The following is a 72,089-nucleotide window of genomic DNA, read 5'->3' as shown; positions in this document are numbered from 1 at the left end:
GTAGAAACATAGGCAGTTACTGCACAATGGTATCTCTGAAATGACGCCACTGCATTCAGTAAGGCTTACTCTAAAGCAGCGGTAGAAATTAGTAGCTCCTTAGGGAGGAGTAGTGAATCTTTGGTCCTTCAGATGTTGCTGAACTACAGCTTCTGTCCGACCTAGCAGGCATTGCCAATGATCAATGGTGGTGTTCTGTTCTCATGAGGTGGCCAAAATATTGGAGCCTCAGCTTCAGGATTTGACCTTCCAGTGAGCACTCAGGGCTGATTTCCTTCAGAATGGATAGGTTGGATGGTGGGGTATGCATGCAATAATAAATAAAAGTTATACCTGCTGAAATTTCCCCTTCTGCACAGCTATTTAAGGTACGGGTGTAACTATTTAAAGTGTCTACTTTTTGCATTTCCCATCACACTTGGCTCTCTGCTGCCCTTCCTTTAAACTGGCCGTGTTCCTTTTATAATAGACAGTGAACAGCACCATCCCATATTTCTTTATGTTCAAAAGTGTTGTTGTTGTTGTTGTTCAGTCGTTCAGTCGTGTCCGACTCTTCGTGACCCCATGGACCAGAGCACGCCAGGCACGCCTATCCTTCACCGCCTCCCGCAGTTTGGCCAAACTCATGTTAGTAGCTTCGAGAATACTGTCCAACCATCTCATCCTTTGTCGCCCCCTTCTCCTTGTGCCCTCCATCTTTCCCAACATCAGGGTCTTTTCCAGGGAGTCTTCTCTTCCCATGAGGTGGCCAAAGTACTGGAGCCTCAACTTCAGGATCTGTCCTTCTAGTGAGCACTCAGGGCCGATTTCCTTGAGAATGGATAGGTTTGATCTTCTTGCAGTCCATGGGACTCTCAAGAGTCTCCTCCAGCACCATAATTCAAAAGCATCAATTCTTCGGGGATCAGACTTCCTTATGGTCCAACTCTCACTTCCATACATTACTACTGGGAAAACTATAGCTTTAACTATACAGACCTTTACTGAGAGTTATTAGGAGACCCCTCTTCCCCTCGCGGAGTTACAGTTCCTGAGTTTCTTGGGGGAGGGATTGATTGTTAAATCATTCTGGGGACTGAAGCTCTAGAAGGGGTATCCTAACAACTCTCAGCACACAGAACAAACTATAGTTCCCATGATTCTTTGGGGGAAGCTAAGGCTGTTGACTGTGTCGACCACAACAAACTATGGCAAGTTCTTAAAGAAATGGGAGTGCCGGATCACCTCATTTGCCTCCTGAGAAATCTCTATGTGGGACAAGAAGCTACAGTTAGAACTGGATATGGAACAACTGAATGGTTCAAAATTGGGAAAGGAGTACGACAAGGCTGTATATTGTCCCCCTGCTTATTTAACTTATATGCAGAATTCATCATGCGAAAGGCTGGACTGGATGAATCCCCAACCGGAATTAAGATTGCCGGAAAAAATATCAACAACCTCAGATATGCTGATGATACTACCTTGATGGCAGAAAGTGAGGAAGAATTAAAGAACCTTTTAATGAGGGTGAAAGAGGAGAGCGCAAAATATGGTCTGAAGCTCAACATCAAAAAAACTAAGATCATGGCCACTGGTCCCATCACCTCCTGGCAAATAGAAGGGGAAGAAATGGAGGCAGTGAGAGATTTCACTTTCTTGGGTTCCATGATCACTGCAGATGGTGACAGCAGTCACGAAATTAGAAGACGCCTGCTTCTTGGGAGAAAAGCAATGACAAACCTAGACAGCATCTTAAAAAGCAAAGACGTCACCTTGCCGGCAAAGGTCCGTATAGTTAAAGCTATGGTTTTCCCAGTAGTAATGTACGGAAGTGAGAGCTGGACCATCAAGAAGGCTGATCGCCGAAGAATTGATGCTTTTGAATTATGGTGCTGGAGGAGACTCTTGAGAGTCCCATGGACTGCAAGAAGATCAAACCTATCCATTCTCAAAGAAATCAGCCCTGAATACTCACTAGAAGGACAGATCCTGAAGTTGAGGCTCCAGTACTTTGGCCACCTCATGAGAAGAGAAGAATCCCTAGAAAAGACCCTGATGCTGGGAAAGATGGAGGGCACAAGGAGAAGAGGACGACAGAGGATGAGATGGTTGGACAGTGTTCTCGAAGCTACTAACATGAGTTTGGCCAAACTGCGAGAGGCAGTGAAGGATAGGCGTGCCTGGCGTGCTCTGGTCCATGGGGTCACGAAGAGTCGGACACGACTGAACGACTGAACAACAACAAGGCTGTTGAATCACTATAAAGCAGATATGGCCTAAGTGAGCTAAAGAGAGCTTTCTGAGTTAAAAACTCTCTCCCTCTCCCTCCCTCTTTTCATTTTGTGTACCTCCTAAATGGTAGCTCAGGCTTACACTTGATCAGATGTAACAAAAAGTCCCATTGACTTGCAATTGCAAATTGATACTAAAACTCTGCAAATTGATACTAAGACTCTGCTCTGGACATTGTTGTCTCTCTCCTTGTTTTTTGTTTTTATTGACTCTCTTCCACTCCAGTTGCTTGGATTACTCACGGCAGACATCATTTGGTATCTGATATTGTGTGGTGCCCTCTAAAGCCCTCATGTACACCTTGACCTAAATCACTGCATCTCTGCAGTTCATCCTGAATAAATCTTTCCCTTGACCTCACAACAATACAAATTTAGCTCTTTCATATCCCCTTTTCTTGCCCTCTTTGCTCTTTCCAGCTGGCTTTTCCCATCTTTTTTTTATTTTATTATCACAACTTGGCATTAACTTTACAAAACAATTTCTCCCTTTCTTGTTAGAGAGACCGTGTGTGTGTGTGTGTGTGTGTGTGTGTGTAGGGATAACCCTATTTGCATTTGTAAATTACAACATGACTCTGTCATTAGAGATAATTTGAGGGGGGGAAACTAAATTTACATGAAATTAAACACAGAATTAATAAATTGCATTAGGGTTGGTTATGCCAGTTGTCTCAAAGGTGGCTTTAAAATAGAATTAGACACATTTAAGGAGGGTAATTCAATGTCTAGTAGACTTTGACCACTGGAAACACTAGTAGAAAGGTAGATGTGTGTTCGTGTATAAACAAAGGATTGAATGCTATGGTGACTGGTGGCCATTGGAACTGGTAAGTTGGAAGGCAGGAAGAGCAATAGGAGGTGGAGCCGAAAATCTATGGCAAGTAGAACCAGCTAAATCTATTTTGGTCCCCATCCTCCTCCTCCCTGCTGACTGAGACAAAGGAGGAGGAAGCTGACAGTCAGTGCCAGTCCCTAGACAAGCTATAAGTAAGAATGCATGCAGGTGGGACTTGCTGAGAACAGACTAAGGTTGATGGGGTGTTGCCCAATACACCCTACCGGACCAGCTACCACTGCCTGGAAGAAAGGGACATATTAAAGTACTTCATTGATACTCACCACTCTTCCCTGACACAGTGCTCCCCTGAAGTTTTGGACCACAACTCCCATCAGCTCCAGCCAGCACAGTCATGGCTGAAGCTGATGGGAGTTATAGTTCAAAGCATTTGGAGTGCATTAGGCTGGCAAAGCTGCTTTACCCCTTTTAGCAGGGTGGTAGGTCTGAGCAAACCTTCTTCAAAGTCCAGGAGCCAACCATGCATTGTAAGAAGTTCTTTCTGCTCCAGTCAAATGCTGCGGCCATCATTAAAACAAAACATGCTAATGAAAAATGCTAATGCTAACAAAACATTGTCTCTAATGCATAAGGCACAAAGATGTGATTGGTCAGAAATCCAAAAATGAATTTTGTGGTTAATGGGTGTGTGTGGGGGGGGGGGGGGGGAAGCATCTACAGTTCCAACATGAATTTAATGGCTTTCATCACAAAGTTATGGCACAATTTTTGACATTACTCTAGCACAAAATTATGTCATGTTATGTTGCTGGGACTCATTAGACATAAATCATGCGAGGTCTTTGCCAGATAGATAAAGAGGCAAACGTGTCTCCTGCAATCATTTTTTTGTTTTGTTTTGTAAGCACTACCTGTACCTTTTGGCTGGCGTGAGATGATGACTGTAGACGGGTGCCCTGTTTATTGTTTGTTGCACTTTGCCCAGGGAACATGAGCCTGCTGCACTTTTCATTGCTTTTTACTCTGCTGTGTATTAAAAGGACAAACTTCCCCTCTCTGACACATGTATTGTCTGGCAGAACAAAAGATCTGCCATGGCAGGACCAGCCACCGTCTGTGGAGGATAAACAAATAAATGTACTCACTTATGTGTCTGTCACTTTTATGAGTTGCTCCGAGAGGTGCATCACTCACTGCTTTCCTGCACCCTTTAGTTAAATCCCTGTCGGCATCTTATTATCGCCGCCGCCACCCTTCACCTTTGAAGTTGCTGCAGAGGGCTGCAGAATTAAAAGGTTCATTTCTGGGCCCTTCCTATGGATTCCGTTGTTTTGATGGCAACTAGTCAGGCCTGCAAGCCCACGGCAACTTGCAGCGAGCAACAGGCACTTCGCACGGGGGGTAGCGATTAATCTTCTCTCAGGCACACAGGTGACATTTCTATTGTCAAGACATAAACCGGTGTAGCTTGCAGGGAAATAAGCAGGCTCTTCAGCAAGGATAATATGTTACACAGACAGCATTCAGTGCCAAAGAGTCTTCTTTTCTTTTCTTTTCTTTTACTGGTAATGTTTAATAGTAATTGCCAAAAGCTACTGTTTATTGAGGGCATGAATGCATTTGCTGAATATAAACAGTTCTGCTCCAGAGACCAATCTCCATTCCTTTCCAAGAAATTTGCCTGTGACACTTCCCTGGGGAGTTAAACCTGACACTTGTGAGGCTGTGTGTGCACACAAAATAATTATGTGACCAAGGTAGAAGTTGCTTTACCATTCTGTGGGTACAAAGCAGGTCATAAAGAATTGGGGAAGAACCAAAGATCAGTAGTAGAGCACATGCTTAGCATGCAGAATGTGCCACACTGCAGTGGCTTCAAAAATGCTTCTGCCATTATGGAAATTGTAGGTGGGTGGCACCAGTTTATAGGATCTTTTTTGTGTATGTTGCATTGTTTAGACATAGAAATACCTAGGGGCAACATGATGTGGCAAGAAAGAAGCGGACGAAAGGGGAGAAAAAAGGAAGCAAAGCGGGTGCATTCAAGCTCCTGCTTTGCTTCTCTTTTCCCTTTTTTTCCTCCCCTTTTGGCCACTTCTTTCGGCGCAAGGGGCGGGCCAGCGAGTAGGGGGCGTCACGCTTGTCACTGGCATGACGCCCCTTCCTCGCTGGCCCACCCCTCATGCCAAAAAAAGCCGCTGGGAGGAGGGAAAAGGGAAGCAGAGCAGGCGCGTTCAAACGCCTTCTTTGCCTCCCATTTTCCTCCTTCCAGCGCCTTTTTTTCTGCGTGAGGGGTGGGCCAGTGAGGAGGCGGTGTCATGCCAGCGACAAGCGTGATGCCCCCTCCTCGCTGACCCGCCCCTCACACAGAAAAAAAGCCGCTGGAAGGGGGAAAAGGCGGCATGCCCCCATTTGGGGCCCGGCCGGCGGGGCGGGGTAGGGGGGCGGCCAAAGTGTCACCCCCCTCCCCTGTAACCCAGGGCGAGCCGCCCCCGCCCCCTTGCTCCACCCCTGAATACATATAAACATGCAGATTTGTGCCCTGAGTCTTTTAAAGACCTAGCAATGTCTCCGCAAGGCAAGCTCTCTCTTCTTTCTAGCTTCATGCTTTCTGAGATGCAGTTCAAAGCTGCAGCACGTGGAGTAAAGTGGAATCATCATTCCATAAACCAATAATCAGAAACACCTGAAAGCAGTTATAAACCATCACTTCAATCAAGCAGATTGCTCAGCTGGTTTGTAGCTGCGCCATCCAAGCAGTACTTATTTACCAGTAAATTATTAAGGTGCAAAGTCCATAAATCTTAGAAAGGGTGAGGAAGGGCTGTGGCTCAGCAGAAGAGAACCTGCTATGCATGCAAATGGCTCCAGGTTCCATTCCCCACATTTCAATTTAGGGCTTGGAGATAGCCCTGCCTGAAAAACCTGGACAGCAACCACCAGGCAGTGTAGAAAGTACTGACCTAGATGCTCTGAGTCAGTCAGAAGAAGGCAGCTTCTCATGAGGAGTCACAGGTGGGAGCTGAGTGGTGACCAAAGGTGGACAAACTACCCCAGAAGGAGCATGACATGTCCCCCACCAGAGGTACCACCCCTCTCTTAACATCCCATACACAACAAACAAACAAACAAACACACATATAATTAATTACAAAGCATTTTACTGGGTGGACATTGAGATGAATAATGTACAGTATTTTTGGTCAGAACTCCAGTAGAATGGAAACAGTGCTGCATGCATCAAACAAAGGGCAGAATATACACCAATGTGTCCTTACATGTCTACACAGGTCGCTACTGCTTGAGGTGGGGTTTTTCCATTCATATAATTGCACTTCATTAAATTTATATTCCACCCTTCCTCTCAAAGGAGTCTGGGTAGCCCAACATAGCAACCATCCCAAATAAATGCCGTTTTGCTCATTTACCTTGCCATTTGCTTGGAATCACATCTACTAGTTGCGTACAGGTAGTATATCTATTCACAAAAGAATAATGGCAATTCTTTTTCACGAGACACTTTAAAACCCTCCTGCTGTGCCATCGATAAAGGCGTGAAAAGCTTCTCTGTGGGGAGATATTGTAAAACAACCCTTTATGTATGATTATAACGCAGATTAATGCTGTGTATTAATCCAGGTTCAGGCGCTTGCTGTTTGCGAGAGCACTCTGCGGTTTGCCAAACAACCAGTCATAAATGCTACTGCTCAATATTACTCCCAATGACATTTGAGCAATATCCTCCTCCTGCTTTCTTTCATAGCCCTTTAGGAATTTGTCCTGTTTCATTGTATAACGGCCTTGGAGAGCAGGAAATTAGAGGTGGGAATACAAAAGGACAAAGTAATCCTGCTTGCAGTGTCAAATTAGAAGATACAGTGCAGTGAAAGAATGCCGTATCCTTCCCCCCCCTCCACCTCCTCCCAACTCAGACAGTACAGTTGTTAATCCAGTACAGAAAGAATAGAAATCACTCTTAGGGGTTGGTGTGTTTACCAAACAGCTACTTTCAAAGCCCCTTTAGTAGGGACAAGCAATTCCCTGTTCTCCAAGAACAGCCTAATGCATAATGCATAAGGTTATGGGGGGGGAGTGTATTCATGAGGGTGGCTTGGCTTCCATCAAAAAGAGAACAGTGAGAAATTATGATAGAACAATTTTCATTTCTGCCACATTGTTTTTATAGTACATTCATGCCTGGGAATTGAAGGCTTTGGAGTTTGGTCTGCTGTAGATGTTGTGAGGCCTGTCGCTGACAGTGACACTAAAAACAACAGCGCCCCAAAACAAAACAACAACAAAAAACACGCCAGGAGATAGTTGTGGAATGCAAGTTGAATCCCTGCCTGTCCACTTTTGCTGCGTTACAAAAGAAAGAAAGAAACGGTTTAGGGAATGTTGCGCCGGGGGCGGGGACAGGGGGCAAATACATTCTGCAGCTGGCATAGGATGGTGTCAACAGAATTGGAGCTTCATGGTCCCCTATTGAAGAACCTGACATTGTGTGTGATGATGTGTGATGATGCGGCTGAGCAGTGGCAAAGGCAGGTAGAAAGCAAGAAAAGCTTTAGTAAACCTGCCAAGTAAATATTTCTAAAAGAATGGTCCTCGTTCCTTGGCCATCTCTTAATAACTTTCTGTGAACATATTGAGAATAAACAAATAAAAGGAAGTGCGGTCCTTTTTTCCATTTCCATTTCATTTTCCTTTTTCAAAAATCATCTCCCCTAGTGGCTTTCATCTGATCAAACATTGGAGTCTTCTTAACAGCTGGCTTCGTTTTCTTCTTTACCTGCAAGAGCAAAGGCATGGTAAAATCAGCAGCATATTGGAATTCCCTGGTACAATTAGCAAGCAAAAAGACTTTGTGTAATGTGTAGGCTGTTTGTTTTTTATGGAAATTATAGGGACAGATTGTGCAAACAACATCAAGTATTTCTTATCTTTGGATGAGCCATTAGACCTGCAATCCCATGTGCACCTACTCGGGAGGAAGGCCCATTTGGATGTAGCAGGGCTTGCTTCGGAGTAGAAATGCCTATGTAACCCACACTGTTATTCTTATTATTAAGGGCAGGAGAATACATTGCAAAACCAATAGAAGGTCTATTCAGCTGACTTTTCATCCTCTTTTCCCCACACTACTGGAGTACACCTAGTAACCTGCTTTTCTGGGGAAATTCCATAAAGTCAGTTTGGAAGTTGAGGCAGAGGGTCTGTTCCACAGGAGTTTGGATGAGACTTGGATGTTGTTTTGGGCCTGCTTTCAGCCACTGCAGTTTTCTCCAGGTTCCATGTTGCAGCAGAGAATGCTTAAAAGGAAATGTAAACTTTATCCTGATCCGAACATGTGCTTTGAATGTTGAAATCTCTTGAACTGTTACTTCTTCAAAGTGTTTTTCTTCTCTTTTGTCCAGTGGAGCCCCAGGGCTGCTAAAGATGTGGTATACCCTGCTTGATGTATATTCAGTGAGCAATAATTATATATACAGTAGAAACATATATTTAGTTTATAAATTATTTGCTGCTGGTGTTTTCTTCATTAGATAGGCTGGTGCAACCATGGCTGGAGGGACCACTGTGCAGATCAGACTGAACCTGCAAACTACTGGTGATTTGTGGTCACACATAGGATTACATTGTTGAGTGGAGAGCAAGTTGACTAAAGATAGTTGTAAACCTACTGTCTATTTCAGGGTGTTCAGGACATCTAGGTTAAACCATGATAAATTAATTTTCAGACATTGTACCAAACCAGCCAGCTGAGAGAGTTTGAAAATGCTCTTCTCAGCAGTTTTCTAGCACTTTGAGCTAGGATCTTTGTGGCAATTTCATCAAACTATTTTCATTTCACTTCTCAGCCCAAAAGCTGCAGGCATCTGCTCTTGACCCTACCAATCAAGATCTTGGGCTAGTATTAATTTCCTCAATGAATGATAAGGAAAAGAATGCTAAGATTGTTTGTGTTTTAAGTCTAGTATATTAATAGTACACTAGAACAAGATAGTAGAAGTAAGTTGCAAGGAATAACAAAGTACTAGAATGGTTCATGAGGCATAATAGATTAATTCATAATTATATAGAAAGCCAAAGAATCTAAATATACCTTAATTAAAGATCTAGTAATTTGCCACAGCTATACACAACATTACAGTCATTAAACATCAGGAGTGGTGAACCAGAAACAAACTCAAGTGTTGTATGATTGCACACTGTGTCCAATCTATTTTTTCAGCTAATTTTAGGAGCTCATGAGACGTTTAGCCAACTGAATACAGTTTGCTTTTGCTTGTTTCAAATCATTTTGGATACTGCAGATCCCTATGGTAAGGGAAACAATGGGATAAAATTACAACCTAATTATCACTGGTTGTATGCTCTATAATGTATTTGTATAAAATGATGTGTGATGTAAACATAATGTAATAGTGAGTTAATTCAGTGTTTCACTGCTGGGAAAAGCATGAGTTCTTCAACTTATAGCTAGTGTCTCATCTGTTTTGGCCTTGATAAACAGCTGTCCCTCCTCAGAAACTCTCTTTCTGGTTACATGCAGGAGCAGAACTGGTGACCACCTCCAGGCCAGGAGAACAGGGGAGCTACTACCACAAAGTTCTTCACGTGAGACAGTAGGCTTGATGGCAACTATAATGTCTCCCATTTCTTAGTGGTCATACAAATTACATGTGGGGATCATGGACTCTTAAAAAAAATAATCTTTAAGTTCCTCATTTTTTCCAGATCTGTTCTCCATATTTGCGCATCAGTTTGCAATTAAAGGGGGGGGGGGGAAACCTCATGTAAATTTATCTACTTTTTATTTCAATTTTTCCCTGTAACATTCTGTATGCAATTTTATCCAATATGATACATTTTTGTACACTATATTCAATAATCTGTGCATTTTATGCATGTTGTTTCACTGAATATTTGCATTTCAAGATTTGGAGCATTACAAATTTAGAAGGGTGGGCGTGCTTTGGTTCACATCCAGTTTCAGAAAGTGAATTTGGTAAGTTCACCTTTAAAAGAGAAGTGAATTGAATTTCTCCCTTATTTCTAATTATAGATGTGGATTTTATTTATTTATTCAGAAATGTACATGTTAAATACCAATTTTCTTCCATTTTAATTCTATTTTACATTCTGTAATTTGGGATTCTTTATTTTATTTTAACAAAATTTATGTATTGCTAAATTGTGAAAAAATAGCCACCTCTAAGCAGTCTGCTAAAATTTTAAAATTATCAATCAAAACAGTAAAAAAAGCAATTAACACATTTTAAAATAATTGAAAATAATGGCAAAAGAAATTTAAATGTGCCAATATTTATGTGCTTAAATAAATATTTTCCTTCTTTTTCTATTCCTTTTCCCCCATTTCCATCCCAACCCAGTCAGCCCTAGGAGGAAAACCTGTACCCTGGATGTCTGAATACCAGCTTCCTTGCCTTTCAAAAGACGTTTCATGAGCATAGGCCACTGAGGAAAGAAACAATGCCTTTGGGTGGATGTTTTACAAGGCTAGACTATTGAGGAAAGACACAATTCTGAAGGCTGGTCAGATTGTTTGCTCAATGACTTGCTCACCTCATTTGGAAGGCTTTGGAGGGGGTTCCCTAGTGAACGGAGCTATGCAGACACTTACCTGCAGGCTTCTAAGAGATAAAGAAATTATCTCTACTGAAAGGAGCAGATGAGAACTTCAGTAAGGTCAGGTTAATACAGTAAGAGAACAGCAGAAAATTGAATTGTTTCTCATCAACGCAGGGCATATGCTGAGAAGACCAGAAAAAGCTGGGAGCATGAAGGCAGCTGTAATCTAACAGGCATTACTCAGGCTTTGTCCTACAAGAGGATCAGAATTCAGAAGCCATCTGATCTAGGAAGAGTCAGGCTCCAGACAGACAGTCAAGTTCCTTAACTAGTGGGGAGAGGGAGGGAGAGAGAGAAGAAGAGAAAAAAAGCAGCTGCATCATCCAAATCAGGTAGGAGTCCAATTCCAGAGAAGCTAAACAAGGATTTTGAGGCCAGATTTTGTAGCCACATAGAGGAAGCAAACATGAGAACATAAGAACAACCTGTTGGAGCAGGCCAATGGCCCATCTAGTTCAGCATCCTGTCCTCACCATGGCCAACCAGACACTCTGTAAAGCCTGCAAGCAGGACCTGAGTACAACAGTTCCCTTCCCACTTGCAATGTCCAGTGACTGGTATTCAAAGTTGTTCTCACTCCAACAGTGGAGGTATAACATAGCCTTGTCCTCCATGAATTTGTTAATCCGCTTTTTGAATTATCAAAATTGGTGGCTATTGGTGGGAGAAAAATTCAACTTCTTAGCACTGTGCGAAGAAGTCATTTGTTTGGTCTGTCTTGAATATTTTGACATTCAGCTTCATTGCAAGTCCCCTAGTACTATTAGAGAAGAAAAACTTATCTCTATCCACTTTCTCCAAACCATGCGGTCTTATAAAGTCCCTGCCCCCTTACTTATCTCTTCTTATCCCCTATACTAGAAAGCCTGAAATGTTAGTCTAGTTGATCCACCCCTTTGATCATCTTGTTTGCCCTTTTCTGAACCTTTGCCAACCATACAATATGCTTTTTGAACTGAAGCAACCAGAACTGTACACCGTATTATATATGCTCCAAATGGGGACGTCCTATTCCATAATTATAATTTTACAATAAATAATAATAATAATAATAATAATAATAATAATAATAATAATAATAATAAATTTATTAAAACGGTCTCAGACCAGCTCCAGTAAAATAGTATAATTTTACTATTTATACACCACGCATCTTACTGGGTTACCCCAGCCACTCTGGGCATGTTCCAACATATACACAGTTTTGTATGTTATTTACTCCAATATATGCATTTTTATGTACACTTTACCTAGTGTATGCATTTTTGTGCACATTATCTGGTTTGGAGAACTACACTGCAGAACTCAGAGAAGTATTAATTTGAAGGATAACAAAAAGTAATTTGTACAATTTTACTAGGGAAAAATGTTCATATAAATGTTAAATAAACACACAAATGTACATTAGAGAAGATGGGATTTGCAAAAATGAGGCAATTAGGCAAAATTACATATGGAAATGTGTACATTGGGAGAAATTTGCCCTAAAATGCTGAGGAATTTTCATGGGATCTCTCATGATGAAGCAATGCAGATAGTTAAACTTAGGTTTGGAAAAATGAGAAACTGAAATTGGCATGTTCGCCCAGCTTTAACTGAAATTGGCATGTTCGCCCATGTTTACAAACTGCACTGTGTCCTCTAAGCTAGCCTTCTGCCCTCCCATATAGTGGAGGATGTGACCACATTGCCAGTCTTAGAGTAAATTTAGACCAGGGGCAGGCAACCTAAGGCCCGTGGGCCGGATGTGGCCCAATCGCCTTCTCAATCCGGCCCATGGACAGTCTGGGAATTAGTGTGTTTTTACATGAGTAGAATGTGTGCTTTTATTTAAAATGCATCTCTGGTTATTTGTGGGGCATAGGAATTCATTCATTTCCCCCTCCCCAAAATATAGTCTGGCCCACCACATGGTCTGAGGGATGGTGGACCGGACCACAGCTGAAAAAGGTTGCTGACCCCTGATTTAGAGTTATGTAATGTGGAATTGGGGGAAGAATCTAGTCAGCAACATGTGTTGGGCTCGCCCTGCTCCCTGACTGCTAAGGTTGGGGAGCTTCCATGACTTGTGCCCATATATCAATAGCACTGTTCCACCAGACTTTTCTTTTAAGTGGGCCTTAGTGGCCTTTTATTTATTTATTTATTTATTTATTTATTTTGCAAAACTTACTCTGACGTGTGATTAATATCCAGGACTCAGACAAATCAGAGAAAAACTTTTAGATTTCATGCTATTTGTTTAGCTGTTCAAGAAAAGATTCTCTCTCTCATCAAACATGCAAATTTTGACACTTCTGCTCAACTCTGTGATTCAGCAGGGACAATGAACTGTTAACAGAAGATGCAAAGGGAAGCAGAGTCCTTCCATCTTCACATTAAGCTGAAATGTGGTCAGACGAGATAGAGGAAAATAAACTTAAGGATGGAGGACAAAGGAATTCAGGTCAAGATAATAAAAGAACATGTCAGAGGATATCTGGTATACTTCAGTGAACTCAAGTCATCAGAGGCTGATGCAGTGAACCCAAATATTCTGAAGAACCTGGCTGAATAAGGTCAGCTCACTGGAAGAGCTGAATTTTATTTTATAAAAATCCCATTGTTACTTCCAAGCAGAAAGAATGTCCTTCTGGTGGTCTGGGATGGTCCTCTACATTGGATGCCCAGCTGTTGGGAAGCAAAGTATCTTCAAAATCATCAAGCAGCTCCTCCTTCTTCTTGAAGTTCAGTTAACATTCTGCCTTCAGCAGAGAATGCCAACTTTGTGCTGCAGGTTGAACAGAGTTTTTTTTTTTTTGTGTGTGTGTGTGTGTGTGTGTGTGTGCCCTTAGCACCAGTTCAGTATCTCAGGGCTGAGCACTGTCAATCTAAGAACCAGTACGGAACAGATTTGATCATTCTGACTTGATTGCTTCAAGCTAGGAATGAAATATTTCCCACATTGTGTAACTTGATTCCTCATGGATGCAGCATGCAGCCTCCAAGGTAACCTTCTCAATCTTAGGCCTTCCAGATTAAAACATTTTATGACTCTCATCAGCCCAAGGCCCCCAGCATGGCCAATTGTCAGGGAGAATGGGAGTGGTGGTCTAAAACATCTAGAGGACACCAGGTTGGGGAAAACAACAACAAGGTGCTGTATTTGATCACATTCCCTATGTAGTGGAGATTCATGGTTCAGTTCTTAGAATCTATAGGTTAGGCTTTCTCAAAATTCAGATGAGAAGAATGGGCATGGACACAACCTCAGAGGCAATTTAACCAAACAAGCTCTTTTATATTATCTATTAATATATTAATAATTTTTTTCAGTGGGCCTACTATCACAGCACACATTGGGAGTACAATAAGGACCACAAAAGATCATAATATGATTTGACTTAAAATAAATTCCCAGAAGTCTTAGTACTCATTTACTCCTCAATTTCAGCAACAACATATGCTTCCTGTTAACTACTCTCCAGTGGAAATCATAGAACAAGGGTGCCCTGGTGGTCCTCCAAATATTGCTAGACTGCAACTCCCATCCTCACTGACAATGCTGAGTGGGATGATGGGAGCTAGAGTCCAATAACACCTGGAGGTCACCACATTAGCTATCCTTGTCACAGAAGAAGCCAAACGTTATTGTTCCTCATAGCAGTGGCACAAAATTGGGGAATAGGGAGAGGACCCTAAAACTTTTTTAAAAAATCTCCTCAAGCACTTGGTAGAATGTGTCCACTGAAGAAACTCAGATTATCATGTTCCTTATAATGTATGAATAGCTAATCTATGAATATATAATTTAACTGAGGCAAGCTGTTTACTGTTTAAGATTCAGACAGTTCTTCCCGAGAAAGCCTAATCTCCACAACAAGAACTCTGTGAAAAAGACACTTTAGACCCCTCTAAACATAGCAAACTAAACTTCATGGAGCATTTGCAGTTCAATGTTCTACTCCCTTCTGGAATTAAAGGGTTGCATGTGCACAGTCTTGAATCCCTCACCAGATTGTCTCTTCTTGATGCCCCCTCACAATTTATTGTATTTATTTACCACTTATATATATAAACCCCTAAGTATTTACATTATCAATAGAAAAGATACGTAAGAAAATACCAAGTAGACATTTTTTATTTTATTTTTTAAAAAAGATTAAAACCAGCAGTTTTAAAACAAGTATGCATAAGAAAATTATATATCTAAGGAGGTGCATTCAAAGTACACAAGGGCCACTGAAGTTATTTTGGTACTTGAGCCAGAAAATCTCTCAACTGTGCCTTTCCTCCTCCAATAAAAAGATGCAATAATAATAGCAGTGTGCTGCCCTTTCATGAGGGCAATTCAGCTGCTGAGGCAGCTGCCTCAGTCTGCTTAATGGTAGGGCCAGCCTATGAAAATAATCCTCAAAGAACATACAATGACCTCATGCTGGCAACATCATCTTTTTTTTTTTTTTTTTTTAGAGAGGGATGTTTTCCCTTATGAAATGCCAACAGGTTTCTTTCTATGAACTCGTATCCTTCACATCAACTAATGCTCCCTGCTGTAATCATTTGGCTTTAAATATTTAATTTAGAAGACTTCCCCTGGTTTTTATTCTTAAGATAAATATTATCACAGCAGTTATTTATAAATACAGTTCCAACAGCCTTTTTAAAAATGCGCTCTGGTTTTGCATCTTTGCCATCAATGTTAATGTGCAATAACCCATTTAATTACTGTAGCAACATTTGTGTTAACCGATGCAAGTGTCTCTTTAAGGCAGCGGCCAGATTCATTCTTGAAGAGAAAGTAAGTACGTTAGGGAATGGGGAGCAACATAAAGCCATTACCATGGTTTCTGTCATCACGTTCAGCTGTCTCCGATATCCTGTGACATCTGTGACATCTGTCATGTCGGCTGGGGAAAACAATCTTAGTGTCCTCTTTCATGCAATGCTTTTCTCCTCGCTGAAAAATGCTAAGTTGAAGGAGGAAGTGGAAACACCTGAAGAGCAAAGGTGAGGAAGCATATTCCAGGCTAGGAGATGTATGTAACTAAGTCCTGCTCAGAGTAGACTTGTTGAAATTAATAAACCTAATTTAGCCACATATAGAATTGAATTCCACACTGGGGCTGCATACAAATTAGACATATATTTAAAGCTTCCACAATTTCGGAAAGGGCACCTAGGAGCAATCTTGTCAAGAGACCCTGCCCTCTTTTTGTCTCACTCTTCCACAGTGCAAACAGGGCTTTGGCAGAAGTGCTGATCACATCAGCTAGAAACTCTCTTGCAACATTCAGGATGGGAAGACTATCTTAATAGCTTCACAAACTTTGCAGAAGGGATATCCACTCCAGGTTTAATGGTTCATTCATGACATATTAACCCCCCCATCATCTACTTTATAGTTTCCCTACCTTGTAAGAAAGACCAGACCAAGGTCTATCACCTGCCCCATAGGTTTGGCCTTTGAAGTACTGAGGCAGTCACATGGATGTCATTGAGGCCATGACGTCCCAAGCTGGCATTGTGGCAGTGGCCTCAGCATGGATGTTGAATTCCCCCAACACAACAGTGGAGAGGTTCTCCAATGCCACATCTGAGACCACATCAGTGAATCCAGTCAAGGATGTTATTGGAAAGCAGGGTGGGAGTTACACCAACAGCAACCCTATTCAGGCCTCAAATCAAGAACAGACCATCAAATCTGGTAACAGGGCAAGGAAGACTTTCACGAATGACAGAGAATCTTCTCCACCTGCCACTTCAGTCAGGGTCGGTGCTGTATTTTATACCTGGTTGTAGGAAGCAGATCTGGCTCAAAAGTTGAAAATTTTACTTTGTGCAATAAGTTGTGATTATTGTACAATGATCTTATTTTTTAAGAGAGAGAGAGAGAGAGAGCATTATAAATGAAAACAAACTATATGTGTAGTTAAATACGGGTGTTAGTCAAAGTTCCCCATACAAAGTTCCCCGCTCACTCTTCTCAATGAAGTTAAATGACTCTGCATATCTACAACAGGTTTGCACAGATTCATTTAAGCATTAAAGATATACACATACAGTAATATAAAAAAACGTCACATACTGTATATTGTCCATCTATTTCAGTCTTCCAGGATCTCAGGGGTATTTTCGATCACCTGTTCTTTGATCCCTTTAACTGGAAATGCCAAGGATTGAATTAGGCTTGAGTCAAAATGTCAGGGGGCTGAAGTATTCTCCAAAATATTCTCCCAGACTACTTTCACATCATCAAAGCATGTTCATTTCTCCCCTTGACAGGTGCTTTGGCATTTTTAAAGAAAGTTCTTGCTGACTGCATGATCCAGCCAACCGGGTAACAGTGTGATGACATCATGCTGGCACATAGCCATTCAGATTTTGCTACATGCTGACATAACAAACCCAAATCAAAGCTTGAACAATGCTTTCTACCCTCACTCTGAATAGGGAAACATTTTGGGGGTACCCAAACTATCATTGAAAGGGGAGGACAAGGTTTTCAGATGTGATTTTTTTTTTATGTGTTCTGTCCCATTTTGGTTCAGTCTTACATTGAACCCAAGATCTTCCTCATGCAAAATGTTATTGTCACTTAATAATGCTTCCCTTCCATGAGCAGCATTAGATTATGGCACATGAGTTGAACCACATTCAATTTCAGGTTCTTTTTTTAAAAAAAACACCCAATTTCTCATTTAATATTTTTGATATTGCTATTTTAGAAACCCTCTCTCTGCTAACATGAGGATTATAATCTTACCATATATCTTAGTGGAGGCTGGAGTTCCTTGCAAATGAGACCCCCAAGTCTTTTAAGGGTTTCAAACTGGTCACCCCTGTCTGTTGGCATCTGTCCGTCTCGAGAGACAGTAGAGTACATACACCTTCAAGGGTGAAGCCAAAATGTTAGAGAATCACAGTGTCTTCTACCTCCCATGTTGCTTTTGCTGCATTGCTGTCTGGGGCACACCTTGGCAGTGTGTATGGAGATGTTGGGCTGCCCAGATGGCAAGACCCCCCCCCCCTCAGCCTTGTTGATGGGGTTCAGAGGAAAGCGGAGCAATATATTTGGCACCAGTTTGGCTGCAGGAGTTGGTGGAGATGATGCCATCCAACTGTGTAGACTTTACTCCATGGCCTTTTCTTCTCCTGAAGATGCCCCACAAGGCAGTGGGTGTTGATTTTTCCTCAGGGTTTACTCCGGAAACCTTTCTCATGCATGAGTATAGCCACAAGGCAGTGGAGGTTTAGGATCAGAGTTTTGCTTCTCCTAGATGGACTACCTTCCCTGGTTAAAAAGCCCCACCTGCCTCTCATTTTCCTCTACAGCATGTGCAGTAAGCACCTTCTTGAGTGTTGGACCCATATTGGTCTCGTTCACTCAATCCACCAGACCCTGTCTTCACATGCAGGGGAAGTCCCTAATTCATCAAGCATTTCAGACCCATCGGCTACCATCACATGGTTTAGCCAATCACTGGAAGCTGTTTCCAGGGTGTGGCTGCTGTCGTATGCTGACACCTTCTAGGAGCTACAGGTAGGAGCTGAGTGCAGACAGGGGATCAAAGGTTCACAAGCTACCCCAGAAGCATCATGGTGCGGCCCTCACCAAAGGTACTACCCCTCCCCTAACACCTCTGACCATCCTAGTACTTTTGTATTACTATGAGGCTTGTGAGCTCTTTGTCTTGCTTTTACTCAGGTATATTTAATAAATCTCTGAATCTTTTATGACATGGTGCTTCATTCTGTGACCTAGTTACCTGAGTTGGCTTTCATTTGGTGCTTTGGTTCTTCCCAGGAGTCAAATATTTGCCATGCATGGTTCCCGGAAATAGCTAGCATATGCATTGCCAACTCTCCGTTTTAATTACATATGTTTGACAGCGCATTAAAAAATGGCAAGATAAATATAGATTTTGAGCGTGTTCTTTGGGGAAAGTTTACAAATGGAGAACATTTCTGTACCGAAAGTAGTCAGCGTACAGCTACAGGGCAAAATATTTGATGTGCAATCACTCAAGTGAAAGTTAGCACCAGCCAGAATTGCTGATTGGTTATGATTAATCAAGTGGCCACCAGCAGTTTCCTCCTTTTAAGAACAAAATTATTCTCATTCATTTCCTACAATGCCAGCTTTGAGTAGCTGAAATAAGTAATTGATTAGGAGGGCAGTTGCTTTCATGCCTGGTTGGCATCTGGTTGGCCACCTATGTTGGAAACAGGATTATTCAGACTAGGGCTGCATTTAGAGTTGGGGCTTATTCCATTAACTTTCCTAGTTATAGTGCTAGTGTTTCTGTCGTGATCTCTAACATTTCTTTTACATTGCAGTACCTATTGTGTTATGGAACTGTGGTCTTTTGATCAATATACTACCATTACTACCACAGTAAATTTTAAATGGCAGGAAAGAATGGCATGCCGGAATACCATCCCAGATGTTACCATGTGAAATAACAATGCAAAGCTCCCATGATTTTCCAAGGCAATGGGGTCCCCCCCCGGGGGGGGGGGGACATGGAAATGAGCACTAAAGTTCCACTAGATTTCCTGAAATGACTTTAATGTCACATGCATGATCACACATAAAAGGCAGAAACAATCAGGTAAGGAAACATCAGGGGAAAGGAATAAAGTGCCTGAATGCAGATTAGATAAGGGATGGGGATCCTGCAGCCCTACAGACATTCCTGGATTCCAGCCCTCAGCAGCCCCACCCAGCATTGGCAATGCTTTGGGATTATTGTTTAGCATCATCTGAAGGCCTACAGGTTCCCCATCCATAGCCTGGGTGGGTCCAACAGTACTCTCATTTTGTTCACATAGTTACCCAAATATCTAGAAGTTGTTAGCAGGGAAAAGCTGTGTGAACCTTGCAAGTTTAAATTTTTATACTCTCTCAAACAAGATAAAAGTCTAATAGAACAGATCTTTCTAGAATTAAAAAGCCCTGTATACGTAATCAAGAATGCAATCCACAAACTGGGACTCCCTAAATTCTCCTTTCTGTTGCTCCTCATGCAATGTTAAATGCCATTAAATGTCATTGCAGGTGGTCTCTTAACTTCCCAGAACATCCGTTGAGAGATGCAAAGGAAAGTAGATGAGAACAGCCACATGCCTATGGTGACTGTGGAAAGAGAGGCCATGCAAAGGTCAGGGGTTTCCACAGTCAAGGGACTGCGGAGCAGGTCTGGAGAGCAGGTGTGGCCAAAGGGCCGGATAGGCAGGCATGGAGAGCCACATTCAGCTTCCAGGTCTGGGGTTTTCCAACCCCCTGCAATGTAGACCCCACTCTCATTCTTCCTGGGACAGTCATAAGCACTCTGCAGAAGATGTTAGGAAAATATAGCAAAGACTCTAAGGTGGTAAATCAGCAGGTAACAAAGGCTCTGTGCTTTCTTTCTCAAAGAAGGATAGTAGTGCAGCATTGAAGAGGTGAGCAGCAGGGATTCAGCAATGGACCAAGTAACAGAAGGGATAGTTGTGTGTTTTTGAACCACTTAATTCTATGCAACTCTTACTTCAGACAACCAGCATGCATGCATGCATGAAAATCGTATTGGCATGTTGACACTCCCTATGCATACAGATGTACACATGGGGGGGCTCTTCTGATGTTGTGGGAGCATAGTAGTGGGGTGCAGCAGCCCCCCTCTACACATTCATCAATATGTGGAGAGGGTCTAACATCTTCACAACCTGTATGTTACAGCTAACGTCTAAATGAAACTGAACCGAAAGAGATGCACAGTCTTAAAGGTTTTGATTGATGTAATTTTCATTGGAGGTTAACTCAATTCCAGTGGAATATTTTTACATTTGCTTTCTGAATTTTCTTGCTACTGTCTTGCTTCTTTCCACAGACCTTCAGGGCTGAGAAGGCAGCGGACATAAACAACATACATTATTACCTCAGCTAAATATGAAACAATTTGCTATCTCCATCTCCCCCCCCCCACATCAGAGGTGGTATTTTGTCTGATCCTGCTAAATATTTTGTCTGATCCTGCTAAATATTTCGCTCCACACACACCCTTTCCCCAAAAAACATGATATAAATAGTTAAGTATTTTGTTTTCCATTTCAATTACTTTCTGAAGCTTTTAGTGCTTCCAATAACTATGTGAGTGATGAATTGGCATAAATAAAAATTTCACTGTGTGATAGCCAGCTCCAGCTCCCAAGAGCAAACTAGCTCATGGGCCGCCGGTGTTTGATCGCACACTCATTGAACACTAAAATCTCCCTGGCTGAAATTCACAGGGGAGGCAGGATTGGGGCCGTCACATCCATTCACTCTCCTGTTTAGCTTTCTAGTAACGTTTGGCAGATGCCTCCCCGGGGAATGCAGCGTTCCAAGTGGTAAGAGCTTTCAGTGCTGTGATTAAGATTAATAACCTTGTGGGCACACATTTTCACACAGTGGCTTTATTTTAGAAAGACATAACCAGATGTGCCTTCACTACCGCTCCGATTCTGTCCTCCGTGCTTATTTCAACTCTAGCACACACACAAATTGAAAATACAGATATATCCACATCTGTGCATGGGGGGGGGGGAACCCCACCACAAATGTATTGAGAATCTACCTGCCCAGTCCCCATTGTACTTCTGACAAATAAAGGGAGAGCTTCATTTATTAAATATATTTCCAGCATCTTCATGTAAATTGCAAACACTCTATGTACACATCTCAACAGAACATGACTGTGGCACAAAAGCTGTTCTTCTGCATTCATTTGCTTGATATTTATCTCATCTAATATGTAAATTAAGATGCTGCAGCAGTCATTAGCATGAGCTAATGTTTCCTTTAAGCTAAGAGAAATCTCTAGCTGATGCAGAGTGGAAGAAATAACTGTACCCATCTCCAGAGCTAATGACGGTCTTATCAGCTTTTCCTTTGTTGTGAACTGGAGAATGAGCACATAAAAAGACGAGAGAAAGGTACATGAATAAAAAATGGAAGGAAAATGCTTTTTCAGCCCAAAGACCGCATTCCCTTTTGAGCAATCTTCCTGGAGTCACATCCCAGTTGGGAAGGTTCAGAGTGAAAAGTAGGCAGAGAAACACATGCAAATTGTACCTTTGTACAGTAGGGTAGTTAATACTCACACATCCCTCTCTGTGCTCCGTCCAGGGCAAGCAAGAAGCAATATCAGGAATTCAGGGAACGATTCCAGCCAGACAAAAACACTCAAGGTGGGAGAATCCTGAAGGCCAGCTAGAGAAGCCTGGAGGGCCAAACAGTGAGGCCTATTATATAGCCATATTTTCTATTAAAATACAAGGCTACAACCTGGGTAATTATTTCCATTTAGCTACTTTCTTTTTCTGGGCAGGTAGGGGGCAAGTATTCCTTAAGGCAGGCATTTAACTGGAAATGGCACCATATTCTTAAGCAGACCTATACCTTGCTGACAACCAAGGAGGATTCAGATAGCTTCGAGTAAAATACCTCAGAAACTAGGAAATGTTCCATGAGTTGCCTGCTTGGTGGCCAGTGGGAAGGGAGGCAGGAAGGGAAAGACTCTGAGTGCGCGTGGTTTTATATTTTAAAACTCCACTTAAATCACAGAACCTTCATAATCACAGGAATAAAACAGAGTTGGATTCTGCTTCCTGATGCTAAGCACCTTTACTTGGGAATAAGCACCATTTTGTTGGCTAATACATTTTTAAAGCAAAACTAATAAAATGAGCATCTGTAACTATGTACATGCCTGGCTGGCTGCCATTTGACTCTAAAATCTTGTTTTTCTTTTTTTAAGGACAATCTTGCAACCAGCATCAGTCATAGTGGACTGCAGAAATGCCCATGCCACACAAGGTGCTGATGGGAAGTGTGTTTGCTACTGTCTCCACCAGCTGCTGCTCGTTGGGTGGCCATTTGTGGGCTTTCTGGGCTGTGAGGTTCTACATTTGTCCCCAAAGCCCTGTCCCAGCTGCACCATTGTTGGTGCCACAGCCTTTCCAGAGGCCCCTCTAGACAGGGGTGTAGCAAGGAGGGCGTGGGGGCCGCCCCGAGTTCCATAATGGAGGGGGTGACAAATTATCAAGGAACAAGTTTTTTTTTTGAAAAAGGTCTTATCTTATTATACTAGGGATTATATAGCTATATATGAAATTTCATGCATATCGGTTAATATCTTGACCCTCCTCCACCAAAATAGCTGTTCACTTGGCTGTTTTCCTATGTCATGAAGGCTGAAATTTCAGTTCAGAGAACACTTACTGTTCCCAAACCAAACCCTGAGGAAAGCCATCTAATTAGACTTTGATTTTGAGATGTTTTTAGGAGGTAATTTAATTATTGTTTGATTTTATACCAATGTTATGTATCTGATGTTAGCCACCCTGAGCCCGACTTTGGCCGGGGAGGGTGGGATATAAATAAAAGTTTTTTTATTATTACTTGTTATTATTCCTTTGTAAGAAAATAAGAAATAACGTAAAACCATTTTTGCGGGGGGGGGTCAATGGGGGGGTTGACAACAAATTTTTCGCACTGGGTACCACCTGACCTTCCTATGCCTCGGGGGGGGGGTGTGACCAAATTTTTTTGCCCCCAGGTACCAATATACCTTGCTACACCCCTGCCTCCAGACATCCATTTTTGCTGTGCATTCATGATTATTTGTTCTCATTATGGTCCGGGTGGGAGGTAGTTATATTAGATCCTGCTTTCAACACCGTTTGCCCCTGCTAAAGTTTTGGGGCAGACATACTGTTTTATTTCCAATTGCTTCCGTGGCCTCTTGCTGAAATCCTGTAACTTTTCATACCACAAATGCTCTGGGCTTGATGTTTGCTTTTGTTTTGTCCCGCTTTTGTTGTGCTACAGCACAAGAGTGTTTCTCCTGATGACAATAATGTGATAACACTGGGGAAGCATCACAAAACAACTATTAAATTGGAATGGTGTGTGGAGAGCCTGGCATAAATCCACTACTAATGCACTATTATTACACTAATGCACTATTATTGCATCAATGACACACTGCAGAATATACCCTCCCCAAAACCTAAAACCCAACCAGTCTGAAGCCTCACCCCCCACACACACACACCCCTCCATATTTTCTTCTCAATGCCAACATGATCCACAGGTTTATTGGGAAAGAAAATCTTGCTGTTCTGCTAAAGGAGGATGACTTTGCACTGCTTATTAAATCCATGTGAAATCCAGTACTGTCTGCAATTATCTCCTTTGATTTGTAATTTGGTTTGGAATGCCTGCCTCTCACCTGGGAATTTATTTTTTTGAACCTTACACCTCTTGGCAAACTCCTAAGGACCACAAAGCTGAAGCTGCTGCTGCTGCTAAGGACCTCGGTTGATTTCCATAAAGTCGCTAATCATGTCAAGTGTCACTCGTGTTGCCAAACTTGAGAGTTCCCAGGGATGAATGTAGAGGGAATAGGGAGGTCAGCGGGAAGAAAGAAAAATGTTAACTCACTATAGTGAAGGGAAACAAGAGAACAAAAGGTCGCAGCTATCTGTTACCTTTGGGCCACACTAATTAGACATGGAAGTTAGTCTGCCATTGATTGTGTAGGATGTAGCAGTGAGTTTAAGTTGGCGCATTTGGAAGACATCAGGAGCACAGGTGGGAAATGCCACTGGTCCCAGGGAAGAGCAAAGAAAGACAGAAATAGTTGAGAGAGATGGAGGTGGTGTGTGTGAGTTGCAATTGAGACCTTGATTGATTGCACGCACGCACGCGCACACACCACCACCACCACCACCACCACCACAACAACAACAACACTAGAGATGAGGGAGAAATTTGATTCAGTTTGTATTTCATTCCAAAACAATACACAAAGCCATCCTTTAAAATTCTCACTTGTCTGAATTTTGCAGTGACATTCTCCAGCCAAGTAAAGTGTACAAAAATCATATCCTGGAGCAAACTGTGCAAACTGTGTATATTAGTTAAAACAGCATAAAATGCATTATATTAGAGAAAGATGGTTTACAAAAATGTGTATGCAAAATTGTTTAGAAAAAAGTGTATACGAGAAGTTTGCACTCAAATGCTGTCGAATTTTCAAGAGGACTCTATAAAAAATTCCATTCTTATGTGGAAATGTGTGTAGGTAAACTTAACATTGGAAAAATAAAAAGTAGGGAAACTGAAATCGACAGACTTGCCGATCCTGACTTGATTCATGCACATGTGTTTGAATATAAAACATAAGAACCGTAAGAAGAAGCTGATGTTGATGAAGCCAATGGCCCATGTCATCCAGTATCCTGTTCTCAAAGTGTCCAACCACATGCCTGAGGAAGAGCTATGCAGAAAAATCCTAGGCATATTTACTTGGAAATATTTCTCACTGTCTACCTCTTTAAAGCTATCCAAGTACATGGCAACCAAGTGTCTCTGGGAACAGTATACCACAACCAGGGCACCACCATCACCACGAAGGCCACCTCAAAATGGTGCCCCTCCCCAGCTGGGAAGAAGGGGAGGAAGATCTACATCAGGGATAAGGGAGGCTGCCCTGGTGAATTCTGCCACGTGAGGGAGTTACCTCACCTTGCCTCATGTGTGGGCTGGCCCTGCTGACAGGGTTGATTGATATACAGTGGTAGGACTGGTGCTCATTGGGAGTGGTAGAGTGGAAGGCAGGGAGACCAGCACTAGGTGGAGCCAGAGCCAATGAGAGGCATAATCATTGAGGACAATGAGAGGACAAAATTACTGTTTTGTCCTTCTCATCCTCCCTTATGTCAGATTAGCACTGAGAGTGAAGAGGAGGAAGCTGACAGGCAGTGCTGTCCCCTGGGAATGATTGTAAGCCAGAAGGCAGACAGGTGGGGATTGGTGGAGGGTAGAATGAGGTTGGTGGGACAGAGCCCTATTTACCCTAATGGACTAACCTCTGCTACAGAGATAAGGAGAAACAGACAAGTGGGAGTGAGATGAAATAAATAGTCCCGGGAAATGGGTGAAACTCTAAATGTTAGACTGAAGAAAGAATCCGTATTTTTGAAAACCAACACATATAGTATGGGGGCTGAATAATTTAATTTATTTTTAAAGTCCTGCCCTTCTTCTAAAGATGCTTTATCCTTGCAGCAAAATATACAGATGATTGAGGTTCAAGGCTGAGCAGAGATTTGAAACTTGGACATTTTAACTTAACCCTCTAAGCACTACCCTGTGCTTTCTTTCAAAGACGTGAGCATGGTGCTAATTAAAAGCAATGGCCATGTTTGTAAAGAGACGAAATAAATAAATAAATAAATCCCAGAATGAGATTTTTAGCAAAGTAGTTGGAATGCATAATTTAAGGCTGGGCTGGGATAGGTTTAAGTCTCTCCGTACCAACCAAAATTCTAAACCACCCTGAGAATGAGGCAGAAAAATCGAAGCCCGTTTTGTGGGGGAAGGAAACTCTTAGAGAAATTGGAGGAGAGATTTCAGCACAACTCTAGCTTGGATGCTGTTGTGATAGCAAAGAAATTGGAGACTCATGAAGGAATAAGCATCCCACTGGCACAACAGGCAATATATTTCTGAACTTGAATTTGTACTGATGTCAAGGTAATTATTTTTGGCTTAGTGTTCCCAGAATCTAAAGAGTAGGATGTCAGGTTTAGCCATCTATGTAAAATAGGATCTCACTTTGCACTGTTTCCGTATATGACTGTGAAGCAGAACTAATATATTTTAACTGATAAATACATCAAAGGGAGTATGTCTAAAGCAATAAACAGTTCCTATGGTTGTGGGGCTGTTTATGCACTACAGGAGTGTAGTTTTGGGTTGGGTTGGTTTTTTTGGGGGGTTTTTTTTTTTGAAGCAGAGCTTTGATGTAGCTATCATGGTTATAACGAAAGTAGTACTTGCATTTTATTGCTGTTTAAACATCTGTAGTTTCATGACAGAGGCACTACAGGGTCTCAGTGGTTGCAGTCACCTCGCTCTGAAGACCTGTTTGCCCTCTTCCACAGCAGAGAACCGTTAGTGGAGTTGGGCAGGGCACATGGCATGGAGCTGCAGAATGAGCAAATGGTTTTGTTTGTGGGCAGACTCATCAACTCAGGTGTGCCCACAAAAGTCTTCCTTTAAAGGCTACTAGTTTTTCAGATTCATCTCGGCTGTGGCTCAGAGTATACGGGGTGGTCTTTTTATGGGCAGAGATGGAGAAGAATGTTCTGAGTCCCTGTGTTGACAGACCTGGAGTTTGATTTTGAGTGGTTGAGAGTCTTCCAGTAGCCTTTTGATGCAAACATCACCACAAAACGTATGGAAGAAATGGGTAGCTCCTGTGTTCTGGGACACCTTGTCGATTGCCATTATAAAACACCACTGTTTTTAGATGCCTGCTGAAAATGTGTCCTATTTAGCAAGCTTATCCAGACACATTATTAGCAATAAATGTTTGTTTTAAATGTTTCCTTTGTTTTTAATCTTTATTTTCAATTATGCATATTTGTTTTTATTTGATTTGTATATTTCATATATGTATATACAGGTAATTAGGCATGTATATTGCTCGGAGATTTATTTATCGTTTGATGGTCTTCAATTCTTCTAAATAAAATGCAGTGTCTCAAACATGGTGATTAACATGGGTCAAAATATTTCACTGAGCTCTGAAGAAAAGGTGTGCAAGTGGCAATATGATAGAAGTTTTTAAAATTAGGCATGGCATGGAGAAAGTGGATAGAGAATTTTTTTTTTCTCCCTTTCTCATAGCACCAGAACTCATGGACACCCAAAGAAACTGAATGCTGGAAGATGCAGGACAGATAATAGAAACCATTTCATGCAGCACACGGCTAAACTATAGAGCCCACTCCCCCAGGAGGCAGGGAAATAATAATAATAATAATAATAATAATAATAATAATAATAATAATAATAATAATAATAATATATTATTTGTACCCCACCCATGTGGCTGGGTTTCTTCACTCTGGGCAGTTTCCAACAAAGATTAAAAATACATTAAAATGTCACACATTAAAAACTTCCCTAAACAGGGCTGCCTTCAGGTGTCTAAAAGAGAATTACACAAATTCATAGAAGTAAAAGCTATCAGTTGGCTACTAGCCATGATGGTGTCAGGCTTGAGGGATTCTATCCTCCCCCAGCAGCATCAAGGAAGAAGCAAGAAAGTTCGTACTTATGGTTTTATTTAGTTCTCGTTGTGCGAGAATCCAGTCCTTAACTCAATAGTGACGTTGCTCACTCTGAGCTCCTCCCCTTCTTTCCCCAGCAACAGCCTGTGGCCCTATGGGTGGCCTCAGGAGTCAAATGTCTTTGAGCCCTTTGCTCTTGAATTTGCTTTCCAATGACGTCTCTGCTGGCAATTCTCCCCCTTCCCTTCCTTCTCCTAACACCTCATAACTTGGCAGCTCTGCGTTCTGCTGCAGTTTGATCCTGTCTCCTTCTTCTCTTGAAAGTATTGGGGAAGGGGGTGCGATCCCCTCACTCCCACTCCTCCGAGGAGGGAAGCAAAGGAGAAGGAGGGGGGGAGCTTCCCAGCCTTCCCCTTCAGCCCTCCCAGTTCAGTGCCTGACAAATGGCTACATTCAGCCTCCATAGTTGGAGACAGCAATGCTTGCAAATACCAGTTGCTGGAGACCACAGGAGGGGAGACTACTCTTGTACTCAGGTCCTGCTTGTGCATTTCCCATAGCCATCTAGTTGGCCACTATGAGAACAGGATGCTGGACTAGATGGGCCATTGGCCTAATCCAGCACACTCTTCATATTTTTGCTAGCATTCCTTGCTAGTATTTTTGTGGTGATGTGTGTGTGTGTGTGTTTTAAAGAGATTAACAAAAAAGAACTCAAGTAACAAGTGAGAATATTTTGCTCACCTGAAGTCTCACTGGATTTTTTTATTTTAAAATAATGGATTTTTATTGAATCTTTTACAGTTCATGGCATGTTGCTTCCTGTATTTTGATCTTCAGCCTTTGGTGAACAGAATGTAAAAGAAAAAGAAGAAGAAAGCATGCATACAGTTTGGCTTTGGAAGGTCAAATTGATTTTGCAACACTAAAATGAAATTGGATTTCTGTACATTTATTTGCAAATCAGCTTTCTTAACCTATGGTATGAGATTGGTCACAGGGAAAGAGAGGTGGGGAAATGCAATATATATTCAGAGCAACTTTGCACTTTAGACCAAAAAGCCAAATGCACCATCACTAATATAGATCTGGCTGGTGGTGCTTTTTGTAATCACTGAAAGAGAAACTGGCGCACTTTGTCCCATGGCTGGATGTTCTGATGCAGGGAAGAGCTTTCACATCTAACTGTGGGGATGGATGTGTGAGTCCAAACATAAGAAAATACAGAATCATGAGACTGTAGAGTTGGAATGTACCCCTAGTTCAACGCCTTGCAATGCAGGAATAAGTTGCCTTATACTGAGTCAGCATCCATACTTTACCCCTTTGCTGTTACTAATTTCCCCAACAGTCCTTTGAGAAATATTTTTTAGTCTCTATATTTCAGTACATGGAAGATAGGGTACCTGTTTACGGTAGAACACAGAGTTCAGTGTAAACATAGTACAGAAAGCTGCCTTATATTGAGTTGTAGCATTGGTCAATCTAAACTCGGTATTGTCTATACTGAGTGGCAGCTGTTCTCCAGGATTTCAGATGGCAGTCTCTACCAGCTCTACCCAGAAATGCCAGGGTCTAAACTGGAGAACTTCTGCATGGAGAAAGGAACTGCTCCACCACTGAGCTATGGCACTTCCTCTAAAGGGGAGCTTAAAAAGGTTAAAAGGGAAGTTTCCTAAAACAAGGAATTTGTCCCTTTAAAGTGTTGCAGCTACAAATGTGTGAATCTGTCATTCTTGCTCAACTGGGCAATCGTGGCTCAGTCACTCTGCCTATCAGCCTAATCTACCCCATGTGATGGTAAACACAAGCTAACCTCGTATACTCTATTCTAAGTTCCCCAAAGGAAAAAAGTTATGGGTTCCATGTAATAATTAAGCCAATGCTGTTATTGATTTGAGACTTTGACCAAGGAATGCAAACACATCATGAGAACAGGTGATACATTGTTCTAGCCTTATATCCTTTGGTAAAAAATAAATAATAACATGGAAAAATAATTACTCACATTGATGGCTTTAGAGAATGTATAAAATAAGTTAGAACTGACTGGTCTAATTCTTGTTAAAGAATTACAACTTTCTTCCACAAAAGACCTATAGAATGATATTTCCTCTTTCACTCACTGTGACCAATCCCTTATAAGTCAGCCACATGCTGTCTATCCATCCCTCAATGGTTATCGCCTCTCACTTTTGGGATTCTCTTTATTCAAAGCCTGGATGCAGCTGTTCCTCATCAGGCCCCCTTGTGCTTTGTACCATAAGGGCCCTAATTAAAATCGCTTTTCAGCTGCAGCATGAGGTGGGTGGAGCTTTTTCTCTTCCTCTCAGTCTTCCACATTTCCAGCGCTTCAATGCTTTCTTGAGACGTACGGCAGCACTCATTGTTCCTTTTTATGATGATGTCGAACAGAAGTTTGTGTAAAATATCCAGGAGCTTTTATTGGCTGAGTCGGATTTGTTCTTTGTAATAACTTAACTACTGTATTCAGAGTTGAATGCATTTGAAAGCTGCTACAAGAGACGTGGATAGGAGAGAGCTGCTATTAGCATCTGCTACATGCCATTTCCCTAGCTTTATCTTCCTAAATGTTATTGTTAAACATGTCGCCCCTTCCCACCCCCCACCCCAAAAAATCATTTCCCCAAAGTTGATGTGCACCTTTTAATTCCACTGGGAGGAACGCCCATGTTTTCCTACCTTTCTAAAGCCTTTTCTCCCCCTCCCCAACACACATCTTTGTTTAAGGTATTTAAAAATCCTGATTTATGAAGAATCTGAAATTGTGAATTGAATGGCTTGGTTATTACTTTTGTCCCTTTGTATTATATTCTTACTGAATATGCTTGACTAAATTATAATATAAGGTATTTTAGAAATATTTATGTTGATTGCTTTGTTATATACAACTGCTACCAGATATTGGAATTACAGTACTGTATGATGTTAATTTATCTACTTGTCTGTTTGTTTTCTATAGGTTTGGATGCTCCTTATTGTTGCAAAACATGGTGTGAAGGTTCCCAGGAACTGCATTTTGGTAGGTGGGCGAGATGGTTGTACTATCTGAAGATGGTGCTAGGTTTCTGCGGGGGTAGCTCCAGTATTTTATTTATATTTTATCTTCTTTTTAAAGTGAGGATTCTTCAGGATCAAAAGGCAGGCTAGCAGCAACAAAATGGAATATGTCTGAACCCTCTGGACTTCCTATGAGTACATTTTCAACACCAGCTTTCCAAGGACAATGCCAGTGACCTTCCCTCATGCACTACCAGCAGCCCAAAATGAACCATGAAGCAAAATTATATTAAACCCTCAACAATCTTGATTGTTTTCATTTGCCTCTGTTCACTTTGAAATTCTAAGGATTAAAAAAAAGACATCTGAATAAGCTAAGAATAATAGAGTTTTAAAGAGCACAGCAGCAGGGCTTATTTTCACTTCTGAGCTAAAAATGCTTTAACACCAGATGATTGGGGGTGGGGGGGGAGCTCTGTGCTTCTGATTCCAGACATAATACCTACAGCAGTGCTTTGCAAAATGTGAATGGGGCTTCCTGGAATTGACAGTGGAAATGTGAGCTTTCCCATGAGGCACAAAGTCCTCCTAGAATATGAATTGATTTGGGTCAGAAGAGTGACACTTAGCTAACCATCATATTTCGGATTTAAGAATCCCTGGAGTGGAATGCCAGTTTGGGCACTCTAACACTTTCTCTTCGTTACGAGAAAATCCCTCTAGATTTAGAGTGGCCACTTACATACTATCAACAACAAACGAAGAGACAGGTTTGCATAAAACGTGTGTATGCTAATTTATGTGTATAGATGCAGATTTAGAAATAATGGATATAATTTAAATGAAAATACAATGTTAGAAGATGAGCAATTAAATAGTCCTGTGACATCAAACATACAATCTCAGGACTATTTAATTGCTCATCTTCTAACATTGTGTATGTGATCAAATGCCAACAGTGTCCTTCAGCTCTCTATATTGGACAAACAGGCCAAGCCCTACGCCAAAGGATAAATGGACATAAATCTGATATCAGGAATCACAAGACAGAGAAACCAGTAGGAGAACACTTCAACCTCCCAGGACACTCTATAAAAGATCTCAAAGTAGCTGTCTTAATACAAAGGAATTTCAGAAATGGAAAGAGAAGTTGCTGAATTGCAACTCATTACCAAACTTAAAACCATGGAGAAACCTGGTCTGAACAAAGCTATCTTTAGCCATCTCACCCCTTGTTTTTCCCTTAAGACTAATTGCAGTCATTGACAGTAATCAACATGTTTTCCACACCCATCAGCCAATCACCTATTTTCACCACCCTTCTGAGTAATACCCCTCCTCACTTTCTCACTATATATAAGGGTCTGGTGATTTCTGTTTCAGTGTACCTGAAGAAGTGTGCATGCACACAAAAGCTCATACCAAGAACAAACTTAATTGGTCTCTAAGGTGCTACTGGAAGGATTTTTTAATTTTTTAATTTTGTTCTGCTGTCTAGGTCAGGGGTCAGCAAACTTTTTCAGCAGGGGGCCGGTCCACCGTCCCTTGGACCTTGTGGGGGGCCGGACTATATTTTTTGGAGGGAAATGAATGAATTCCTATGCCCCACAAATAACCCAGAGATGCATTTCAAATAAAAGCACACATTCTACTCATGTAAAAACACCAGGCAGGCCTCACAAATAACCCAGAGTGCATTTTTAATAAAAGGACACATTCTACTAATGTAAAAACACGCTGATTCGGATGGTCTGGATGTAGAAGGCGATTGGGCCGCATCCGTCCCCCGGGCCTTAGTTTGGGGACCCCTGGTCTAGGTCCTAATTCTTGATGGACAACTTCAAGGTCCCTGCTCTCCCTTCTTAATGTTATTCTTCTTTCAGTTTAGATCAGGATAATCCTCTGTAAAGTAGAAAACATGGCCACCCTTTCTGAGCTCACTTCAGTACTTGGCTTGACAAACTAAATTATTTTCTTAAGAATTATAAGCATCCTCTCTCTTCTGAAACCAGGAAATCTGGCTGGAACATGAGAAATACTCTTCTTTCTGATGGTCCTCAGCTTCCGGAACTCCCTGTTCCAAGAGACCCATCTGGCTTTTATATTAGTATCTTTTCAGTGTCTTCTTAAGACTTTTTCTTGTGCAGGCAGACACTTATCTTGGCCAAATGCAGCCCACTAGCTTCATATTCTAGCCTGCTGGGGACTGTTGCTTTTGTGCTTGAAAACAAACAAACCCAGCTTTATCGAGTCTCTGTGGTCATCAAACATGACCAGCGGGCAACACTCTGCTTAGTGGGTCACAAGATGTGCTGGCCTGCCTTCATGTTTTGCAAAGAAAAGGATGGCCAGTTTTAATTTCTGCTTGATGTTTTATGTAAATAACGTTAACTAAAAACCAGTTATCAAAAGCAGAAAACCCTTTAAAGGCATTTGCAGCTTCTGTTACCCAAATCCTCATGCATATTCCTGTCCCTGTTCCCAAGAATTTCCTCCCGAGGTCCACACATTGCCCTTGATGTCGGTGGCAGCACTGCATGCAAATTGAACGCAAAAGCACGACTGTTAATATTCCAAGCTGTTTCCCCCACGCCTTCCGAGCTGCGCAAGTAGGTATCCCCCTCCCATACTTTGCTATAAATTCATGGGGGGAACTATGAAATTTACCATCTTGCCCTGAGATATCAATAAATGTATGATAGTTTTTACAATTCATAATATTAAAAATGCGAATGATTTACTGCATTTTGCAATAACCACCAACAACCAAGGATGTTTGTGGTGTGCTCTTCATGCACAACATGCCATAAATAATGTTAGCATGAGTCATTATCATGTAGCTATAAAAATGCCTGCCCAGCCCCTTAGAGACAGGCCTCTGGTGACGGAAGGGAGTAGACCATCCAAATGCCTTGCATATTTGATAAGTGGGTTTCCAGCCTGGCTCTTTCTCCCTGCCCCATAAATGCTATTTCCAGAAGCTACGCTGAGACTTTTAACAAAAGGACATTTGGGCTGCAGTCCTAGGCATACTTACTTGGGAACAAGCCCTGTGGAACTTTGTTGAACATGCTTCCAAATAGGGATAGAGGAGTCATTCAATTAAATTTGCATTCAAAGGTGAAGCTATCAAATCTGCATTTTCAGGTGGTGGTGGGATATGAGAACCAAAACACAGCCATCCTTCAAAATTCACACTTTTGCAGTGCAGTTCTCTAACCAAACCATGTTTACAAAAATGTATATATTAGAGGTAAAATGTGCCCCAGATTGAATATATTAGTGAAAATAACATACAAAAATGCATTATATTATGATAAATTTGCACTAAAATGCTGAAGAATTTTCACGAGCATTAAAAAAAAAACCCTCAGGAAAGTGAATTGAAGTTGGGGAAAATGATAAACAGAGGGAACAAAAATTTCCATCCTTACTTCCAGGTAGGGGGCCACCTGCCAGTGGTACTCAGGCCAGAAGCAGTGGGTGGGGCAATGAATGTAAATCTTCTTTTACTGTAGGCTAGTTTCTTTGACCAAACTGCGGGAGGCAGTGGAAGACAGGAGTGCCTGGCGTGCTCTGGTCCATGGGGTCACAAAGAGTCGGACACGACTAAACGACTAAACAACAAACAAGAAGCTTCTACACACTCTCCTACACCTTTCTTTGTCCTCCATCCAGACCATCAAGAGGCATTATCAGAGTTTAAGGACACATTTCAGCCAGGCAAAAACAAAAGAAGGTGTGAGCAGGTTGATGCATAACCTTGATGCAGGTTATGGCCTGTGGACAGCTGAGAGGGCCAGAAAGAGCACCTAGAAAAAACAAACATGGACAGATTTGTCCATCTTACATGTATATGTTGTGTGTGTTTCTGCCCCTTTAGCTTCTCCTGCAGGACAAATGTTGCCTATGACCAAATGGGATTTAATGCAATTCAGTGCAATTGGGAAAAGGACAAAGCTCAGAGGCAGAACATCTGTCTGGTACAGAAAAGTCCCAGGTTTAATCCCCGGCATCTTCAGGTAGAGCTAGGACACACTCCTGCCTGAAATCCAAGACTGGAAATATCATTAGGCAGAGTGAGGAAACAATCTCAGGTGGTGGACACTTGGGGCAACAACCATTCAACCCTCCCTTCTGAACCCTCTAGCTATTTCCCTCTGTTGAAGAGCAGAATGATTTCCACTACATGTCGGTTAAACACCCTCTTGAGTAGCCTGTTGGCTTACATTGCACTACAGGATGCCTTTCCACCACAATTCACAACCCAGGCCCACCCATGAGGCCAGGTGCAGCAACCACCTCAGGTGACAAAATGCCTTAGGCTGGCCCTGACCATTTAAGTAGCAAGATTTAACTGCCAACCCACCTTGCTTATGTATGTGCAATGGGCTGCTGTTGGTGGTACCATCTTGTCCTTTGCCTCAAGCAGCAAAATGTCTTCGGCCGGCCCTACTGAAACCTTGGAGAGCAGCTGCCAGCTAGGTCCGCCAGTTGTCTGACTTGGCATCAGTCAGCTTCCTATGTTCTCAGTTCTTGCTTCTGGCACCTCCACGCTGTCTCTAAATTTTATGGCACATTTCTAGAGTACGGAACATCTTTTAGAAATCTGACTGCTGAGCAGCAAGTCTAAATAATGTACAGCAGGTGCTGATTAGAATAATAAATGACACAAAATGATGCCTGGTGTATAAAGGAAATTTTGTTCCTACCATTGTCAGCGGAATAATTGCACTTCTCAAAGCTCCAAAATAAGGGTAATTCCAGCTGCATGGCAGTAAACAAAAACCTCCCCACTCCTTTCACTTAATATTCTTTTCTCTCTCCTTTGCCCTATTCCTCAGCTTCCGTATTATTATCTCCTTCTGCATTTTGAAATAATGATCAAGTGTCATTACTCATTAACACATTTTTTTTTACAAAAGCCACCCAAAGAATCAAAAGGAATCTCCCAAAGGTGCATGATATAAAGAAGGACAACCCCCACCTCCCAATTATTCCCATCTGCAGAAAGAATAAGTTATTCCATTGTCTTCTCCTTTGAAACTATCATGCTTCAGCCTTTTGCAAGCTTCCAGTCAGATTCCATTAATCATTGCTGATCTGGCCAGAATGATTCGCTTTATCTTTGGGTCCCCCTCCCCCCAGCACAGACTGTGGACTAATTGATGGGGACAGCCTGGGCCTGTCCTCTCCTTACAGAAAGAAGCTGTGGTGGCGCAGATACTTGAGAGCTATGTCCCTGTGCTTCCTTGGTAGTTTTGCCTCCTTTCTAGGCCACTGAGTAGGAAATAATAAGACACCTAGGGTGTGTACACATTACCGGTGGTAGGGCTCAGTGAAGTTGTCCCCACCATCTCAGTGTGTTTTACAGTGCTTTCCCTCCTCTCTGTTTACATCAACATGCTCAGTAAGTGTCAGATTCATTTCTCTTTGTGTTTACACCAGGAGGCATTGACAGGGCAGGGATGTCTTTACCCTATGCAAATATTTTTACACCATGGCTAAAAATGAATTAGGACTGGCTGTCAGTGTGAAGCTGCTTTGAGAAACAACTCATCAAACAGCAGTGTTTTGCAACAAGGTACTAACAGCTCTGTTGCTGGCAGCAGCCAGGCTAGAAAAACTGTTCTGTGCCCAATAACTGGTCCATTGATTACAGCAAAATACTGGACAAGGCTTCTCTGTGTGATGGGCTCATGGGGAAAAGCTGTCCCCTGAACCCATGCTGCAGAGGAGAGGGGAAGCCTATATAAGGCTGCTACCCCTGGAACTCACATCCATTTTGCTTTGAAAGCTTCCTGCCCATACACCCTTGGGTTAGAGGCTTCACTGAGCAGTTTTGGGTCACTGGTTGACAGGGCTGGAAAGGAATCCAGCCCTCCCCCCAACCTGATTGGCACTTGGTTTGCAGGTCGGCGTGTTTCGCCTTTCCCTCAGTGAAATTATGGCTTTCCTTTGTTAGGTGGAAGAACATTGTTTGTATGAGGGTGGAAATGGCATTGGGCACAATCAACATAGTATAGGGGGGCCCCATAAGGGTCCTGAGAGATGGATTGACCATGGCAAACCCAAGCATGGGTTCAGTATCTGCCTGGTTGGAATTTACACCCTGGCTCCCCAGTGAGACCTTGCTTGCTTAGCTTGTACCACAGCAGGGTTCAACACTGGCCAGCTCCCGTCATACAGGTTTGGAGTGATCCAAACCCAGTGGATCCATTCTATCAACATTGGGCTTGTGGAATGATGAACTGATCCTGGGACCCAATGCCAGGCCAACCCTTGCCCTGCCTGCTGCTGTCAATAAAGGTTTAGCCTGATTTGGTTATTGTTGTTGTTGTTCAGTCGTTCAGTCGTGTCCGACTCTTCGTGACCCCATGGACCAGAGCATGCCAGGTACGCCTATCCTTCACTGCCTCTCGCAGTTTGGCCAAACTCATGTTAGTAGCTTCAAGAACACTGTCCAACCATCTCATCCTCTGTCGTCCCCTTCTCCTTGTGCCCTCCATCTTTCCCAACATCAGGGTCTTTTCTAGGGAGTCTTCTCTTCCCACGAGGTGGCCAAAGTACTGGAGCCTCAACTTCAGGATCTGTCCTTCTAGTGTGCACTCAGGGCTGATTTCTTTGAGAATGGATAGGTTTGATCTTCTTGCAGTCCATGGGACTCTCAAGAGTCTCCTCCAGCACCATAATTCAAAAGCATCAATTCTTCGGCGATCAGCCTTCTTGATGGTCCAGCTCTCACTTCCGTACATTACTAGGAAAACCATAGCTTTAACTATACGGACCTTTGTCGGCAAGGTGATGTCTTTGCTTTTTAAGATGCTGTCTAGGTTTGTCATTGCTTTTCTCCCAAGAAGCAGGCGTCTTCTAATTTCGTGACTGCTGTCACCATCTGCAGTGATCATGGAACCCAAGAAAGTGAAATCTCTCACTGCCTCCATTTCTTCCCCTTCTATTTGCCAGGATTTGTCTGGGTTTTTTGCTGCTCTCATGGGTCACATAATGCGTCTGCCTGGACAAATAGCAAGTTGTTGGAAATCAAAGGGATTTACCATGAAGGGCTGGCTCAACAGAAAATGGGATGCAGCATTTCTGGAACGCCTAGCATATCACAACCGAGTGGTTAGGGACCTTGCCAAAAAAGACAAATTTAATATTGTGTGGTGGTCATTCATAACATATGCTAACACCAATGAACACTCATTGCAATCTCTATTGGGTCAGTTGTATTATGCAACATTTACCATCCCTCTGGTCTCAAGAGTGGCTATATCTGCTAATATTTGTTGATACCAGAGTTCCCTGTGAAGAAGGAACGCCCACTAATTGCCCACCCTGCAAGAGAAAAACAGACCCTGAAATGTACAAATATAAGAGCATCAGCCCTGGTGGAATCAGGCCAGAGCCTTAACAGCAAGTTGTAGGAGTAGGCAACCAGATACCAATGGGAAGCCTGCAAGCAGGATTTGTGAGGAACATCCTTCTCCCCACTTGCAATTCCCAGCAGATTCAGAGGCACAAAGCAAAGGTTCAGCCTTTTAAAAAGAAAACTTTAATGCTCTTGATTAGATTTGGTTTTTGTCTGGCTGTACCCAGGATCTCTGGTCAGATCCTGGAAAGAAAAGAAATTGTGAACATTCAAAAGGGGGATAGAATTTTTGGATAAGAGAAAAACTGTATTTGCTATAGAAAAGGGGGGGCAGAGCTACACTTAGAATGTGTGGTTTGATAACACACAATATCCTTGTGAAAGAGTTATCAGCAATACCTAAAGCTGCCATTTCTGCTCTCCTGACAGTGGCCACAAGGGAGGGAAAAGAAACCTTGCTTGTGTTATAAATTCTATAGGCACAAGACAAAGAAAACTCAAAGCGGCTATGTTGTGACCCTTGTATTAATAAGATCCAGAAAGTGGAGAAGCTTGTAGACATGCAGTCAGAAAAAAAGAGAGCAATTAACATGCCTTTGTTGATCTCAGGCTACCGCTTCGTCACCACTAAGCAAGATCTGAATCTTCAAAGATGCTGATTAACTGACCACAAATTCTGGAACTGGAATGAGTTACTTGATACTAATCTTTCTTTCTTTCTCCTTCTCAAAGACAACATGTCATCACAATTCTGGGATGTTGCACAGTCAGGGGAACTGATGGCAATCATGCACCAGAAGCCGCCTATTAAATCAAAGGTGGGCAAAGCTGTGCTCATCACTGGAGGAGCCTAATAAAGGTGATTTCTTTTGTTTGGGGTTTTTGCTGCAATTGAATCCTAGAATAAAGGAAAGGGAGCAAAGGAGACTTACCTAAAGCAGAAGCCTCTGACGCCTCCATAGCAAATCATATTCTAATCTCCATTTGTGTGACATATTTCATTCCCCTTAGACTAAGCAGTAGCCTGGGATAACTATGAAAATCGTTTTCATTAAATATGATGCTTTATGCCCCCAACAGTCATGAAGTACCTGATTAAAAAATGTGTGTGTGTGTGTGCCTATATATCAATATCTTCCATACATCCACTTCCCCCCACCCTCTCCTGAAAGGCCTAAATCCTATAATACTTTATAAAGATCTTATTATACAGTGACTAAGCTCTCTCTCTTTCTCTCTTCCTCTCCTTCTTCCTCTTCCCCTGCCTTCTCTCTCCTGACCACTTTCATCTTATTCAGTTTGATTAAGGTCAAAGGGGTAAAAGTTGTTCCTGGTGTAATCCTATTGACATCTCAGATCAGTTACTGTATATACTTGAGTATAAGCCTAGTTTTTCAGTACACTTTTTGTGCTTTATAAGCTGCCCTCGGCTTATACTCAAGTCAACCATTCCTTAAGAAGTGTACAAGAACGGTGGTTCTTTACTCTCCCCAGGCAGCTTGTTCCATTCCTGAACTGCTCACATAAATGCAAACTTTAGACCCCAGAAGGCAGAAAGCCTATCAGTTAAGGAAGTATTAAAACCCCACAGGTGCTCACTTTCCCTGGCTCCTGCTTAAACAGGACAGGATCCCAGCCTTCTCTGTATAACACAAGGGAACATTGCGCTGTGGGTTAAACCACAGAGCCCTAGGGCTTGCTGATCAGAAGAATGCCTGCCCTTGGAATAGGGATGTGTTGGTTCCCATTCCTAAATTGGGCTTGGGGAAGGAACCTGTTTTGCATGCTCTGTGTTATTTCATTGATTGGGTGCACCACTTGGTTTTATCCAGCCTTAAGTCTTTTATGATAGATATGCCACAATGGCCAGATTCAAAGTGGATTCCGGGGAATGAGAGATGTGACTGACTTTGGTGAGCATCATGAAGCATCAGGGTAGTGAAGAGGGAGCTTACTGGTTCTTTTTTTTTTAATAAGAATTTTATTGGTTTTTTACAAAACAAAGAACAACAAAACACATACAACAACACAAACACAACAATCAAAGCACAATGAAAAACAATACGAACCACCACTAAAACACCAATAATTCTTTTTCTTGTTTAGAGCAAAAAAAAAAAAAAAAAAATCTTGTTTGAATCTGTACTGGGTGACTTCCCCCGTTTTCTCTCCTTTGGTTCCACTTCTAATTTACTTTAATAACTTCTCATCTCTAAAGTTTAAATCATCCAAAAAATCTAAACATACTTCTTAATATTTATTTTTACTTCAAGCTAACCTATTACTTCTTAACTCACATCATACATCTTATTTCACTTAAACTGCTGCTAATAAAGAAAATTAACATATCTCTTCACTAGTTCAAAATCTTAAATTCTTAACACACTGACTTCAGGGTACCATAATAAACCATCCTAATTATATTTTAAATATTTCACCCTATCCCTTTTCTGACCATTTTCCTTCGCCATCTCGGGGTCTCCCCCCAGACATTTCTCCATCTCCCTCCAACACCATTGTCCAGAATGTCCTCTTTTTCTATAAATCCACAGGTCCAGACGCAGTCCATAAATGTCCTTGCAGGGAACTTCGGGATACACAAATCATAACCTTCCAGCATCTCCATTTCAAAGTTCCAATCATCTTCTGATTGTAGATTCACAAATCTTCTTCCCATCATTTCTGGGCTCTCACCCCAGAAATTGGATATAAATTGTCTTCTAATCCTGGGTCTCTCACCCCAACAGGATTTTTCATCTTCTCGGAGTTGCATAGACACTGTACTTTGCTTTTCAAAAATTTCCTTAAGTTCCCTACCAAGGTTTTCTTCCAGTTTAACACAATTCTCAAGAGTCTTTCCTGTGGGATATAACTTTTCCTCGACATCCTGGTTCAACAGATTTAATTTCTGATTTAACAATTCTAACTTCAAAAGAATAATCCTTTGTTCGTGGGTCAGTCCTGAGTCTAGAGCCAATTTAAAAACGAAACCAAACATGGTAGAAATGGGCATAGGGTATCAGGTTTCAGTATTTTTCCATCTTTAACCGTAAGTTTCAGCAGCCATTTTCCCCGGAGTCAGGGTGAAAAGATTGCATTCCAACAACTTCAAGAAGTTCCCCTAAAAGGGATTCAGCCAGTCTCACTTGTCAAAAAAAAACACTCCATCGAAACTTTGTATCCACTACTGCAGCAGCAGTCACAGTCAGAAACAGTTATTTTCTTCTTTAAACAAAGGGAGGAACGGGCTTCCATTTTAACGTACCTCCTGGAGCGCCAAATGTCAAAGAATTTAGGTCCAATTATTTCCGTACTCACGGCCTGCGGGTTTCTTCTTTTTTTCTTCGGAATCAGGTAGAACGAACTCGCTCAGTGCAGGCGGCTGCCGCCGCTTCACCAGCCCAGTTGGGGCATGCCTCCAAAGCCCAGCGCTGTTGTCCCTTCACTCCTGCGCCCCTTTTACAAGGGTAACGGGAGAAGGGTTCCGCGCCATAGTGGGCTCGCTGGAGAGCCCGTGCCGCGGGACGCTCGACCCACGGTTTAGCGGAGCCCCGCTGTGCGGTAGCGGGGCTCCTACCCCCCGGGCTGGCCTGGGTTGTTTCGCTACCGAAACGACCCACGACCGCCCGCAATGGCGTCCTCGCCGGAAGTGAGGGAGCTTACTGGTTCAAGGGGATCTGGGCTAGGAAATGCCACCTCCTTTGGGCTTTGATGACCTTACTGACTTCTAGACTTACTTCTCTTCCCAGTTCTATGTGTCACTGCCAGTTCTTGAGTGGGATAGGAGTGGGGAGCTCAGCATGGTGTGGGTGCCGTGGAAGGGAAGTCAGATTGGCTTTGTTGCCATGTGCACACAATACAGAGCTCCTCGTACCTCTCAGGAATTGGCAACAATTTTCAGCATTGAGAAAGCAGGTGAAGAACACCTGTGCCACTCCACCAACCACTCCTAGCAGAGGGTGGTCAGTCACCTACATAAAGTGAGCGGCAGGCAATGCAATATTCTAGCTCTCACCTTGGTATCAATAATACCTGCACTTTGTCAAGGGAGATGGGCTTTAACTAATTAAGAATGTTGCGGATCAGGCACTGACATTAATAAAGTCATGGCTAATAGTTCAACCTATTTACAGTTTCTCATTTCCAGGGATGTGGAAATGAAAGTATTTAAACAAACGAATCTGCCAGCATCATGCTGACTTTGTCCCAGAGCTCTCAGATCCAGACATAACAGGTTGCTCATCCCATTTCTGCTTGTATACTCTGCATTCCTCTGTTTTTTATTCTATTAATAATAAAGCAGTGTCACAGATAATTAAAAAGAAACCCAGTCCCAATATTTATTAAAGAATAAAAATATGATCTTTGGGGAAAGCTGTCACATACAATAAAGCCACACTATCTGCCTAGAGTTACAGTGATTTTTTTTTTTTAAAAATGTTAAGTCTAGAGGAAGAAATCTAGTGAAATGCTGTTAAATTAATTGCTTCTCTACAAGGGAAGCTTTAAAATGCTGTAATTAATTGACCTACTGCTTGAGACAATTTTCATATAGTTAACAACCACTCTTGCAAGAGAGGAGAGTGACAGCTCTCTTTCATTTGGAAAGAAAGAAGGAGAGTAGAGAGGGGACCAGAAGCATGGAACAGTGTTAATTATTTAACTTTTCTTTATTCTGCATGTTGATGTGCTTGATGTGTAATTATTCCCTCTTTGATAGAAAGATTGTAAAAAAGAGAAAACAAATCAAAATAGTGCAACAACATAGTCTACTTTTTCATCACTGTACATTATTTTTCAGAAAAGCTCCAAATTTATACCATAAGCAGACTAAATTCATAATGATCATTACTCAGGAAGGAAGATATAGACATTGTGTATTGGGTGAAATTAGGATGCAACTTATTTTTTTTACAGCAGGGGTGGGGAATCTCAGCCCCTCATGCCTTTTACCTAGCCCTTGAAATTCTCCCAAGGGTTGGCATATTTCAAAAAATGATATATATTTCTAGGAAATTCACCCCAAAAGAATCAATACCTGACATGGGTTGCCATATGCCCAGGTTTTCCTGGACATTTTTACCAATTTTTGGAAATTCAGCCTGGGTGGTATTTTCAACAGACAAATCCTGGGTATATCCAGAAGTTTCCAGACATATGGCAGCCCTCCCCAAGCCTATTTTGTCAAACTAGCCCCAGGTACCGGTAGTTTGTTTTTGGCTGGCTGGCATGTGTCATTGAATTCTGATAATGCTTCTTGCTTGTCTGGATGGAGGATAGGATGGGGGACGGACTGAGAAGGTAGAAGTTATTCTGCTATACATATGTAAAATTCACATTCGTAAGGCCCACTTTTGCCTTTAGCTCTACTCATCATTGGCATGTGGCACTCAGACAATTGCCCAGAAGGGGATGCAGCCCTCAGTTGTTGTAAGGAGAGCACTGATCTCAGGTAAGATAAGTTACAAGGTAAAGCTTGGCCACATGAGATGACAGCTCTGATGTTACTTCAGCAACCATCAAACTGACCCTGAGCCATATATAGCAGCAGCTGCAGCATCCATCTTGCTAGCCCCACTGTCACTGGAAGGTGGCTTTCCAGCCTGCTCAATCATTCTTCTACTTTGACAGAGCAGGGGAGATTGTGGTCTCAAAGGGGCCTCTGTGATGTAGTCCTCTGTGTCTGTGGCACCACATCCACAGGGTGGAAGGACCACAGGCTCTTCTGGTGGAAGTGCTTCTGGGAGCTGGGCCTATGAGCCCTTCTGCTTCAGATTTCTCACCCTCATCCTCTGAAGAATACAAATTGAAATCCAGGTTATCCTGCCAAAGGTTTTGGTTGCCAAAGTCAGTGGTTCTTTCGGATTTGAAGGCTATATGCATACTTATGGATGAAGGCTATAGGTTTTATTGGTTACACAGAAAGCATTGGACATTAAGAACCACAGCAGACCTACATCGAGCCTAATTAGACTAAGGGAGACTACTGAGATCTTACGTTATATATGAAGAGCAGATGTTCTACCACTGAGCTATGGCCCTCCCCAGTAAGAGGTATAGGGGTGTGTGTGTGTGTGTGTGTGTATGTGTGTAGCTGCCTTATACTGAGTCAGACTATTGGTCCTTCTAGCTCAGTACTGTACACAATGACTGGCAGCAACTCACAGTCTTACTTGGAGATACCAGGGATTGAAACTGGGACCTTGTGTCATTGAGCTGACTCCTGGCATGTGGCTACAGCCAAGTAAGCAGTGCTTGTTCGTGGCAGCAGAGGTGGAGCATAATTGCCTCTCCCTCTCCAAACCATGCTGCACATGTGTGTGCATGCAAAACCAACTGAAATCGCATGTCCATCTGAAAATGGTACAGTTACCATTATATGACATTGCAATTGTATGAGTATACAAAGCTATCACTGTGCCCATATCATCTTCTTTCAAATATGAGTCATTGTGTGTTGTACTATGCTTAGATTTTGGATTTTTATCTGCCTCCTTCCCTTCCCCACCCCATTTTTTTTCATATTGCAGCTATTGGGTACTATCCACATCCCACTGAATAGCAACCCCCACCCTCATCCCCCCCCAAAAATAATCTGAATGGCTTTTGTTTGCACTATGCATTTGCATGTAATGGATTCTGCTTAGGCTGATTGGAAAAGTGTAATTAAAGGAGCTTTATTTAATGTGGAAATCTGGGTTTTCTGCTCTACTGGATGAGATTACATAACAAAGGAAGAACTGTGGCAGAAATTGCTCTGGCAAAAAGAAAATCAGTTTGGCCAGCACACATCAAAGAAGATATCTTTTGGCAATGGTTCAGACAAAGGAAAATAAAATGTCAAGAGAATTTGGTTTGCAGCTAAATGGTATGTATAATTAAAGAATCTGGAAACACAAACCTCATAGTATCCCCTTGGCATAAGGTCCATGTCCCTTCATATAGGTTTGCAATGAGAAAGATTCAATAACCGACAGGGATGGGACAGAATTTTGATTCAGTTTGCATTGAAAGGCAAGCTGATCTAATTTGCACTTTTGATGTGAACATGTATTAAGGAAAACCAAACCGTAACACTTTCCAAAACAATATGCAAACCTGATCGCAAACATCCTTCAAAATGTGCATCTGTCTAAAGTTTGCAATGTGGTTCCCCGGTCAAGTAATGTGTTCAAAAATGCATCTACTAGGATAACACACATGCTAGAAATGCACATATTTGTGAAGTTAACATACAAAAATGCATTATATGTGGGAAATTGCTTTGCTGGGGGGGGGAAGTAATTAGAAAAAGCTGCATATAAAATGTATATATTAGGAGAAATTTGCACTAAAATTGTGGTTAATTTTCATGAGTACTTAAAAAAAGAAAGTACAAAACTGATGAGGAAATGTGGCAAACCAAATTTAAGATTGGGAAAATGAGAAATTAAAATGGGCAGATTTGCCAATGAACGTAGAGAATTGGCGCCCGTGACAGGTTCCCATTCTGCATACATGGTGGCTGTCAGCTTTCAGAACCAAGAAACATCTCCACTGTTAATCATGTTAACCATCCACTTAGCAAATGGAAACAAGAATCATTAGAACACTGCCATTTGGAGAGATAATAGATATATCTTCTGCATAATATTCATTAAATGCCCTATGCAAAAAGAAGAAGAAGAAATACATCGTTGCATTAATCAGAAGAGAAATAGCTAAACCCTGCATTGTATTTCTCAATTCATGTACGACTGCTTAAGCTGATTACAACAAAATCTAACGAACTGAATATTTTTCATCTGAAGGTTAAATTCTCAATTAATTTTCCAGCATGTTGCCGTCTCTAGTAAGTGCTGCTGCTAATTGCACTAAAACAATAGCATTCTCTGTTTGAATGGGAGTGTGTGGATTCCAGACACTGTCAGAGATCTAATGGGCCCAGAAGTGTTTCAGTGCATATAAGAAATGCTCTATAAAGCCACAATCCAAATTCCCAACCCCACTTGCTTTTAAAAGATGGCTTATGTGGTAAGAAGAGATGTTTATTGTACATTTTCTTCTTTTTTAAAACTTGAATTCAGAGCTTTAAATGACTGCTATTTACAATAATTTCTGACAAACCCTTTCTATGAAAATTACTGTGTACTGAAGTCATTCTTCTTTCTTGGAGTACAACAGAAAAAAAATGTTTTCTAAAGTATTTTTCAGTTCAAAACAATCAGGAATAGGAGCAAAAAAAAGTGTTATGTTATTTACTGGTCATGGGGTGTATTTTTGTATTTTTGTTTTATTGGAATACTTCCCGTTTTCAGTTAACAACTGTTAAAGCAAGAGTCATATTGAGAACAGAATCTCATGAGACCATTTTCACTGACTGCACCACTTAAGGGTTATAGGCAGGGGGTTGCCATGTTTGAAATCCAGCATACTTTGATTGACATAGAAAACTAGCAGGCGTTATAATAATATATTAATGAAATAATATAATATAAACACTGTGTTTGACCTACCTGAAGAGAGATACTGTTGTTTAAAATTAAAGATCATAATTTTGGAGGGAAATAAATAAAACAATTGTGTGTGTGGGGGGGGGGTGTTTTGAAGTTTTCTTAGTCTTCTTAAGCATATTTTTAACTTCAACAGCTTGGAAAATTATGGTGGCTAGTGGGGGAAAATACAAAGGGTCAATAAAATAGTATCAAAATACATTTTAGTCATCTTCTTGTGAGCTAGTACAAAATGCTAGACACGAGCATTTTGATATGCAATACTTATGTTTATAATTTATTTTATTATATTTTTAATACATAACAGCATTTAATTTTGTATCATCAATGCTACTCCTTATATATGCTACATGTTTGAAATAAATCATATATATATACACAAATATCAAAGACAATAGACTATATATACACAATAAACAAATAATAAATAGCAAGTACTTCATATTTTGTATTTTCAGCCACCTGAAAATCAGCATTTTCATTATCTCCCTGAACCCCAGGGATGAGGAGCATATGGTACCCTCCAGATGTTGCTGGACTCCAGCTGTCATCATCTTCCACCATTGGCCACACTGGATGAGTCTGGTGGGAACTGGGGTCCACTTACAACTGGAGGAGCACAGGTTTCCCCTCCCTGCTTTAAAGCATTGCAGGAGCAGATGAGCCAGCCCACCCTTCGCTGTTCCAAGTCCTTTTCATACATATTCCAACTGACCTCCATTTATTTAGTCTTTCTTTCTTTCTTATCTCCCTGCATCTAGTTTATTTTTGCTAACTTGACCATTGAGATAAAATATTCTTAAAAAATTAACACATTTGTATTTAAATGGAATTTTTCAAGTGGAATATTATTATTATTATTATTATTATTATTATTATTATTATTAAAAACACATTAATGCAGAAACAAGGATGGGATAGGTGAACAAATATGGAAGTGACACCAACTAGAAATAAACCGATTCATCCACCTATAACCATGGTCTCTTATCTAGTGGCGTGACACACGTCCACAGACAGCTGTGATAATACTTTCATCCTAGAAAGCAGACTACATGAGGAAAGATTAAACAAAATGTGTATAGTGTAGTAGGGCGTGTCATTTAAGGACGGAAAATTTTATTTTGTGAATTTGCTCAATGAGGGGGTCTAAAAATATGTAATTGCACATGAGGAATCCAAATCTGCAATTATTTTTATGATTGGTTGATGTTTAGCTTGGTAAATTGAGATTTGTTTGAAATACACTAAAAAAAAGCCAAAAACTCGCATTTTGAAGCAAAGTTAAAGTTTTTAATCATTTTATACAAGCAAAATATAAAGAAATTTTATTTCCAGCTGTAACAACATATCATCACTTTATCTTATAACGTCCTATTATAGTTTTAAAAAAAAGAATAACATTAATTGGAATTAATAACAAGTTTCATCAAGTCCTGTATTGATTCATTTCTTGACAAAAGCAGACGACCTGCTTCTTGGCCTCTCTGCAGCCTCCATGACTTGTTTCACACATCTTTCAATCCCTTGACCATGACAAGGCCACTGAGGAACTTGCATAGGCTTGTCAATAAATTCCTTTATTTCTGTCAAGGTCATTTTGCATGTTAATGGAGGTTCATAAACTCCATCAAACCAGTCTATCAACTCCAATAAGTTTGAAGCAGAGGTGTTTATAGAATGTGTCTTCCTTGGACGTACTGAAAGATCTCCAAATATATCATCATTGCCACCTCTCAAATCGATGATCTTTTGAATTCGAGGTCTCCTTTCTTCCTTATTATTTGAGCACAGCAGTGTCTGAATTAACATTTCACTAAATGCATACCACGCTGAACGCTTAACAGTCGGCAAAACAGCAGCCTTGTTTTGCAGTCTAAGCTGTTGCAATTGAAACAACAAATGACATGGGCCTTCTATCCACAAATGTTTTACTTTTATATTGAACCAACATGGATAGTACACACCAACAATGTATTCTACAATCAGCCTTAAATTATTGAGGTTTTTGCCTTTTAGGCCATGTTTGGAAACTCACAAGCGACAAAGTCTGTTTGCTGTTGTAAGCCACCTTACAATGAATTTGAATTTCAAATTCATTAGACAATGAATTTGAATTTCTTCAAATTCATTGTCTAATGATGACATCAATTTCTCCTGTGCTCTCTTTACTTTATTGTGGTCAACAACAAGTTTCGTATTCTCTTCAGTGATCAAGCCAATATCAATAAATGCAGCGGTGGTAATTGCAGCTGTGGCACGAAGACCAACACCGTATCTGATGCTCTGCATAGCAACATTAGGAATATCTAATGTATTGTACTGTTTCTCTCCATTAGAAGTTGAAGGAGCTGCTAAATCATAATTTGATTCACTTCCATCTTCTGTATCAGATTCTTTTTCCTCATTTCCAACCCCGGAGGAACTTTCTTCATGTGGTGGAAGTGAAGAAGTCTGCAAACATTCCTTTTTCTATTCAGCATCAGCAAGTCTTGTTCTCTCAACTTCTCCTCGCTTTTGCTTCTTTATCAGTCTGTTATGTTCTGGAAAATCTGGCAAACCAATTTGGTGTGGTCCAATAGAACCAATATTGTTTCTCTGGCCTTTAATGAAAGCAAGTTCTTTCACTGGGATCTTCTTGTCTTTAGAGCATGTGCAATTAATGTGAGCTTCTTTTGTGCAATCTGTAGCACAGCCAAATTCAGAGCACATAATGATTTCACATTTGCAATTGAGAATGTCAAAGAGCTTGTCAAGTTTTGAAGCAAAGGCTTCTTTAATATCTAACTTGCCCCTTCCAAGAGATATGTTTTCTGCTTGCTCTCAACTTTCTTGAATCTTTGCTAATACCGTAACTCTTGAATTCACAACAGGGAAAACAAAAGAACAGTTTGCTCGTTCCCATTTTTCAAGTACTTTAGGCTATAAGTCTTTTGCAACACTGGCAGCTGGATAGTTTCTCATATCCTCACTTACTTTGTTCTCTCAGCAACAGTCCATATCTTAACATGTCTCGCAAAGTTGGTAATTCAGAAGGCAACATGTCTCTTCCACTTCCAATAATGTTGCTCATATGTGTGAATGTTCCCTGCCTTGTTCTCTTCTTTGTAGTCATAGTGAAGCAGTTATCACTGGTTGTACAAAGCAAAAAAGAAATCGCATACCATTGTATAATATTAGAATCATAGAATCCTAGAGTTGGAAGAGACCACAAGGGCCATCCAGTCCAACCCTCTGCCAAGCAGGAAACACCATCAAAGCATTCCTGACAGATGGCTGTCAAGCCTCCGCTTAAAGACCTCCAAAGAAGGAGACTCCACCACACTCCTTGGCAGCAAAGTCCACTGTCGGACAGCTCTTACTGTCAGGAAGTTCTTCCTAATATTTAGGTGGAATCTTCTTTCTTGTAGTTTGAATCCATTGCTCTGTGTCCGCTTCTCTGGAGCAGCAGAAAACAACCTTTCACTCTCCTCTATATGACATCCTTTGATATATTTGAACATGGCTGTCATATCACCCCTTAACCTTCTCTTCTCCAGGCTAAACATACCCAGTATTAATAATACAGATAACTACATATTAATAATTAATAATATTAATATTAATAATACAGATAACTACAATACATATATAACAGAACTACAATATCTTGTAATCAATTTTAGGCACTTATCAACATCTGTTTTCATGAAAATTTGGGAATAACATATACGTTTAAATGACAGAAAAATTTAAAAAAATTAAAAAGTAGGAACTTTTCACATAGATATTTACCAAGCAAGACCTAAATATTTACAAGTAACCAAAATATATTTCAAATTACCTAATCATACCACAACTTTTTAACACCCCTCAAATCAGGATTTTTAAAGATGAAAAATTCAACACGCCCTAATAGTGTAGCGATGGGGAACCTCAGCCTGGAGTCATTTCTGTCTGGCCCTCAGGACTCTCCCCTGGGCCACACCCACATCCCATGTCATATCCCTCACTAAGTTTGCTTTGCAGTCTCCTTGATTTCGTTTACTTTGTTGGAATAGATGCTTTCCTGATAGAAAACTCTTTTTTTTAAAAAAAAAAAAGAAAATTTATTGGTATTTCCACATGAAAACAGCAAATAACAAACATACATTATACATGTAAAAACAAACTCAACACACAATACAAATAACAATCAAATAAAAACTAATACAAACCTCTAACGCTACAAAAACACAGGAACACACCAATCTATATATCATGCTCTTATTTTGAATCTTATTTGGGGGACTCCCTCCATTCTCCCTTCTGCGTTCAATTCTAATTTACTTTAGTAACTTTGTAACTAATTTAACCATCATTCACCATTATTCTTAATCAAATAAAATATCAACATGTCTTATATCATAAAACCTATTATTATCAAATGAAACATCACTTTCCAAATCTTAACTTCTTATATCCTTTCTTCTCTTAACTCAGTAAAGCTATTGCTCTTATTACTTCTAATTCCTACCTTAAAAAAATAATATAATCAACACATTTTCATAAAAACCTACATATTTCTTCCATTCTCCAAATCATTTTTACCCTCTGACGTCGGAGTACCATGGTTAGCCATCCTATTAAGTCTCATCTTTTACCCCACCCCCCTCCTCGCCATCTTCCCTCTTCCCATCTCACTCTCCCACCAGTCTTCCCCCCTACATTTCCCCAGTCCAGATTTTCCTTCTCCCCCACTAATACCATTCCCTTCTTCTTCCAGAATGTCACCTTTTCCTTGAAACTTAAAAACCAAAACATTGTCACCAAGTATCTTTGCTCCACTCTTCAAGTCAAATTGTATTTCCCAGAGTTGTTGTTCCTGCATTTCTGGGCTCCCACCGCAGAAAGACGTTATAAAGTCTCGGTTACCAGTTTCGGACCTCTCACATCCATGAAACCTTTCTTCTTGTAGTACTTGTGTCTTTTCTTCTTCAGATGAAGCCTCTGGAAAGTAGACTTGTGTCTTTTCTTCTTCAGATGAAGCCTCTGGAAAATAACTCTCTCTAATTGTTTTTTGAAGTTCCACAGCAAAGTTCTTAAAGGCACTTTGAACCTCAGAAAACTTGTCAATGACATTCTGTTGCGAAAGTTGTAGTTGCAGTAAAAAAATTCTTTGTCCTGGAGTCATTGCTGGGTCTGGAATACCCATGGGAACCAGACAGAAGTAGGCAGGCTTTCCTGATAGAAAACTCAACCACCACCACCACCACCACCGTGTGTGTGTGTGTGTGTGTGTGTGGAAACTAGTTTATTCTACAAAGGTAAAGTTCACATTCATTGCTGTGCCCACTTTTGCCTCTTTGTCTCCCCACTACTGGCATGTGGCCCCTGTCCAAAAGGCACTGTGGCTCTCAGGCTGAATAAGGTCCCCCACCCTGGTATAGTGAATATAGGTGTTCAAAAAATAATAATAACAACAACATGGTGGGAATAAGTCCTATTTTGCAAAAGGAAGGCAGGAAGTATGGCGAGCCAGTTGGGACTATGAAGGACAGAATGATCAAGATCCAAAGAAATGAATTATATACCAAATTATATACCAAAGAAATAAATTATATACCCCCTAGGAATATTTAGAGTTTGGTTTCATCAAAAAGCAGCTCTCCAAGGTGCATGATATATATCGAAATAGAGTTCTAAAAGTCAATTTAATCTGGCACTGGAAACTTTAAATGATAAAAAATATTTTTTTAAAAATGTCATAAGGAATATGAAGCTCTCAGGTGCAAATCTTTAGATTCTGGCCAAGGAATGGTAAAGAGGGGCAGAAATTTAAACAAAAGCACTGGAACAAACATAATGTTAGAGTTGTGACTCCATGTGAAAATTTCAAAATTAATTTTCTTGCTGACAGTATACATCACTGTAATTCACATTAATTTGGGGCATTCATTTGTCTCAGACTAGCCACTCATGGAAACAAGTGACAGAGCATCATGCTTTCCAAAAGAGTAGCAAAATATTAGTCTACTTTGCCTGAAGCCTTTTTACAGATTAAACAAACACTGCTATAAATGCTATCTGGGAATCAAGTAGCATGCATAAAATTCATGGTGGTGATTCTTAAATGAAGCAATTTTCATGCATCTGAAATGATGTCAAACTCTTATACAGGATTACACTAACTCATCAGCAACATGAAATGTACAGCCAATACTTTTTATAGTTTAAAAAACTATCCCTCTTTAGTTATGTTTCCCAACCAACTCACCCAGAGCAAGGCACAGATGAATAAAAGGTTATGGACTAATTCAGACAAATATATGAGAGAACATCTTCTTTCACCACTGACTGACGTGTGCAATACATTAAGCAGAAGAGGTCTCGTGCATTGCCCTGGTCATAACAGAGACTAGAAGCAGTTGAGCCAACTCCTAGGGGCTGAGGTCCCTTCAGCCGCCCCATAAAATATTTGAGGAGGCTGCCCCCCAAAAGCTTTATGGGCATTGCCATTCAAATGATGTCCATGCACCACATCTTGTGATTATGTGGCACGGGGCACCCCTGACTAGGAGGGTGATGGCATGAGATAGTAAAATCTTGGTGTTTGACCCACAACTGCTCACACCCTTCCAAGTGATTTTCAGTCTGCCCCCAGTTTAGCAATATTTATGAAAAGGCTAGAGACATTTTTATTTCGCCAGGCAATTGATCCATGAAGCAGTTTTTTTTTCTCTGGGGTGGGGTGGGGTGGGGTGCTACAGATACAATGGTCGCTGCCTATCCTATTTGATTTGATTTTGTGTTGTTTAACTGACATATTGTGTTTAACTGACATTTTGTGTTGTTTAACTGACATATTGTGGTTTTATTATTCTTGGTGTTCATTGTCCTGTGCTCCAGACTGGAGAAAGTTTGGGACAGAAAATATTCAATAAATCTATAAATCTCGAGTCAAGTTTGTTTGTGTTCCACAGTGCTTCTTCCAGAAGAAGTTCTATACTTGCCTTTAAATTTTGTCTGGGGTAGGTGACAGAAAATTCTACAATAGGTAGCATGTTGTTCGTAAACCTCCATTCATCTCACAACAGTACTCTTAAACTATTCTAACTGAAACTTTTCTCACATTGTAAATGACATAAACACATTACTTTGAGTTATAAAAGAGCCTGCATGGAGGAACGTTCCAAGATAGGTAAAGATTCTAAAGGGGATGATAAATCGATGGAGAAATGCACAGCACAGTGGAAATTGCTCTTCAGCAATTTGGACCAGAAGGCTAGAAAGATTTTACTCCAAGCAGAGACTTTTATAGCAGTATTAAAGCATGTCCATCTGTCATTGGATGGCCCCGCTCCTTGTGGCCTCAAAGACAGAGATAACATAGCCTGCCAATTGTGTTAGGGAGTTTTTCATCCTGAGGGCCACATTTGTCATGGGCAAACTCCCAGGGGCTGCATGCCTGTGGTGGGTGGGGCCAGAGGAAAAACTGGGAGGAGCAACAGCCTTGACTCTTTGTAGAGTAGGTCACATGAAAGCCAGATGTTTCTACAAGCACATTACTTCAGCTGCAAGAGGTACTACATAGTTCAAGGACATGTTCCAGCTAGGGAAAAGCAATAAAAGAGGGTTGCAGAGGGACGTGGTGTGGAGAGAACCCCAAGAGCCATACAGAGAGGTCTGGAGGGCTGAATTTATCACAAACACCCCAGCCTGAGGTTCCTCTTTGGCCTTCCAAGGCGTGATTTCCAGTCCTAGCAATGATTTCATTAAAACTTTGGCTAGGTCCCTAAAGATTACGCTTATTCCATGCTACTAGGTGCCAACATGGGAAGCAGGGGTGTAATACTGGGAACTTTCAAAATGTGTGTTGTTTTGTGTGATTGTGGGCATTTTCCTCCTAGACATAGATAGCATCAAAACAGAAGGTTTACTTTCTTTTTCTGTAGTATATACATTTTGAATACTTTTTGGACATACTCTTCCTCTAAAGTACACATTTTTGTTCATTTTTCAATGCTTCACCCCTAACATGAACATTTTCCTGTAAAACACACACATATTTTTGTGTCCATATTTAATTGAATCTGCAAGTTCCTGCATTTTCCCTAACACCAGACAATCCCTTATGCATGTAAGGGAGGGCGATATACAAGCCAGGAGGAATGAAAGGCTTGATGAGGGTAGGAACTGAACTGGCCCATGATCTCAACTTAAGCCATTACAATCAGAAACAGAAGCACTAATAAGTGGAGAAGCGGTTTTTGAAAACTCACAGAAGAGTAATAATCAAAACTATTAAAAACCCAGTCACTTCCAACTGGCTGTGCCTTTGTTTGCCTTTGCTTCCCCTGTTGACCAGGTAGACTGTGCTGAGAGAAAGCAGGCAAGTCAACAGACAACAAGGAAGACCCACTCTCTGATATCATCTTGCCCAAGTGTTCCCCAAAACCTGAATCTGGCACCAAATTAGACCCCTCCTCTGCTGCCTACCCACTTTTAACTGGCGTATAACTCCAGCAGCATAAAAGCAATTTACTTTCCAGACACTGTGCTTGGCCATCTCATTGATTAGAGCTTCCTAATTATTTTCAAGTGATGTTTAATGGAAGAAAATACTTTCAGGATTAGATTTGTCTCATTAGCAGCATGTAGCATTTCAATTAAGCCCATTCACTGTATCACCAACCATACATTTTTTTCCTCAACCGCTGCTTCTCACTTCAGCCCTCCATTCCATTTTGACCAGCTTCTCATTGCTGTGCTTCTGTGCATTTGAATTGAAGGATTTATTAAAGCTGGATGGTTTGACACGTGTACTTTATGAGATTTTTATAAAATAAAAATAAAAAATAGAGGGGAGAGAGAAAGAGATAAATGCTATTGGAAGCAAAGTGGAAAGAAAAGTCATCTGGAGGTGAGAATAGAAAAAACTGCAGGGGTACGAATGATGCACAGAGCTCTCTAAGGAAAGAAAATTTGTTCATGGTGCACTTCGCAGTGTGAATCATGCTGTTTTTCAGATAAGCTGCAAAATAAAGTTTAGCAGGGCATGTTGTTTTACAAGTTGATGATGATCTTTAGGGCTGTGTGAACTTTCAGTGCAAACAATCTTCTGGCTTTGATTTGAAAACCTTTCCTTTTATTTTGCTTTGCTGTTGCATAAGATGCACTCCTATCTCCCATTTGGGGATTTATCTATTATTGTAACATACTCAAGGTCCTGCTTCTTTTCCGAACCCCTACTTTCTGCCCAGAGACATCTTCCAACCATAATCTTCAATGCCAGCCCTCCTGTAGGCACACCCATCCATATGTTTTGCATCCTTCCACATAGAATGCCTGGAAGAAAATGGAAAGGAATACTTAAATAATTCCCAGGACTATGTGTTCAATATTGTGAGAAATTTAGATGTTTCCTCATTATAAACATTCAAGATTTCATTTTGCCTCTCTAGGCCAAATGTCCATTCAAGGTCACATACATTATATTGAAACCCATTATTATTTTTAATATTATTTATTATATTTGCCTATTGCTTTTTACAAAAAATCTCAAAGCGACTTCCAGATCATTAACACAGAATAAAATCCACAACACAGAATAAAACATAATAATAAGGGTATTCACCCACCAAGAATAAAAAGGGCAAATTCTACCCCACTAAAAATAAGCAACCCAAACACACAATATGGTTGCTAATTCCATTTTTAACATTGAATGTGTTAGGTCATTACCTTTCTTTCTGAAATGGTGGGAGTGTGGACAGTACAAAAGAGAAAAAAAACAGCTGCCAAGATTACAGCTAGAGTACGTAGGAACATAGCAGTGACGGCTGATCCACTAGGGCAAGTGGGGTGCTGCCCCACCAACGTCAGTCGTCCCTCAGCCAGCCCACAGCCCCTGCCTTGTTACATCCAGTCCAGGTGGTGACACTGGCTGTCAGATCCCTCCTCCTTAAGTCTCAAAGTTGCAATTAGGCAGGTGTATGGAGAGAAAAAAATCAGAATTGTTTGGTTCTGCCTATCAATCACTCTGGCTTTACTTCCTGTTGACTTCATTATCTTCTGTCTTACCAGCCTCAGTGGACACCAGCCACCTGTGGGACTTGGGAATCTGTCTTATACCAAGTTAGCCAACTGGTCCCTATAGCTCGGTGTTGTCTAGATTGACCGGTAGCAGCTTCCCAAGGTTTCAGACTGGGACGTTCCCAGCCCTACCAGGAGATGTCACTGGGAACTGAACCTGGGACCTTCCGAATGCAAAGCAGATGCTTTAGCATTGAGCTACACCCTTTCTCTGTAGTAAACTATGCCTATTTGAGAACATAAGTGCAAAAACTATACATATCAAGTTACTAGATCTACCTCTTTATTTTTAACAGTGATAAAAATTTTTTTTACTAGCATCCAAGTGTCAGTGCAAACAATAAATATTGCAGACGGCTAAATGATTCACATGGGCTCAGCGTTCTCTTGAAGACAGCAGCTCATGCCTAAGAAATAATTCCAATGCTGCCTGTGTGTATTCTAAAGCCAAGGAAAATGGAGTTTAAGCCTCCATTTTGGCTCCTCTCCAGGTTTCCAATATCAAATAACTTGAGTTCAGTTTAATGCTATGCTTTCAGGATTACCTCAGGATATTTGATTTAATGGCAACCTTCTCAGGCACAACTCTCTGTCGTCTTTTTTTTTTCTTTTTTGGAAAGGAGAAAGTTAGGAGGACCTATTTTATTTTTAATTAATTTTATGGGGTATCATGTTCAAGGTCTTGCACCTTGGTAGCTTTCCATGTATTCATAAGTGTTGTGCTTTAAATGGTCTCCGTAGTGAATCGTTTACTGACTTTCCCTCCGTTGCCTTCTCTTTCTGTTAATTCTTTGGCACAACCTTGAAGGTTACAAACTTCCCTTTTTGTGTGCATCTGTGTCTTTTGTCAAAGTCTACTAATGCGATGGAACATGACGCATCAGTGCATTCATTAAAGCCATAGAGCAAACTCAAGGTTTCTTTCCCTTCCTGTTAATGTTTAACAAGATGCTCTATATTGCATTTTAATCTTGCTCATCTCTTGCCCTGCCCCTTGGCCATTGTGATTAGTGCAGAAAACATGGTCCAGAATCAATCATTTGCAGTTTGCCTTAGTGCTGGGGTGGGGAACCTTTTTTCAGCCCCAGGGTCACATTCCTTTCTATGCAACCACCTGAGGGCCACATATGCCAACAGTGTGTTCGTCCAGAGATAACAGTGGCTGGAGCAACCAATGTATGCCATTGCACAGTAGGGTAGGTTCTAGACACACTCACACACCCCTCTCTGTGCTCTGTCTAGGCAAGCAAGAGGCATTATCATAGTTCAATAACACATCCCAGCCAAACAAAAGCAGCAAAGAAGCGTGTGAATCAGGGCCAATGAGGGGTGTGGCTGGTGAGAGGGTGTGCAAGGAGAGTCCCAAGGACGAGGAAGAGAAGCTTGGGGGTTGCATTTGGCCCTCAGGCATGAGGTTCTCCACCCTTACTTTTGTAAATCAATTAATAAAGGAAGCTGCCTTGTGCTGGGTGACACCATTGGTAATACTAGCGCCCTATTGCCTACAGTGCCTCTCTCCAGGGTTTGCGACTGGAGTCTTTCCCAGTGCCCAAGGTTCCCTTGGGACCTTATACACTCAGGTTTTATTGTCAACCACTGAGCTGAGGTCCCTCCTTACATGACCAGCAGCCCTTTCTTAAGTTGCACTGAGTCAAATGGCTCAGTGTAACTCAAGAAATGGCTGGTCATGTACAGAAAGTCTGATGGCTCAGGGGGTGAACTGTGGGGGGGCAGAAGATTGCATGTCTCTAGATCTAGCCACTGGGCAGCCCATCCACCTTGTCATCACTTCTACCACTCACCCCCTACTCTTCTTCTTGTTGCTTCTCTTTTCTCCTTCGCTCTGAGGAAAGGGGTCTTCCTCAGGGTGAGCCATTATGGGAGAGGTCACCAAGAGAATCCCAAGTGTCATTCTCACTTCCCTTTGGTGGCAGCAAGTTACTTTTAAAAAACAAACTTGTGACAGGGGCAGGGAATAAAAGAAGCAGTGGTTGAAGAGGAAGAGGAAGAGGGAAAGCAGAAGTGTCAGGGTGGAGGAGAAAGTCGTGGAGATCAGGAGGAGGTGGCATAGTCCACTCAACTTAGGTTGCACCATGTACTGCACCAGCTCTACTTTCTCCAATACGCACTGGATGGCTGGCATGTGTTTTAATCAACCAATTGATATGTTATAAATTGGAAAAGTTTACATCAAAGTTTACAGGGATGGGAACCTGTGAGTCTTCAGATGTTGCTGAATTACAACTCCCACCATTCCTGATCATTGGCCATGCTGGCTGGGACTGATGGGAATTGAGTCTAGCTGCTTCTGAAGGGCCAAAGGTTTCTCATTCCTGGCTTTACATGATTTGCAATTCTCAGAGTGGGAATTGTAGCTTTGTTAAGACAATAGGGGTCTCCCAACAACTTTCAGCACCTTTAACTACAATTCCCAGGCTTCTTTGCGGGGAAGCTGTGGCTGTACAATCATACTGCTTTAAATGCATAGTGCAGATGGTGCCTAAGTTTATATAGTTGCCTTTTTATTGCATTCCTCCATGCACACCTGGTATGTATTTGCCAGATTGGAAGTCAATCACATATGGAAATAAATACCCTCTTCTGTTCATAACTTTTCAGGAGAGAGGTTTCGGGCTTCCAATACGCATAGAAAGCAGAGCACCAGCTCTCTCTCTCTCTCTCTCTCTCTCTCTCTCTCTCTCTCTCTCTCTCTCTCTCTGTGTGTGTGTGTAGCCTGCTTTTCCTTCTTGTTCTCCTTTTGATAGGGTGCTGCAAAATTTATAAGCTGTATATGAGGCTATGTTAAGGGTTTCCTCTGTAGTTTATGATTCTATTACAATTGAGACTTCACATACGCCATAATCCTCTATTTGATAGACTTGGCCAGCTGTACACCTTAATCAAAGAGGCATATATGACATTCAGGAGTGTGCTTAGAATTTGAGTGCAGTGGTTGGGGGACAGAGACAAAGGGAAAAAAGCTGGAGATTTGAAGACTGCATCAGCAATAAAATACTGAAACAATAGGACTCTGGCGATGTTCTGTCAGGGTTAAAATGATACGTGAAAAAAGCACCTGGCTTGACAGTAGTACGTGTGAAAAGGATCTAGGAGTCTTAGTAGACTACAAACTTAACATGAGTCAACAGTGTAATGCAGCAGGAAGAAAACGGTAATGCTATTCTAGGTTGTATCAACAGAAGTATAGTGTACAGATCAGGGGAAGTAATACCACCACTCTATAGTGCCTTGGTCAGACCACACTTGGAACAATGTGTCCAGTTTCGAGCATTACAGTTTAAGAAGGATATTGGCAAATTGGAACGTGTGCAGAGGAGGACAACCAAGATGATCAAGGGTTTGGAAACCATGCCTTATGAGCAACAGTTGAGGGAGTTAGATATGTTTTGCCTGGAGAAGAGAAGACTGACAGGTGATATGCTAGCCCCCTTCAAAGATCTGAAGGGCTGTCACATGGAAGATGGATCAAGCTTCTTCTTTTTTTCCTGCTCCAAGAGTGTAGGACCTGAACCAATGAATTCAAATGACAAGAAAGGAGATTCTGACTAAACATTAGGAAGAACTTTTTGATGGTAAGATCTGTTCAACAGTGGAATAAGCTGTCTCAAAAGGTAGTAGAGGCTTGTTTACTGGTGGTTTCTAAATGGAGGTTGGATTGCCATCTGTCCGTGATACATTAGCAAGGGGGTGTAGTATGATAGCTGTATATACAACAATAGACTCATAGAAATGTAGAGTTGGACGGAATCCTGAAGGTCGTCTAGTCAAAGCATGTCTTTCTAACTGCTCACAGTTCAACCATTTAATTATCTGTTCTGGGACATTTCCTGGCATCAACGTCAAGCTGATTGGTCAGTTGTTACCTGGATCTTCTCTCCCCACCACTACCTTTTTTGAAAATGGGCACAACATTTGTCCACCTCTGGACTGTAGGGACCTCGCTTGTTCTTCTAGAATTCTCACAACAACTCTGTGAGGCAGGTTAGGCTGAGAGACAGAGTAGCCCAAAGTCACCAAGTTAGCTTCATGGGTGAGTGGGGATTTGAACCCTGATGCCCCAGATCCTAGTCTGACCCTCACACCTAGGAGTTGGGAACTGTTGGCCCAACATATATTGTTGAACTATGTCTCCCATCAGCCCCAGCATGCATGGTCAATGGGCATGGGGTGTTGGGAGTTGTAGCTCAGGAACACGTGTAGGGTCAAAGGTTCCCTACATCTGCTCTAACCACTACACACACTGGCTATTGACAGGAATACATCAGATCGAACATGCAGAAATTGGGTGGCTGCGAACCCCATGTTACAAAGAACAGTGCTTTGTTTGACGGGCTTTCAGAGGACAAAGATCTATTTGATAGAGCCCTCTGTTTGAAGGATTGTCTGCTCCAAGTCCAATTTAAAGATAAGCAACTCTCAGAAAGGAGAGCAGTTGCCTTGAATTTTCCCACCAACAGCTAGCAACTGGACAGCAAACTTAGCAAGCACAAAGGTCAGGGGGCCACAGTCTTCTCCAGTATGACAAGATGTTTTATATTTCTAACAAAATTGTAGCCACAATTTCTAAGCTTACATCAGTATATGAGAATATGCAAATTTCAGGCAAATTATTGCCCTCTCTCTTGACGATGTGTAAATGGCCACCTTGCATGACAAAGGGGCCCTGCTCTCCCTTTAAGGTACTCAGATTCTCATGCACTTTAGGGCATGAGTTGGTTGGTTGATTTGGCACCTCACTGCTGCAACTGGCACCTACATTTATGCTTTGGAAGACCGCCGAGGCAATACCTTAGCCAGGAACTGAAACATGTGTGGGTCGGTGGCTCTCTGCCTAATGCAGCCTCACTTTATTGATGCACTGTAAAAATGACTGGGGTCATTCTGTTAAAAAAAGAAAGAAAAAAGCCCAAATTGATACCAAGTTCTTCTTCTCCTGGAAACTGCTATAAAACACATAAAACAATGTGAAATAAATCTATCCTTTTCTGCAAAACAGTATGTTGCTTTTTTAACGCCAGCTTTATGTAGCAACATGACATCTCATCAAAAATATTTTAGGATCCCGTTGATATAATGAAATAGCTTCCATTAGAGCCATTACATTTTTTTTATAAATTGAGAAGTGAGGAGTTGCTCTTAGAATATCAGTTAGACCTTCCCACAAAACACTTAATTCTTCCATTCAAGAATTTGTTTATTTTATTTATTTTTATTTTTATTTTTGTTTTTATTATTTTGCATAGCTCTGTATACTTCTACTTAGTTCTTTAATCTGAATGAGTGTGGCTCTTTCTTATAAACCAAGGGTGAGCAACCTTTTATCTGTTGAAGGCCACATTAAGGGAAAACCTGTCACGGGCCTCATGGCAACAGCATGACGTGATAGCAGGAGACAGAACTAATGATGAGAAAGGTGTTCTGGATTAGGAGCAGGACTTAGAAAGAGGCAACTCTACATGGGCTATACAGCCAGGGATGGTGAGACTCAGTTTGCACAAACTATGGTTTAGCATTACTATGTGGGTTCCCAGAGAAGCTGCTGAGTTCCTCACACAGTCCTTCAGCTGCTGCACCAACCAGGATTATGTCATGGTTTGGCTCAACCCATCATACCAAGCCAAGTTTATGGTTTGTCTCCTCCAGACAAATTATATGCTGTAAACTAAGAACAAACTTTCAGGTTTTTGGACCCATCGCCACCAGCCAACGTGGCCAATGATCAGGTATGATGGGGGTTGTAGTCCAAAACACCAGGTTAGGAAAGTTTGGCCTATGGTAATCCATTCCAACCCTCTCCTTTCAGGGACTGGCTGGGTGAGGAAGAGTGGTGTGTGCCGCCTGCCCAAGCACCCTCCAGGCATGACTCAGAGGAAGAAGACTTAGAGCCAGTAGAGTGGTGGTGGGATGCTGGAGATCAGTAGGAAGAGGGAATAGGCTGGGAGGTGGTAGAAGCAGAAAGCATGAGTGAGCATTGGGGAATCAGAAGAAGAAAGCCATTCAAGGACAGTGAGGTTGCTGAGAATCTCATTGTGAGCAGAGATTCCGAAAGAGAGGACAGAGAGGAGCCAGGGACTGTTTCACAGCAATGGGCTGGTCACTCTAAAGCGAGCTCTCCTCCCCTCACACTGAGAACACGAAGAGCATTGCACATTGCTGAGCAACGGACCAGACAGGCCCAGAGAGAGGTCCCTCCTTCTCACTGTAGCTTACACCTGCCTGCAAGGAGTTCAAAGGGAGAGTGCTAGAGAGCAAAGGAGGGGCCAGATGCCAGCCCCAGCAACCTCTTCACATAGGGCAGTTTAGGCTATTTCAACTCTGTTGTGTTCCGACTTTTTTAAATGAAAAAGTTGGTTGTACTTTGAGTCTCAATCTTCCCTCTGACCTGTGCCTTCCTGACAGCCCTAACACCTCCCCTCTTACCAACCCAGGAAAATGCTGAAGAAATGGACCAGGATTACACCCATCCACTTTTGCTAGCCTGAAATTTCCATTTCCACAAGTTTGTTTCAATACATCCAAGTGAACAAATACAGCAATTATAATCTATTAAGAAATGTGCTTGCAAAACATTATTGGCTAATTCATTTTTCTTTTCTTTTTTATAGGCAATCAAGTGAGAAACTAGAAATAATTTAATATATTATTGTAAGGTTAGTCACACTCCCATAAACAGTTGTACAGAAGACTGCAAAATCAATTGCAGAAATAAACGCATTTGCAATTAAAGTTTAGAAGAGTATGTAAAACAAGCTCTTTTACTCCTCACAACTCTTTAAATTAAACTAACTCACACTAAGGGTGAGGAGAGAAACCTTCATTTGTCCTCAATCATAGGTTTAGCCTCAGGTACGTTATTCCCCAGCCCACCCCCCTGCCTAGGTAGAGTCTGGGGAAAGTCTGGAGGAAATGCTATTTTTGCATGTTTCAATCATTCTTTAAAATATGGTAGTTAATTAAGTGCCCTCCACATGTTGCTGAACTCCCATAACGTCCAGCCAGGGTTGGGTGAATTTCTCAATTTCAGTTTGTCTGAGTTCCACATTTTTCCAATATTCAGTTACCCATATTTTCACACCAGTTAGCTTTAACAAACAAACAAGAAGTGTGCATGCACACGAACACTCATACCAAGAACAAACTTAGTTGGTCTCTAAGGTGCTACTGGAAAGAATTTTATATTTTATTTTGTTTTGACTATGGCAGACCAACACGGCTACCTACCTGTAACTGAAACAAACAAACAAACCAGTCCTCTTGACAATTTAGCAGCATTTTATGTGAATTTCTTCTGTCAACATTTTTATATGCAATTCCCAGTAACATACACATTTTTTGCAAAGTACTTTCCTACAATATAATGCATTTTAGTATGTTCTTTTCACCAGTATGTGCATTTATACCCTAGTATATACATATACATATACATTGTTGTTGTTCAGTCGTTCAGTCGTGTCCAACTCTTCGTGACCCCATGGACCAGAGCACGCCAGGCACGCCTATCCTTCACTGCCTCTCGTAGTTTGGCCAAACTCATGTTAGTAGCTTCGAGAACACTGTCCAACCATCTCATCCTCTGACGTCCCCTTCTCCTTGTGCCCTCCATCTTTCCCAACATCAGGGTCTTTTCTAGGGAGTCTTCTCTTCTCATGAGGTGGCCAAAGTACTGGCGCCTCAACTTCAGGATCTGTCCTTCTAGTGAGCACTCAGGGCTGATTTCTTTGAGAATGGATAGGTTTGATCTTCTTGCAGTCCATGGGACTCTCAAGAGTCTCCTCCAGCACCATAATTCAAAAGCATCAATTCTTCGGCGATCAGCCTTCTTGATGGTCCAGCTTTCACTTCCGTACATTACTACTGGGAAAACCATAGCTTTAACTATACGGACCTTTGTCGGCAAGGTGATGTCTTTGCTTTTTAAGATGCTGTCTAGGTTTGTCATTGCTTTTCTCCCAAGAAGCAGGCGTCTTCTAATTTCGTGACTGCTGTCACCATCTGCAGTGATCATGGAACCCAAGAAAGTGAAATCTCTCACTGCCTCCATTTCTTCCCCTTCTATTTGCCAGGAGGTGATGGGACCAGTGGCCATGATCTTAGTTTTTTTGATGTTGAGCTTCAGACCATATTTTGCGCTCTCCTCTTTCACCCTCATTAAAAGGTTCTTTAATTCCTCCTCACTTTCTGCCATCAAGGTAGTATCATCAGCATATCTGAGGTTGTTGATATTTTTTCCGGCAATCTTAATTCCGGTTTGGGATTCATCCAGTCCAGCCTTTCGCATGATGAATTCTGCATATAAGTTAAATAAGCAGGGAGACAATATACAGCCTTGTCGTACTCCTTTCCCAATTTTGAACCAATCCGTTGTTCCATATCCAGTTCTAACTGTAGCTTCTTGTCCCACATAGAGATTTCTCAGGAGACAAATGAGGTGATCTGGCACTCCCATTTCTTTAAGAACTTGCCATAGTTTGCTGTGGTCGACATGTATATGTATATGTATATGTATATGTATATGTATATGTATATGTATATGTATATACATATACATATATGTGGGTGGCGCTGTGGGTTAAACCACAGAGCCTAGGGCTTGCCGATCAGAAGGTTGGCGGTTCCTATCCCCGTGATGGGGTGAGCTCCCATTGCTTGGTCCCTGCTCCTGCCAACCTAGTAGTTCAAAGGCACGTCAAAGTGCAAGTAGATAAATAGCTACCGCTCCAGTGGGAAGGTAAACGGTGTTTCCGTGCACTGCTCTGGTTTGCCAGAAGCGGCTTAGTCATGCTGGCCACATGACCCGGAAGCTGTACACCGGTTCCCTCAGCCAGTAAAGCGAGATGAGCACCGCAACCCCAGAGTCATCTGTGACTGGTCCTAACGATCAGGGGTCCCTTTACCTTTATATACATTTTTTTAAGCACAGCTTGGCTGGCCAACTGTATTGCAAAATTTGGCAAAGTGCAAATTTTGAAGGATGTGTACGTATTGTTTCAGAAACAAATATTAGCTATGTTAACCTTTACGTGTGAAGTAAATTGAATCCACCACCCACATTCCTAAGCCCAGACAGCATGGTCAATCATCAGAGCTGATGGGAGTTGTAGTCCACATCATCTGCAGTGGCTCTAACTGCTTTAGAAAATCTGAAGACCCTTGGGGTCCCTTGCAACTCTATGATTCTGTGATTCTTGGTCTTCATGATTGATATGCTTTTTTAAAATTCTCACCTTAGTTAACTTAAACACAGCAGAGTTGTTGTGGTATAGAGGATACTGGAGCCACAGTGCCAAGGGCTACTGTTGCTGATTCATGAGCACTGGGACTGGGATCAAGCTTGAAGAGATACACAGGGGAACCAATTGCACTGCTGTTTTTCCTTAGCAGCTTGTAGGACCAGGTCAACCCTTCCCCAAATCCCCTTTCATTTTCCCCCAATAAGTTTCCAGCAAAGAGAAGGAGGTACTTATCAATGAGAATGCCTGGAAGAGAAAGTTGCCACTGTAATTTTTAAAAAGTGTCAATCACATCAAGCTTCTATTCTCCCCAGGATAAACACAGATCTATCAGAATAATGGTGGGTTTGGTATTTTGTCTGCTGTGTTTACAGAGTACATTTGTCATTCTTAGCTTATCAGATAAAGGTTACTGCTAGGAACAAGGTTAGCTATCCAGAGACAGAGGGAAGAGCTACGCTGAAAACAGAACAAATGAAAAATTAGAATTCATAACAAGTCTCATTATTGTGACAATGATTTTTTTTTATTCTTACATCTTTTTAGGTTGATACTTTTCATAGCATAGAACCACTTCTGACTGAAAAAGAAAACTCTGATTACAAGAAAGTACAAGTCTTGAACCAAAGCTCAAAATTACTCAGATTAAAATGTTCCTCAAAGAAGCCTATTTCAAAGCTCCTATGGGGTCAAAAATCTCTATTTGCTGCATTATTTTACTGTCTATTGCAGTCCTTTGACACACACACACACACACACTATTTTAAAAGCTTTTAAAAGCTTTTATTTCTTCCCCCTTTAAATCAGAGTCATGTAGTCTTTTAGACATTCTTCTGTGCAAAAAATATCTATCAGTTTTCTCAAGTTCTACAGACAGAAGTCAAGGCCAAAGTCAGTACAACCTATTTATTCATTATGAATCTATTTGTTGCATTTCTATCCCAATTTTTCTCTGAGGAGCTCAAGGTGGCTTACATGTATCTACCCCTCATCATTTGATCCCCACAACAACGCTTTGAGGTAGGGTAGGTTGAGTCAGTAACTGGCCCAAGGTAATTCAATGAGCTTCATGGCTGAGGATTTGAACCCAGGTCTCCCAAGCCTTAGTCTGACACACTAACCACTATGCCACACTGGCTTTCTACACTTAGGGAGACTCACAGGAGCGTTATTCATATGACAAGTTGAACTGCTGATTAAAAAAATACTTGCAGCTTAAGGGAGATAGGTGGCACTGAGGAAAAGATTCTGCTTTGTTTCCATGTGCCTGCCAGCCAGCCAAGCAGCCAGCCATGCCTTCTTTCAGGATACTCCATTCCATTCCTCCCTAGTTTACCACCACAACCCAAAACTGTTATTTGCCAAATGTGCACATTCAGTTCTCACTGGGCTCAGTTTTGGTCCACCCCCTCCCCACCAGCAAAGAATGTTTGTACTTTGTCAAATCCCCCAAGTTTGTGATTATCTTTCATTTGTGTGTAGATGATATCATTTTGGCAACATAACTATCCACGTTTCGTTAATGTGTTTGCTATTAGCATATGAGTTTTACACAGGAAGAGTGCAAATGTGCACACAGAAATACAAAGTTTACTGAGTCCTTGATGAGCCATCTTGCCTGGCTGATGGACTGGTTTTGGTCTGATGGGCAAGTCTGCCTTTCAACATCTCTATGATGTAGGTCATTATTACTATCCTATACTACAGGTGGAAGTCAGAAGCTGAGAAATAGTGCCTTGCCAAAGGCAACTTAGCAAGTTCATGACAGAGGTAAGAGAAATGAACCCAGGACACATTTCAGCTCATAGCAGACGACTCCTTGTGTACAGCTGCTGTAGCACTCTACAGCAGTTAAAATGGTACAAAAAAAGGTATAATGGAAATCTCTCTGCTAATATACTAACATTAGGAATGCAATGTAATTTTAAAGATAAAATTTAAAGTACTGGATTTATGGTATATATGGCTTAGTACTTTTGTTTTTTGTGTCATTTACAGCCAATCTATATATATAACAGCTCAGTTGCATAATACAAACATCCTTGGGACTATACCATTCCAGGTTGTGGGACTGCATAATTAGATGTTCTTCCACATCAAAACCATGCAGAGCACACAGAGTTAGCCTGACTGGGAGGAGGTTCTTGGCTCCTTTTTCTCCATGACCTGCTGTAGTTTCTACATTCAGAAATGGATTCCCCCCCCCCCCAGTGTGGTTCAAAATTCATTCCCCCATCTGCAGTTTGAAACTATAGAACCTTATGAACTCTCTAACGCATTATTTATCTGGACACGAAGATTGTCTTTGTATACACCATCCATGAGCACAACCTCATAAGCAACAATGACACCCCAATGTGATGAGAGCACCAGGGGATATAGATTGTAGGCTATATATAGAATGCAAATACATTCAAGCACTCTTGCCAGTTTTGCTGTGCCCTTACTGTGCAAAGACAAAAAGGTATGGCTTGCACCACTCTTTCCTATAGTCCCTGTGCCAACAAATAACTGTGAGGGTTGGCTAATGCAAACTACTGCACCAATGCAGCCTTAGAAACCATGGATGCCATCAGGCGATAATGCCCCATCTATATGGTTCAGTAAGACCAGTCCCTGGGATTTATGCAAACCCTTTTCAAATGAACGTAGTAGTAGTTGTTGGCTTGTGCTTCATGTTATGTTAGTTTTAAGGCATGTCACAGCAGCAGCAGCAGCAGCAGCAGCAGCAGCAGCCCACTCCACAACCTCCAACCAGTAGTGAAATCACAGGACAACTTTGGAACCACAGCTTAGGCTCTAATCCTAGTCATGTCTCTGGTTAAATAGATCTTAATTCTATGGGGCTTACCCCCAGTTTAGTGGGGTTAGGATTGCAGCCTCTTGCTTTCTTTTAAAGAAGTCAAAACAACCCTTTACCATCTTTTCAAATCCACTCCTCCCAAAAAGACGGTATTTGGGGAGAATTTCCATCATCTGCTCTACAAGCGCTGAAAAAAATCTCCAGTCCAGCACTAACATGAATGGCCTTAATATGAACTCATTTAAAACATTTGGTACAGCTGGATGGAGGGGGTGGAGACACAGCTCACCAGGCTTCTGTTTTGCTATCTGTCTGTTGCTGGGACTGCTAAACCAGAAGGTTCATCATGCATTTGTGGGAGATCTTTATCTCTCCACCCGAGTCTCCTGTTTTAATAAATCTATTGTTTCATTGCACATTTTGCCTATGGATATTCATACATAAATGTTTTCTTATACAATTGTGTATTTTAACTATAGAACTTCATATTTTGATGCTGCTGTGACTATTTAGAGGCCTATTTGGGTAGGAAGCGCTATGCGAATTAATAAAGAATAATTATGTGCAGTGGTTCATGTGTTGTCTGGTGTACTGGAATTTATGCAATTCATTCTTTTCCATTGTTTTTAGTGTAGTTCCTAAAACTATTTCTGCAGAGAGGGCTAGTGGTGGATGTTCCAGTCGAAGAAGCAATTGGTAAATATTTCAGCACTGGTGTCTTGCTAGTTAAAAGTGCTGCAGAGGCAAATAGCCATCAGAAGTGACATGAAGGCAATGGAATCAATCAGGCTTACTACCCTAGGCAAGCTCAGAGGCAGTGCCAGTGATCTGAGCTGAAACAATGAAGTTTTGTGACTAGAATATTACTGATTTAAACTGCCCAGGGAGCTCTTGTGGGCTTCTGTTGCCAGTAATCCAATATAAGTTTTACTGGCTCATTACTGCCAATTAGATTAGCCTTTTACTTTAAATAAATTATTGAGAGCTGACAGTGAACAATGCAAACTCTTACAAAGTGAAGCATTAATTAGGTTCTCACTCTTTGTAAACCCCTCATTTTGAAGGGGGCTCAAATAGTCCCATTTTCTCTCATTTCAGAAAAGCATTGCAGTAACAACACAATCACTGTTGTAGAAGAAGAAAACCATTTGATTTAAGTTACTCTTTCAAATTGCCTCTTGTTGCTTAAAACTCCTCTTTGGGAATGTAGGATGGACTAAACTGGCCAGAGGGGGGATTAAAAGGTTATGTCATGTTAGCTTAGGTTCTAAATAGATGCACCCATTCTTAAATCAAATGTTGCTGTTGTTGTTTTAAATGTCTCTTGGGAAACTAGGCATGCCAAGCTGGGCATGCCAAGTCTATTCTTTACGGAAACTGTATTTTATAATGTTCGTAGTGCCATCTCTCTCACACTTGTTCCCCCACTAAGGGTCAAACTACTCATTATTCTCTGTGATTGTCTTTATGGTATAGCATAAAGCAGGGGTGGCCAACTCCCAAGAGACTGCGATCTACTCACAGACTTAAAAACTGGCAGTGATCTACCCCCCTTTTTGGGGTTCAGGTCAAAGTTGTTGAGTTTTTCCAGGGAGGAGGTAAAATGTTGAGGTTTTTTTAGGGGAGCCACAATTGTTAACCTTCTTTGGGGGGAGGCAATGATCTACCAGTGATCTACCGCAGACGTCCAGTGATCTACCGGTAGATCACTATCTACCTGTTGGACATGCCTGGCATAAAGGAAGTTCTGTGTTCAAAACTTCTCGGTACCAAGTGATGTGAAAGACTTCTGACTTAGGTCATTGCTTGTTTTATTGGGGCTTGGGTTATGCAACGGAAGAGGCCAATTGAGTGGGGGAAACTCAGGTCCAGTCAGGTTAGTCCATGTATGTCATGTTAAGTTCAGGCCATGACAAATGGGTTCCCTACTGGCTCAGTCACAGCAGATTCTGATAAGCAGCAATCAGGACCATAGATAGCTCCAAAACATCCTGTTAGTTGAGCTGTAGAAATATATGTTTATAATACATTAAAATCAATTTTTTAAAATTCTATTAAAAAACAAACAAAAAGGAAATGTTTGGTGCCTCAGGCAACAGCTTGACCTTCCAGTTACTCCACCTCCCCAGGACTCACTGCCATCTTTAAAGGGTCTGTGGCTGATCCTGTAGTCATATGCTCCTGCTGTGGGGCAGGAGAAGCTACAGGTGAGTTCTCCCCCAGAATCTGAGGACCATGAGACAGCTACACCCTCAGACTAGGATGATGTAAAAGGGGGTGGTGAGGGTTCCTTCCTGATAGGGGAACCCGTAATTCTTCTAAATCTGAATCCTATTTGAAGCAATGCTGGGACTTGGATGCAAGGGACATGACATTAGAGAGCCACTGATAGCTGGATAAATAGTCTCATCTACTTTGCATGCAGAAACCCCAAGGTTCAATCCATGGCATCTCCAGGTAGGGCTTGGAAAGAACGCTGGCTCAATCACTGGATAGCCACTACCAGTCAGACAGTATTAAGCTAGCTGGACCAATGGTCGGACTCACAATAAGGTAGCTTCCTGTGTCCCTATGTTGCATGATTTTATTTTATTGTTTTAAAAAGCAAAGTAATGTGTATACTAATTTGGAGACAAAGTTCTTTTGCACTTTTTAAAATGCAATTTTATTCCCATGAGCCACTTTTTTGGGGGAAAGGATGAGTTATAAATTTGAAAAAGCAAATAAATGTTCCTTAAAATCACTTCTTTCTACCATATACCATCACATCACCTATGCTGAAAGCAAATCCCAAAAACTTGGATAGGTTCTCTCTCTCTCTCTCTCTCTCTCTCTCTCTCTCTCTCTCTCTCTCTCTCTCACACACACACACACACACACACAAACATACTTTTAAGCTCTCAATTAATACACTTCCAGGCTGCAAATCTTATCATGCTTATCTTAATTAACCTGCAAAAAACCCTTGCAAAGAGCTTTGTTTTAGATCATCTAACAGTTTAGCTCTTGAATTGCTTATCCAGCACGTCCAAGTTCGTATAGGATTCTTTAGCAAAGAATTCATTGCTTTGTAAAACTACAGATAACACTGACTTGTGCGTCAGCAAAATGTGGTGATGAATACTTGTTATGCTGCTTTGATTTAAGTGGATATTTTATGCACACATTCATGTTTTGATGTCCTTTCTCCTGGCTGGAATCTTCAGGAGCAGATGAGGTGGGGGGAAGTCACATACAATTTGCAAAAGTACCCCATATCAATACGATCCACATTTTCG

The sequence above is a fragment of the Lacerta agilis genome, chromosome 8 (assembly GCF_009819535.1).
Source record: "Lacerta agilis isolate rLacAgi1 chromosome 8, rLacAgi1.pri, whole genome shotgun sequence".
Classification (NCBI taxonomy): domain Eukaryota; kingdom Metazoa; phylum Chordata; class Lepidosauria; order Squamata; family Lacertidae; genus Lacerta; species Lacerta agilis.
This window is presented reverse-complemented; position numbering follows the sequence as displayed.